We start from the raw sequence: 72089 nt of genomic DNA on the forward strand, positions 1-72089 counted from the left end.
CGGTGATCGCGGCCGCTCCGTCCTTCTTGGGGAGGAGGACTATCATTGCCTGGTTGATGGCGGCCACATCCCCACCGGTAAGGTGATAGAACTGGTGGAAGACTACCATGACGTCTAGCTTAATGATCGTCCAGCATGCTCGGAAGAATGTTCCGTTGAAGCCATCCGGTCCAGGCGCTTTTTCCTGCGGAGAATACAAATCGCCTGCCAGACCTCCTCCTCCGAGAATGGGTTATCTAAACCTATAGCCGACAGCGATGGAAGATTGAGAGAGTTCCAGGCAATGGTGGTGTCTCTGACTGGCGCTGCTCCAAGTGAGGAGCTGAAGTGGTCGTAGATGGCGCTGGCCTTGTCGCTGTGTGACGTGACGATGGAGACTGGCGTGTGGATGGCGTGGATGAAGTTTTTCTGTCGCCTAGCGTTGATTTTGGCCTGAAAAAAGGCCGATCGGGCTTCACCAGCCCGCAGCCAAGTGATGCACGAAACCTGGCGCTTTCTGGCTCTCTCGATCGCCACCAGCCCTAGGACGCGGAGCTTGAGCTTCTTCCGGAGGGTGAGCTCGCTAGCAGAAAGTTGTCTATGTTCTTGGGCGGTGTCAAGGCGGAGGACAACTTCATTTGCGATCTGCAGCTGAAGGCGAGTGTTGCTAAAAAAAACCCTTTGCCCATATTTTGAGATCCTTTGCCACCCTATCTAGTTTGACACGGATGCGCTTGTATGCACAACTAGAGGCAACGGGGCGATCCCACGCATGTTGCACCATTTCGTGGAAATGGGGGAAGCACGGCCAGAAGGATTCAAACCGGAAACGAGTCGGTCGGCGTGGTGCAGTTGCTGCGGCGAGCAGAAGGGGACAGTGGTCGGAGTAGGACGTTGAAGCGGCATGCAGGAGGAAGGTTGGGAAGATGGTGTCCCAAGCGTTGCTGCAGAAGAACTTGTCGATGCTGACAAGAGTCGGATCATCACGCTCGTTACTCCATGTGAAGCGGCGGTTTTTGCATCTAATATCCCAGAGTCCTGCGGCGTCGATCGCCGTGCGGAATTTGCCCATCATTCTACGGTTTATGTTGCTATTGTTCTTATCGCTAGCCTTGTATATGAGGTTGAAATCGTCGTCGATGAGCGATGGGTCATTTGGTGGCGGCGCCGTCCTAGCTATTTCTGACAGGAACTCGTCCTTTCTGCCATCATCGACGGGGCCGTACACAGTGGTCAGCCAAAACATTGTTGCTGTTGAACTCAGGGTGACGCGAGTAGTGATGGAGAAAAGGCCGATGGCGTGTGACTGTACATCTACAACAGAGCTGTCCCAGAAGATTGCAGCCCCTCCCCTGGTACCGGAGGCGGGGAGCACGACGCAATCGGATAGTCTTGCACCGCCGACGTCCTTGACAAGGGGGCGATTCCAAGTCTCGATTTTGGTCTCCTGGAGGCAAAGGATGGCTAGCCTATGAGCTTCTGCAGTTTCTTAGACAACTGCGCATCGCGCCGGCGTGTTTAAGCCACAGATGTTCCAACTCATGATGGGGCAATTTGTGTCAATCATTAAACACTATGAAGCTGCTCCGACGACTATGAATATCATTAAGAAAAGACGTGTACACCTCCTCGCGATCCGGGGGTTGCCAGCGGCCACCAATAGGCCCCAATATCCACTGGCAGACGGCAACACCTCTGCGCCTACTACAAGGACAGCAACAAACTAGACCTAGCTCAACCCAGCCGAACGATGGGCGTCGTCGGAGCGAACTACAACACGGACGCACTAACATGGGGAAAGCATGGCCTTCGGGGCCTCTCCGTCAGGGCCCTGCATGCCGACCGGCACCCGCAGCATGGCCGGGTCAAGGTTGGTAAGCCTGGCGATGGCGTGGATGTCGGTGTCGGACAGCGGCTCGTTGAAGCGCTTGATGAGGGCCTCGGCTGCCTTCGCGGTCATAGCTTCCTTTAGACCGAGAATGCCGAGGCCATGGACGATGCGGAGGGTGGCGCGCTGGCTGACGGGGACCGTGGACGGGTTGCTAGCTTGACGTGCGCTATGGCGGGTCGCCGCAGGCCTGGGGCGGAGCGGGGTCTTGGAGCGGGGAGGTGCCCGGCCAATTATCGGGGCCGCGGTTTTGGAAAATAGTTGCTTGGTCGCGTCCTCGGCGCCCTCCCCGCTGATCTGCATGTGGCAGACTTGGCTAGTCATGGTGCCGAGCTGCAGGGAATGAGTGTCCACCATCGCCGGGGTGTGCCTGACGAGGGAGAGGGTAGGGCCCATGTCGATGTCGTCCGTGTCGCCGTATTTGCCCTCCTCGCGCTCAGAGAAGGAGAGGGGCTTGTCCACCTTCTTAGCCGTTGTCGCGTCCACCGCGGTGGCCCTGGGGTCCGGGCGTGGTGGGGGCGGGAGCTCCTTGCCAGCTTCTTCAAATAATTTGGCCACCGGGTCCGCTTCCGCGGCCGCTGCGGGGGGAGGCAGGGGGCGCGGCGGAGCAAGGAGCGGGTTTGCTAGGGGCGGAGCGGTCCGTGAAGACTGACCGCGCTCAAGATGCTTGGAGGCGCCCGCACCCTTTGAGCGGGCCGACACGAAGACGTTTGCCGTCTGGGTGTGGGTGTGGGAGTTGCACCACATCCCCACCAGTCGGACGCTCTGGAAGCACGCGCGAGGGGCGGGCCGGGTGGAGGAGATGCACGGCTTCTCTCCGCCGAGCCGGGTCATCGCTCCGCCGCTGACCCTGCCTCGATGGGACATCCTGGTGCACATCGACCACATCGAGGATTGGGCCCCTCTGTTCCTGCGGTCCTCCCACTCCAGACAGAGCGGCCTCCCCTCCTCGGAAGACGACGACGACGACCGCCCGTTCCCACGTCGCCCTCCTACCGGCGGCTGGACCCACGGGATCGAGGACGGGCGCCCCGTGCAGGACCTGGGCGCTGGTGCGGTGTGCACGATCCTGGCCCCGGGCGCTGGCACGGGCCGTGCCTGCCCCCAGGCGTGGCCACGATGGCAAAGACGGTGATGGCCATAGGCGGTCCTGGAAGGACACCCTGCTGGGGCGGGGACGTGGAAAGGAGCCCGTTGCAGCAGCCGTGGACCCACCCCCCCGAGCGCCACCGCAGCCGCCCGCCCACCTCCCGCCATCGTCAGGGGGCGCCCCGAGGAAGCCGGAGCAGCTCTGATCACCAAGGCAAGCGCCACGGCAACGACACCGGCAACGTCTTAGCATTATGATCGTTTAGTTTTATTGCTATTGCTTTCTTCTTGACTTATACATATTCGTCTGACTATGAGATTATGCAACTCCTGAATACCGGAGGAACACCTTGTGTGCTATCAAACGTCACAAAATAACTAGGTGATTATAAAGATTCTCTACAGGTGTCTCCGAAGGTGTTTGTTGAGTTGGCATATATCGAGATTAGGATTTGTCACTCCCTGTATCGGTGAGGTATCTCTGGGCCCTCTCGGTAATGCACATCACTATAAACATTGCAAGCAATGTGACTAATGAGTTAGTTGCGGAATGATGCATTACGGAACGAGTAAAGAGAGTTGCTGGTAACGAGATTGAACTAGGTATGATGATACCGACGAACGAATGTCGGGCAAGAAACATACCGATGACAAAGGGAATAACGTATGTAGTTATGCGGTTTGACCAATAAAGGTCTTCGTAGAATATGTAGGAGTCAATATGAGCATCCAGGTTTCGCTATTGGTTATTGACCGTAGATGTGTCTCGGTCATGTCTACATAGTTCTCGAACCCGTAGGGTCCGCATGCTTAACGTTCGATGATGATTTGTATTATGAGTTATATGTTTTGGTGACTGAAGTTTGTTCGGAGTCCTGGATGAGATCATGGACATGACGAGGAGTCTCGAAATGGTCGAGAGGTAAAGATTGATATATTGGAAGGTTATATACGAACACCGGAATGGTTCCGTTAAGGTTCAGGGATTTTTCGAAGTACCGGGAGGCTACCGGAACCCCCCGAGAAAGTTAATGGGCCTATTGGGCTATAGTGGAGAGAGGGAGGCTGCCACAAGAGGTGGGGCATGATGAACCACAAGTATAGGGGATCAATTGTAGCTCTTTTCGATAAGTAAGAGTGTCAAACCCAACGAGGAGCAGAAGGAAATGACAAGTAGTTTCCGGTAAGGTATTGTCTGCAAGTGCTGAAATTGTAAGTAGCGAGTAGTTTGATAGCAAGATAATTTGTAACGATCAAGTAACGATAATAGTAACAAAAGTGCAGCAAGGCAGCCCAATCCTTTGATGCAAAGGACATGCCAAAACGGTCTCTTATGATAAGCAAAGCGTTCTTGAGGGTACACGGAAATTTTATCTAGTCACTTTCATCATGTTGGTTTGATTTGTTGGTGATGATGACGACGATGCTTAGGTGCTGTTCTTACTTTTGCTTCTGCTATATACACAGTTGTGCTTCTAAAAAAGTGCTTTCACAAGAAGCACATATTTGCTTCTCGTGTAAGCACAAAAAATTTATGTTTCTCGAGGAAAAAAATATGTGCTTCCATGAGAAGCATAATTTATTTCACGTAAAAGCACAAATTTAGTTCCGCAAGTGCTTCTTGGAAAAAAGGGAATATCACAACATGTGCCTCCAAAGAAAAAAGGAAAAAACACAGCATGTGCCTCCAAAGAAAAAAGTAAAAAGTCGTAACCATGCTTTTGTGCTCTAGTTTTTTACTTTCATTTTTTCGGTATTCTTTTTCTTACGTGAATCGGTTTTTTTGGTTTTCTGATTTTTCTCAACAAAAAAGAGTATTCATCTTTTTTTGGTTTTTGTTCCTTTTCCTTTGTTTTCCTTATGTTTTTTTCCATGAAAATATATTCGTCCAAACCTATTAGCATGGATCTAATTTCAAAGATCTCGATGCGAGAAAACCAACGGCGAAAACAGTTCAGTATTTGGATGCACAGTCCCAGACATAAAATGTTTTGGAAAAATGAGTTTACGAAAAAAGATAAACTCCCAAGTTGCGACAAGTGATGCACATGCAGTGTGCCATTTGTTAAACGGGAGAAGGTGGGGGAGAAGGGGAACACCTTAAGTAGTGATTTCGCCTATTTGATGATAACCACGTCAAACATTCGACCTTTTGCATAGGCTGCGACCGACTGGGCCAGCCCATCAACGATGAACAAAGCGTGCTGGTTTTTCTGTTTTTTCTTTAGTATCATTGGTATTTTTAATTTTTGTTTTTTCTTAACCTCAATTTTAAAGAAATGTTCAAAATTTCAAAAAAAATCATAATTTTAAAATAACACATTTTCAATTTTTGTTCCTTTTTTGTACAAATATTTTTTATAAAACTTGATTTTCTGAAACTATGAACAATTTTCTGAAATTCCAAACATTGTTTGGAAAAAGAGAATCTTTTTTAAAAATGTGAACATGTTTTTGAAAACACAATTTTTTTTCAAAATTTCAAAATTTTCTATTTTTGAACATTTCTTAAAACTTCAAGCAAATTTTGATATTTCTGAACTATATTAAAAATTCTGGAAAATAAAAAGAACCAATAAAGAGAAAACGGAAAATAGAAAACCAACACTATTCAGTAACCTTCCAAAAGGTTTCCAAAATCGGGATCTCCCTTGCACCCACCTATGGTTTGCTCGCTCACTCTTTGTGCGAAGCAGTGGCAACTTGCCGCAAAGAGCGGTGAATATGGTTTCCATTTTCTGGCTGCCGCTTCACTTTAAGGATCTGAAGAATGATCAAGGATTGACTAGGGTTAGCAACTTGACATTTGTCTGTGTGGGCCGACGGGAGAAATATTCGATCTTGGTGGGCAAACATGTCGGCCCACACTCTCACGATGGCCTCCCTGATCATGCTTCTGAACTGGACTACTTGGAAGAGAGAAACACCTGTGTTAATCAATGTTAATTAGTTCTACATATAGCTCACAACATATATGCACACAACAACTCCCTATGAAAAGAAATCATGTATGTGAAATAAAATATGAAAAAAAATCTGATTCCCCCAAACCATATTTGAACATCTTCACTCGTAACTACCATCTACCTATTGGTATCTCCTCTATAGGACAAGGACTCGTGGTGTAGTTCATATTAGGCGTAATTCGTACCAGGATATGCAACCAATTAGTACACTCGGTCACAAGAAACTCGATGATACCTCAGGAGTTTTTGCGGAAATTGGTTGCAACACATTAAGTGATATTTGGTTGTATGGAATATGATTATTTGAATTAATATTATTTTTTAGAGCTGAGGCACTTGCCCGGCTTTAACTGAGGCCCATAAACAGTACAGAAGCGGACAACAAAAACGGGGTTCAAAGAAATAAAAAAGAAGACAATACGATACAAGCCCAAAGGCTAATAACAACGACGCAACGCCGGTCGTGGGCAAGTGAAGGTTTTCACGATGCCCAAGGGTGGGTGTCTCCCTGCCCATGGAGTCCCTAATTTCGATTAATATTATAAGATCCGAAACTGAAAATACATTCTATGCTGCTGCAATTATAATTATCCAGCCTCTAATGTGAGGTGGGCTTGCATGTCATATCAAAGGGAGCACAAAATGAAACTAGAGTTGTGTAGAAACACAAGGAGAATATGAAACTAGAACTCGAATGTCAGACGCTCCTCAAACCTAACCCATATCTGAGACGGGTATGGGCAGGCCTAGACACGCATGGACGCGTTCGTACGTCGTATCCAAGAGACCGGACCCATCCTAAATCCCTCAAATTGACCTAGTCCATCAAATCGACTGCCCTCCTTTCATGTCCGTCCTCCACCTTTTGCGTCTTCCTACTTCCATGTCGGTCCTCCATTTTCCGTTTCAGCCCTCAAATTGACCTAGTCCATCAAATCGACTGCCCTCCTTCCATGTTTGTTCTCTATTTTTCGCGTCTGTCTAGGTCCATGGGACATGGTACATTTGTTGCCCCACTTTGTATTGATTCGTTCATTTTTTACGTATGCTGCCAGATCAGTTCAGGTATTAATGTTGCATATGCCATTGAATCAATTTTGTTATATATGATGTTAGTTTATTTATGATCAGGGTCAATTTTAGGAGGATATCATGGCGGACATAAATATACATAGTCAATGGCAGTCAAGAACCAATGCCTTATGACTTGGAGAATCTATTATGACTTGAAGGATAGCAACTCCGGTACGTATGATGTTGGAAAAACATCACACACTCCTAATAAAGAAAGAAGAAGATACCCAAGAGCAGATGTGGTATGGATATGGTTTGGCTTCACATATTCGTTGCGTTAATGCTAATGCTTATTTTTTTAATACTTGTTGCTCTTTTGCTCATTGGCAAACAAGTTCTTTTTTTGCGGGAACATTGGCAACCAAGTTTGACACAACAGAACATCATCTTTGATTGTAAATGTCGGACTTCTTGCAATGAGGCCTCCCCCCTTCCCCGTAGAAATAATTTGACCTCTTTTCAACATAGATCGGTTGATCCATCATCCAAGAGAGCGTGAACAAGTTTTACGGACATTACTCTTTCATGGTTGGTCGGAACTAAAGTGGCATTAGAGTTAATAGTCATGTAAGTTGACTTGCTTCATTTTATTATCATTTGCATTGCTAGCTTTGTTTGTTGCATTATTATGATTGATTTTTGTGTTTGCTAGGAGAATCCGTTCATTTTGTGTCTTGTTGGTTGAAATTTTGTCACTGTTGGTTGAAATTGAATGGAAAATCAAAGTGAAAACACCTCATCGATGACCTCAAGAACAACAACAAGAAAGAAAAACGATGGCACACGATTGGATGATGAAGACGGAAAAGGTGAAGAGGATAGAGCCATGCGCAATGACGTGACGAACAAAATGTCTGCCACATGAACATACATTTTTCTATATTCTAAGAAACGAGCATCTTTTTTTTGTAGCGAGATCAATGTAAAGAATGAGAAAGATAAGGACCTGGATTTTTCCCAGCACATTGCCCGCGCAACGTATATCTCTTCCACACATCTAGCATAGACATATTCGGAAAGACAATTTCTTTTTCTTCAAGGAGTAGGAGAAGAAGGAAGGTACATTCTTACAAAAGCAGGAGGAGGGAACACGAGTAGAAGAAGAAGGAAGGTACAAGCCCTTCTTGAAAGTGAAGGCGGGGATTGATTGAGACTGGAATAGGGTAGACAACAAATTAAAATAGACTTAGAGAAGCATGAAGCATATGATGACAGCTCGAGAAGGCAAAAGATTTCAGCGGAGGATTTGTTAGACTTGTAGTTAAACGTAAATACGTATTATAACTTGTATACAATTGTATTTGTACTCAAAGAGGTTTTCCCCCATATATATATTGTCGTGGCGGACCCATGAGGTGTCGAAGTCCACAATACCCCAAAACCTTTTGCTAAACATGGTATCAGATACGATCGTTTCGATCCTGACCTAATCGCTACGTCGCCGCCGCCCGACCTAGTCGCTACGTCGCCGCCGCCGCCTATGTCGTCTTCCGCTGCTGATTCTTCGGCGGCCGCCGCCGCGGCTCTCTCCGGCACGGATACTATTGCTGCTCTCACCGGCGCAGCCACCGTACCTGCCGCCGCCACCGAGCTCTCTGCCCTGCCAGCGCTCGGTAATCCCATCGGATAGGGCGCGCCCGTCCTTGGTCCGCCGGCTCATGTGACGCCGTTCCTGTCTACTCTCCTTCAAGGAGGACCTGCATCTACTCCGCTGATGACCAGATCGACGGGGGCCCTGTTCTCTGGGTCTACTTCTTCGGCCCCTCAAGGATCGCCGGCGTTGCACCCCAACTATGCCACGCTGGCGCCCTACGCACCGCCGCCGTACGCGCCTGATCCTGCTGCCTACGATGCGTTCTACGGTGCTCCTTACGGTGCCCCCTACGGCATGTCCTACGGCGCCCCCTATGGCGTTCACTATGGCGCTGGACATGGTGCCCCTCATGGTGGAGGCTATGGTGCTCTGTACGGCTCCGGCTACCCGGCGATCCTGCGGCCTGCTCCTTATGGCGCGTCACCGTCTCCTCCACCACCGGTTCCTCCACCTGCACCGCAGTCTTCGCTCGCGGTGGATGCCGCCCTGTCTGGTGCTGCCGCTGTACCACCCTACGACTTTTCCCTCAATGTCATCACAACTCAGCCGTTCTACTTCAGCAACCTCCTCCCGGTGAAACTAAAGATGGACAACTATTTGTTCTGGCGTGCGCAGATCCTTCCTCTCCTTCACAGCCATTATCTGGAGGGCTTTGTGGATGGAACCTTGCCATGCCCTTCCCCAGATCATCATATGTTCCGACCATGGATTGCTCAAGATCAAGCAATTCTCTCGTCGATACAGTCCTCTCTCACCGAGGGCGTTTCCGGCTTGGTACTGTTTGCTACTACATCCCATGAGGTATGGAGCGCGCTGGAGTCTAGCTTCTCTGCTCAGTCCTCGTCTCAGCATATGGCCCTTCGTACCCAGCTTAATGAGACTCGTAAGGATCATCACTCCGTCACCGTCTTCTTCAACAAAATCAAGCGCCTTGCTGATCAACTTGCCTCTATTGGCGAGCCCCTTCGTGACACGGAGTTTACCACGTATATTCTTCAAGGTCTCGATGCCGAGTGTGACTCTCTTGTTGAGGTGATCCAGGAACGCAAGGTTCCCATCAAACCGCAGGAGCTCTTTCAGCGACTTCTCTCCACAGAGCAGCGCCTCGCTAGTCGTCATCCAGATGAGCCGCCCTCGGTCAACGCCGCTGTTCGTGGTGGGAAGGGGGGTGCTCGTTCCGGCGCCCGCTCTGCTGCTCCACCGGCTGCTTTGCCCCCCCCTACGAGAGGCAAGGGTCTTGTCTCTCCTGCTGCATCTACTCAGTCGCTTCCCACCATCGTCATCGAGAACGGGCGCCCATGTGCTTGTTGTGCCGCTTGTGGAGCTGCTGCCCCTTGTCAGCTATGTGGCATCCCTCGCCATGTTGCGTCTTGCTGTCATCATCGTTTCCACCCTGAGTTTCTTGGACTTGGCAACAACGGCAAGGGCAATGAGCGTCAAGTCAACATGACGCAGCATCAAGGGAAGACTGAAGGAAATATGCCCCAGAGGCAATAATAATGTTATTATTTTATTTCCTTATATCATGATAAATGTTTATTATTCATGCTAGAATTGTATTATCCGGAAACATAATACTTGTGTGAATACATAGACAAACCAAACGTCACTAGTATGCCTCTACTTGACTAGCTCGTTAATCGAAGATGGTTATGTTTCCTAACCATAGACATGTGTTGTCATTTGATTAATGGGATCACATCATTAGGAGAATGATGTTATTGACATGACCCATTCCATTAGCTTAGCACCCGATCGTTTAGTATGTTGCTATTGCTTTCTTCATGACTTATACATGTTCCTATGACTATGAGATTATGCAACTCCCGTTTACCGGAGGAACACTTTGTGTGCTACCAAACGTCACAACGTAACTGGGTGATTATAAAGGAGCTCTACAGGTGTCTCCAAAGGTGAATGTTGGGTTGGCGTATTTCGAGATTAGGATTTGTCACTCCGATTGTCGGAGAGGTATCTCTGGGCCCTCTCGGTAATGCACATCACATAAGCCTTGCAAGCATTACAACTAATGAGTTAGTTCCAAGATGATGTATTACGAAACGAGTAAAGAGACTTGCCGGTAACAAGATTGAACTAGGTATTGAGATACCGACGATCGAATATCGGGCAAGTAACATACCGATGACAAAGGAAACAACGTATGTTGTTATGCGGTCTGACCGATAAAGATCTTCGTAGAATATGTAGGAGCCAATATGAGCATCCAGGTTCCGCTATTGGTTATTGACCGGAGACGTGTCTCGGTCATGTCTACATTGTTCTCGAACCCGTAGGGTCCGCACGCTTAAGGTTTCGATGACAGTTATATTATGAGTTTATGAGTTTTGATGTACCGAAGTTAGTTCGGAGTCCCGGATGTGATCACGGACATGAGGAGGAGTCTCGAAATGGTCGAGACATAAAGATTGATATATTGGACGGCTATATTCGGACACCGAAAGTGTTCCGGGTGATTTCGGAGAAAACCGGAGAGCCGGAGGGTTACCGGAACCCCCCCGGGAGAAGTAATGGGCCATATGGGCCTTAGTGGAGAGACAGAGGGGAAGGCAAAGGTGGGCCGCACGCCTCCTCCCCCCTGGTCCGAATTGGAGTTGGAGAGGGGGGCGGCGCCCCCCTTTCCTTCTCCCTCCCCACTTCTTTCCCCCTCCTAGTAGGAGTCCTACTCCTACTAGGAGGAGGACTCCTCCTTGGCGCGCCATAGAGGCCGGCCGGCCTCCTCCCCTTGATCCTTTATATACAGGGGCAGGGGGCACCCCTAGACACACAAGTTGATCCACGTGATCATATTCTTAGCCGTGTGCGGTGCCCCCTTCCACCATAATCCTCGATAATATTGCAGCGGTGCTTAGGCGAAGCCCTGCGACGGTAGTACATCAAGATCGTCACCATGCCGTCGTGCTGACGGAACTCTTCCCCGACACTTTGCTGGATCGGAGTCCGGGGATCGTCATCGAGCTGAACGTGTGCTAGAACTCGGAGGTGCCGTAGTTTCGGTGCTTGATCGGTCGGGCCGTGAAGACGTACGACTACATCAACCACGTTGTGCTAACGCTTCCGCTGTCGGTCTACAAGGGTACGTAGATCACACTCTTCCCTCGTTGCTATGCATCACCATGATCTTGCGTGTGCGTAGGAAATTTTTTGAAATTACTACGTTCCTCAATAGTGGCATCCGAGCCTAGGTTTTATGTGTTGATGTTATATGCACGAGTAGAACACAAGTGAGTTGTGGGCGATATAAGTCATACTGCTTACCAGCATGTCATACTTTGGTTCGGCGGTATTGTTGGACGAAGCGGCCCGGACCGACATTACGTGTACGCTTACGCGAGACCGGTTATCCCGACGTGCTTTGCACAAAGGTGGCTAGCGGGTGACAGTTTCTCCAACTTTAGTTGAACCGAGTGTGGCTACGCCCGGTCCTTGCGAAGGTTAAAACAGCACCAACTTGACAAACTATCATTGTGGTTTTGATGCGTAGGTAAGATTGGTTCTTGCTTAAGCCCGTAGCAGCCACGTAAAACTTGCAACAACAAAGTAGAGGACGTCTAACTTGTTTTTGCAGGGCATGTTGTGATGTGATATGGTCAAGACATGATGCTGAATTTTATTGTATGAGATGATCATGTTTTGTAACCAAGTTATCGGTAACTGGCAGGAGCCATATGGTTGTCGCTTTATTGTATGCAATGCAATTGCGCTGTAATGCTTTACTTTATCACGAAACGGTAGCGATAGTCGTGGAAGCATAAAATTGGCGAGACGACAACGATGCTACGATGGTGATCAAGGTGTCGCACCGGTGACGATGGTGATCACGACGGTGCTTCGAAGATGGAGATCACAAGCACAAGATAATGATGGCCATATCATATCACTTATATTGATTGCATGTGATGTTTATCTTTTATGCATCTTATCTTGCTTTGATTGACGGTAGCATTTTAAGATGATCTCTCACTAATTATCAAGAAGTGTTCTCCCTGAGTATGCACCGTTGCGAAAGTTCTTCGTGCTGAGACACCACGTGATGATCGGGTGTGATAGGCTCTACGTTCAAATACAACGGGCGCAAAACAGTTGCACACGCAGAATACTCAGGTTATACTTGACGAGCCAAGCATATACAGATATGGCCTCGGAACACAGAGACCGAAAGGTCGAGCGTGAATCATATAGTAGATATGATCAACATAGCGATGTTCACCAATGAAACTGCTCCATCTCACATGATGATCGAACATGGTTTAGTTGATTTGGATCACGTAATCACTTAGAGGATTAGAGGGATGTCTGTCTAAGTGGGAGTTCTTTAGTAATATGATTAATTGAACCTAAATTTATCATGAACTTAGTACCTGATAGTATCTTGCTTGTTTATGTTTGATTGTAGATAGATGGCCCGTGCTGTTGTTCCGTTGAATTTTAATGCGTTCCTTGAGAAAGCAAAGTTGAAAGATGATGGTAGCAATTACACGGACTGGGTCCAAAACATGAGGAGTATCCTCATTGCTGCACAGAAGAATTACGTCCTGGAAGCACCGCTGGGTGCCAGGCCTGCTGCTGGAGCAACACCAGATGTTATGAATGTCTAGCAGAGCAAAGCTGATGACTACTCGATAGTTCAATGTGCCATGCTTTACGGCTTAGAATCGGGACTTCAACGACGTTTTGAATGTCATGGAGCATATGAGATGTTCCAGGAGTTGAAGTTAATATTTCAAGCAAATGCCCGGATTGAGAGATATGAAGTCTCCAATAAGTTCTATAGCTGCAAGATGGAAGAGAACAGTTCTGTCAGTGAGCATATACTCAAAATTGGGAGTTAATCTTCCAGATGATTGTGTCATTGACATAATTCTCCAATCACTACCACCAAGCTACAAGAGCTTCGTGATGAAAGAATAAGACTATTCCCAAGCTCTTCGCAATGCTGAAAGCTGCGGAGGTAGAAATCAAGAAGGAGCATCAAGTGTTGATGGTCAACAAGACCACTAGTTTCAAGAAAAAGGGAAAAGGGAAGAAGAAGGGGAACTTCAAAAAGAACAGCAAGCAAGTTGCTACTCAAGAGAAGAAACCCAAACCTGGACCTAAGCCTAAACCAGAGTGCTTCTACTTCAAGCAGACTGGTCACTGGAAGCGGAACTGCCCCAAGTATTTGGCGGATAAGAAGGATGGCAAGGTGAACAAAGGTATATGTGATATACATGTTATTGATGTGTACCTTACTAATGCTCGCAGTAGCACCTGGGTATTTGATACTGGTTCTGTTGCTAATATTTGCAACTCGAAACAGGGACTACGGATTAAGCGAAGATTGGCTAAGGACGAGGTGACGATGCGCGTGTGAAATGGTTCCAAAGTCGATGTGATCACAGTCGGCACGCTACCTTTACATATACCTTCGGGATTAGTATTAGACCTAAATAATTGTTATTTGGTGCCATCGTTAAGCATGAACATTATATCTGGATCTTGTTTGATGCGAGACGGTTATTCATTTAAATCAGAGAATAATGGTTGTTCTATTTATATGAGTAATATCTTTTATGGTCATGCACCCTTAAAGAGTGGTCTATTCTTATTAAATCTCGATAGTAGTGACACACATATTCATAGTGTTGAAGCCAAAAGATGCAGAGTTGATAATGATAGTGCAACTTATTTGTGGCACTACCGTTTGGGTCATATCGGTGTAAAGCGCATGAAGAATCTCCATACTGATGGACTTTTGGAACCACTTGATTATGAATCGCTTGGTACTTGCGAACCATGCCTTATGGGTAAGATGACAAAAACGCCGTTCTCCGGTACTATGGAGAGAGCAACAGATTTGTTGGAAATCATACATACAGATGTATGTGGTCCGATGAATGTTGAGGCTCGTGGTGGATATCGTTATTTTCTCACCTTCACAGATGACTTAAGCAGATATGGGTATATCTACTTAATGAAACATAAGTCTGAAACATTTGAAAAGTTCAAAGAATTTCAGAGTGAAATTGAAAATCATCGTAACAAGAAAATAAAATTCCTACGATCTGATCGTGGAGGAGAATATTTGAGTTACGAGTTTGGTGTACATTTGAAACAATGGGGAATAGTTTCGCAACTCATGCCACCCAGAACACCACAGCGTAATGGTGTGTCCGAATGTCGTAATCGTACTTTACTTGATATGGTGCGATCTATGATGTCTCTTACTGATTTACCGCTATCGTTTTGGGGTTATGCTCTAGAGACAGCCGCATTCACGTTACATAGGGCACCATCAAAATCCGTTGAGACGACGCCTTATGAACTGTGGTTTGGCAAGAAACCAAAGTTGTCGTTTCTAAAAGTTTGGGGTTGCGATGCTTATGTGAAAAAGCTTCAACCTGATAAGCTTGAACCCAAATCGGAGAAATGTGTCTTCATAGGATATCCAAAGGAAACTATTGGATACACCTTCTATCACAGATCCGAAGGCAAGACTTTTGTTGCTAAATTCGGAAACTTTCTAGAGAAGGAGTTTCTCTCGAAAGAAGTGAGTGGGAGGAAAGTAGAACTTGATGAGGTAACTGTACCTGCTCCCTTATTGGAAAGTAGTACATCACAGAGACCAGTTTCTGTGACACCTACACCAATTAGTGAGGAAGCTAATGATGATGATCATGAAACTTCAGAACAAGATTCTACTGAACCTCATAGATCAACCAGAGTAAGATCCGCACCAGAGTGGTACGGTAATCCTGTTCTGGAAGTCATGCTACTAGAGCATGATGAACCTACGAACTATGGAGAAGCGATGGTGAGCCCAGATTCCACAAAATGGCTTGAAGCCATGAAATCTGAGATGGGATCCATGTATGAGAACAAAGTATGGACTCTGGTTCACTTGCCCAATGATCGGCAAGCAATTGAGAATAAATGGATCTTCAAGAAGAAGACTGACGCTGAAGGTAATGTTACTGTCTACAAAGCTTGACTTGTCGCAAAAGGTTTTCGACAAGTTCAAGGGATTGACTACGATGAGACCTTCTCACTCGTAGCGATGCTTAAGTCTGTCCGAATCATGTTAGCAATTGCCGCATTTTATGATTATGAAATTTGGTAGATGGATGTCAAAACTGCATTCCTGAATGGATTTCTGGAAGAAGAGTTGTATATGATGCAGCCGGAAGGTTTTGTTGATCCAAAGGGAGCTAACAAAGTGTGCAAGCTCCAGCGATCCATTTATGGACTGGTGCAAGCCTCTCGGAGTTGGAATAAACGCTTTGATAGTGTGATCAAAGCATTTGGTTTTGTACAGACTTTTGGAGAAGCCTGTATTTACAAGAAAGTGAGTGGGAGCTCTGTAGCATTTCTGATATTATATGTAGATGACATATTACTAATCGGAAATGATATAGTATTTCTGGATAGCACAAAAGGATACTTGAATAAAAGTTTTTCAATGAAAGACCTCGGTGAAGCTGCCTACATATTGGGCATCAAGATCTATAGAGACAGATCGAGACGCTTAATTGTACTTTCACAAAGCACATACCTTGACAAAGTTTTGAAAAAGTTCAAAATGGATCAAGCAAAGAAAGGATTCTTGCCTGTGTTACAAGGTGTGAAATTGAGTAAGACTCAAAGTCCGACCAATGCAGAAGATAGAGAGAAAATGAAAGATGTTCCCTATGCTTTAGCCATAGGCTCTATCATGTATGCAATGCTGTGTACCAGACCTGATGTGTGTCTTGCTATAAGTCTAGCAGGGAGGTACCAAAGTAATCCAGGAGTGGATCAATAGACAGCGGTCAAGAACATCCTGAAATACCTGAAAAGGACTAAGGATATGTTTCTCATATATGGAGGTGACAAAGAGCTCATCGTAAATGGTTACGTTGATGCAAGCTTTGACACTGATCCGGACGATTCTAAATCACAAACCGGATATGTGTTTAAATTAAACGGTGGAGCTGTTAGTTGGTGCAGTTCTAAACAAAGCGTTGTGGCGGGATCTACATGTGAAGCGGAGTACATAGCTGCTTCAGAAGAAGCAAACGAAGGAGTCTGGATGAAGGAGTTCATATCCGATCTAGGTGTCATACCTAGTGCATCGGGTCCAATGAATTTTTTTTGTGACAATACTGGTGCAATTGCCTTGGCAAAGGAATCCATATTTCACAAGAGAACCAAACACATCCAGAGACGCTTCAATTCCATCTGGGATCTAGTCCAGGTGGGAGACATAGAGATTTGCAAGATACATACGGATCTGAATGTAGCAGACCCGTTGACTAAGCCTCTTCCACGAGCAAAACATGATCAGCACCAAAGCTCCATGGGTGTTAGAATCATTACTGTGTAATCTAGATTATTGACTCTAGCGCAAGTGGGAGACTGAAGGAAATATGCCCTAGAGGCAATAATAATGTTATTATTTTATTTCCTTATATCATGATAAATGTTTATTATTCATGCTAGAATTGTATTATCCGGAAACATAATACTTGTGTGAATACATAGACAAACCAAATGTCACTAGTATGCCTCTACTTGACTAGCTCGTTAATCGAAGATGGTTATGTTTCCTAACCATAGACATGTGTTTTCATTTGATTAATGGGATCACATCATTAGGAGAATGATGTGATTGACATGACCCATTCCATTAGCTTAGCACCCGATCGTTTAGTATGTTGCTATTGCTTTCTTCATGACTTATACATGTTCCTATGACTATGAGATTATGCAACTCCCGTTTACCGGAGGAACACTTTGTGTGCTACCAAACGTCACAACGTAACTGGGTGATTATAAAGGAGCTCTAAAGGTGTCTCCAAAGGTGAATGTTGGGTTGGCGTATTTCGAGATTAGGATTTGTCACTTCGATTGTCGGAGAGGTATCTCTGGGCCCTCTCGGTAATGCACATCACATAAGCCTTGCAAGCATTACAACTAATGAGTTAGTTGCAAGATGATGTATTACGAAACGAGTAAAGAGACTTGCCGGTAACGAGATTGAACTAGGTATTGAGATACCGACGATCGAATATCGGGCAAGTAACATACCGATGACAAAGGGAACAACGTATGTTGTTATGCGGTCTGACCGATAAAGATCTTCGTATAATATGTAGGAGCCAATATGAGCATCCAGGTTCCGCTATTGGTTATTGACCGGAGACGTGTCTCGGTCATGTCTACATTGTTCTCGAACCCATAGGGTCCGCACGCTTAAGGTTTCGATGATAGTTATATTATGAGTTTATGAGTTTTGATGTACCGAAGTTAGTTCGGAGTCCCAGATGTGATCACGGACATGACGAGGAGGCTCGAAATGGTCGAGACATAAAGATTGATATATTGGACGGCTATATTCGGACACCGGAAGTGTTCCGGGTGATTTCGGAGAAAACCGGAGAGCCGGAGGGTTACCGGAACCCCCCCCCCCCCGGGAGAAGTAATGGGCCATATGGGCCTTAGTGGAGAGAGAGAGGGGCAGCCAAAGGTGGGCCGCACGCCTCCTCCCCCTGGTCCGAATTGGAGTAGGAGAGGGGGGGTGGCGCCCCCCTTTCCTTCTCCCTCCCCACTAGGAGGAGGACTCCTCCTTGGCGTGCCATAGAGGCCGGCCGGCCTCCTCCCCTTGATCCTTTATATACGGGGGTAGGGGGCACCCCTAGACACACAAGTTGATCCACGTGATCATATTCTTAGCCGTGTGCGGTGCCCCCTTCCACCATAATCCTCGGTAATATTGTAGCGGTGCTTAGGCGAAGCCCTGCGACGGTAGTACATCAAGATCGTCACCACACCGTCGTGCTGACGGAACTCTTCCCCGACACTTTGCTGGATCGGAGTCCGGGGATCGTCATCGAGCTGAACGAGTGCTAGAACTCGGAGGTGCCGTAGTTTCGGTGCTTGATCGGTCGGGCCGTGAAGACGTACGACTACATCAACCGCGTTGTGCTAACGCTTCCGCTGTCGGTCTACAAGGGTACGTAGATCACACTCTTCCCTCGTTGCTATGCATCACCATGATCTTGCGTGCGTGTAGGAATTTTTTTTGAAATTACTTCGTTCCCCAATAAAGACTCAGTCTTATAATGTTGATCCCACCTGGTACATGGACACTGGCGCCACCGAGCACGTGAGTAATGAATTGGACAAGCTTGCTATCTGTGAGGCCTACCATGGTCCTGACAAGGTTCACACAGCCAATGGGGCAGGTATGCACATCTCTCATGTTGGCCAGACATCTCTCCTCACACATACATCTAGGCAGTTGCGTCTTAAGAATGTTCTTCGAGTCCCCACTGTTGCCCGTAACTTGCTATCCGTTCCTAAACTTACTTATGACAATAACGTGTTTTGTGAGTTTCACCCGTTTCATCTTTTTATCAAGGATCGGGCTACGCGGGGCGTACTTCTTAGAGGGCGCCTTCGTCATGGACTATATGCTCTTGATGTGTCGTGCTCTGTCTCTCCAGCTGTCCCTCAAGTCTTCAGCGCTATTCGAGTGTCTCCCTCGCAATGGCACTCTCGTCTTGGTCATCCTGCCACACCCATTGTTCACCATATTCTTCATCGTCATGAGCTGCCGTCTGTGTCTAGTAATAAAGATATTCCCATTTGTGATGCTTGTCAGTAGGGAAAGAGTCATCAGTTACCTTTTCCTATTTCTAGTCATGTAGTCAAAACTCCTCTTGAGCTTGTGTTTTCAGATGTGTGTGGTCCTGCTCAGATGTCTGTTAGTGGTCATGAGTGCCATGTCAGCTTTATTGATGCTTATAGTCGCTTTACTTGGATTTATATTCTTAAACACAAGTCTGATGTGTTCGATGTTTTTCTTAAGTTCCAAACACATGTTGAGCGTCTCCTCCAACATAAAATTCTTCATGTACAGTCGGACTGGGGGGAGTGAGTACCGCAATCTAAATACCTTCTTTGAGAAACTTGGGATTTCTCATCGTGTGTCTTGTCCTCATACACATCAGCAGAACGGTTCAGCAGAATGTAAGTATCGTCATCTTGTTGAGACTGGTTTGACCTTATTAGCCATGCTTCTGTTCCCTTTCGATTCTAGAGTGATGCTTTTACTACCGCCTGTTTTCTTATAAACAGACTTCCGTCGTGGCTTCTTGGCATGAAAACTCCGCATGAACTCTTGCTTCATGAGACTCCGGACTACACTTTTCTCAAAGTCTTCGGTTGTGCATGTTGGCCGCATCTCCGTCCTTACAATAGTCGCAAGCTTGAGTTTCGCTCTAAAAATGTGTCTTCCTTGGGTACAGTCCGTTGCACAAAGGTTATAAATGCCTTCATGTTCCCACAAATCGTGTGTATATTTCACGTGATGTTATCTTTGATGAGCATGTTTTTCCTTTCTCTAATCTTCCCACTCCTGTCACCACACCCGCCGAACCAGTGCATTCATCTCCTTTATTGCCTAATCAATTTGTAGATGTTACACACTCGCCTCTTTTGTTGTCTAACCATGGTGCAGGAACTAGTAGAGGTGCCCGGCTTGTTCTCTTGGAGGACTCCCCCGCTGCTCCGACGGTTTCTTTGACGGATCATGTCGATCCTGCCGCTGCGACTCCCTGCATGGGGCATGCAGGGTCCCCTTCGCTCACGCCCGCTACGCACTTGGACCCGGCTCCGGTAGCGGCAAGCTCGCCCTCGATGGTTCACGTCGATCCCACGTCGCCTCCTCCCAGCATGGGCCATGCAGGGTAGTCTGCCCCCGCACCCGCTACGCGGGCGGACCCGACTCCGCTGTTGCTGGAGCTTCCCGCATCCCCTGGGCTGGACTCGCCCGCGACTGGGCCGGCCTCGCCTGTGTCAACCAGTCAGGGGACGCCCGCCCCCATGGGGTCGCCTCCTGACAGCCCGTCCTCGCCGCAGTCTCCCTCTGCTGGACATCACCTGCTGCCACCACCACTTGCTTCTTCTTCTCCGGAGACGCGGGCCACTCCACTGATGGTTCCTGCACCCTCGATCCCGCCAGTGGCTCCTGTTGCTCATCGTCCACACACTCGCAGCAAGAGTGGTATTGTTCTTCCGCGAAAACGCACCGATGACACGGTTGCATGGCTTGCGGCTTGCATCGCTCATTCTGAAACTGATCCTTCCGCTGAACCTCGTCATTATCAGGAAGCTATGGGTATCCCTCACTAGCGTTCTGCGATGGAACAAGAGTATCAGGCATTGCTGAAAAATGGTACATGGCGTCTTGTTCCTCTGAAGAGTGGTGCCAATATTATTGACTCTAAATGGGTATTCAAAGTTAAGCGACATGCTGATGGCTCTATTGAACGGTATAAGGTTCGGCTTGTTGCTCGTGGGTTCAAACAACGTCAAGGCCTTGATTATGATGATACCTTCAGTCCTATGATCAAGACTACGACTATTCGTCTGCTCTTGTCTCTTGCTGTTACTCGTGGATGGTTTCTTCGACAACTCGATGTTCAGAATGATTTTCTCCATGGAGTTTTTGATGAAGAGGTCTATATGCGTCAGCTGCCTGGGTTTGTTGATCCTGCTCGTCCGCAGCATTTGTGTCGTCTCGTCAAGGCTTTTTATGGTCTCAAACAGGCACCTCATGCCTGGCATGCACGTCTTGGTTCTGCTCTTCGCGCACATGGATTTGTCCCTTCGACCGCTGATACGTTCTTGTTCATGCTACAGCGCCCTACGGTCACTATGTACCTAATGGTGTATGTCGATGACATCATCTTGATCAGCTCATCGGCCTTTGCTGCGGATCGTCTTATTTCTGCTTTGAGTGGTGACTTTGCTATTACAGATCTTGGTCGGCTTCATTATTTCCTTGGTTTGGAGGTCTCTCATTCTGATGCCGGTCTGACTCTCACTCAGCAGAAATATTCTCTGGATTTGCTTCGTCGTGCTGGTATGCTCCAGTGTAAAGCCTGCTACTACTCCCATGACAGCTTATGATCGCCTCTCTGCACTTGATGGTACTCTTCTTCCGTCGGATGAGGCTACAACGTATCGCAGTATTGTTGGTGGCTTACAGTATTTGACGATCACTCGTCTTGATATCTCTTATACGGTTAACAATGTATGCCAGTTTCTTCATGCTCCTCGAGATACTCACTGGACTGCTGTCAAACGCATTATGTGCTATGTTTGTTTCACTGCTGCTTTGGGTCTGCATCTTCGGTCTGCTCCTTCTGGTAGCCTCTCGGCTTTTTTTGATGCTGATTGGGCTGGTAGCCCGGATGACAGGCAACTACGGGGGAATATGCAGTGTTCTATGGTCCTAATTTGATCACCTGGAGTGCTCGTAAACAGGCTACAGTATCGTGTAGTAGTACTGAAGTTGAATACAAAGTAGTTGCCAATGCCACTGCTGAAGTGATTTGGGTTCAGTCCTTGCTTCGAGAGTTGTGGGTCTCTCAGATTCATCCTCCTGTTCTTTGGTGTGACAACATCGATGCTATGTACCTTTCTTCAAATTCGGTATTTCATGACTGAACAAAACACATCGAAGTTGACTATCATTTTGTCAGAGAACGAGTTTCACGGAAGTTACTTCAGATCAAGTTTATTCCTTCTAAAGATCAACTTGCTAATATCTTCACAAAGCCGTTGCCATTGCCTCAATTTGAGGGTTGTCGTCGCAATCTTAATCTTCTGAAATCTTCAGACCACGGTTAAGATTGAGGAAGGGTGTTAGACTTATAGTTATACGTAAATACGCATTATAACTTGTATACAAATGTATTTGTACTCAAAGAGATTTTCATATATATATATAGTCATAAGATTGAGGGAGGGTGTTAGACTTGTAGTTATACGTAAATACGCATTACAACTTGTATACAATTGTATTTGTACTCAAAGAGATTTTCCTCCCCATATATATATATATATATATATATATATATATATATATATATATATATATATATATATATATATATATTGTCGTGGCCGACCCATGAGGTGTCGAAGTCCACAATACCCCAAAACCTTTTGCTTAACAGGGTTCAAGGATCATCGCTACTCTTTTGGATCCGGAAGGCAAAAAGTGACTTCAGGCGAAGGACGAGGAGCTCAACACGTGAAAAGAGAGTGTAGCCGCGCCGAATGATTCATTCTTGTATCAGTATGAATTATCGTATTTTCTTCTGGCACGTTTATTTTGTTGCACAATTAACCAACGCAATATCACGAACCCGTAACAGATGAGGATACTATATTGCACTGGAAACTTATTAACACAAACGGAGCAAACATCACCTAGGAGATACTATAGGGGCAACCATGCACAGCAAGGCCACCCTCCATTATTAACCAAAAGTACCACACACTATACATACATATATAGCGATAAACCATAGCTGCAAGTGTTGGATTTAAAGGATTTGAAGCAGCTGCTTTGGCGGCGGCGGCTAGTAGTCCTCCGGCGCGAGCGGCTGGTGGGCGTGGGCGGCGGTCTCGGTAGACGGCATGACGACGTACTCGTAGAGGAGCCCAGCGAGGCCGGAGCCGAGGAAGGGCCCGAGCCAGTAGACCCAGTGGTGCCTCCACCGCCACCCGACGAGCGCCGGCCCGAAGACCCGCGCCGGGTTCATCGCGGCGCCATCGAACGGCCCGCCGGCGAGTATGTTAGCCCCGAGCAGGAACCCCACGGCGAGCGGCCCGATGGTGCCCACGTGGCCCCTCTTGGGGTCGATGACCGTCGCGTAGTAGGCGTACATGAGCCCGAACGTCATCACCGCCTCCAGCAGCACCGCGTGCCAATCCCCCACCCCCGACGCCAGGGAGAAACCGGGCGGCCGCTGCGAACACCATCCATCACAAGATTAATTAATTAATCAGTTAGCTTCTGCGATGATTAATTAGATAGACGGTGCTCGCGAGGAAGATCGAAGAAAGATGGTAGTACCATGCCTCCGGTGGTGAGGCGGAGGAGGAGGGAGGCGACGATGGCTCCGAGGAGCTGCGCGATCCAGTAGAGGAGGGCGCGCACGAGGGTGATGCGCCCGCCGAGCAGCGCGCCGAAGGTGATGGCCGGGTTGACGTGCCCCCCGGAGATGTTCACGGCTACGGACACCGCCACGGCCAGCGCCAGCGCGTGTGCCAGCGCCACGGCCACCAGCCCGCCCGCCGTGCTCATGTCATGGTAGAGCTTCCCTGCAAGCACACACATGCACACACGTACGTCTTGAGACCGTCGATATTTAAGCAAGCTAGGCTACATAGACGCATGGTACGGTGGACGAAGCTGGCCATGCATGCACGGACGGATGGGTGCTCGTATAGCTGGGTGGGGTGCGTACCGAGGGAGAGGATGGAGCCCTCGGCGGCGAAGACGAAGATGGCCGTGGCGAGGAACTCGGAGATGGCGGCGCGGATGGTGTCCGGGTGCGTCGCGTCCTCGCTGCGCCCCATGGTGAACCCCCGCCGCCCCGTCGTCCGCGCCGCCGTGCTCATCTTCACTGACCGACGTACGTACGTACCAAAGCAAGCAAGCCGCTCTTCTCTGCTAAACTCAACTCGTCTTTCTTGCCGACGATACGAGGATGTGACCAAGTGTGGCCGCACTGGCGTTAATACAAGTAGTAGCAGTGTGTGTGGGTTGTGAGGATGGCCGCCGCGTGCGCGCGTGGCTTATAACGTGGCCGCGGGTGGAGCCGCCGCCGCTACACGTGTGCGGGAGGACGCCCCAGAGCGGTGGCACGTCTCGCGTCTGGTCAGGAGGCTCGGTTGCCCGTGCATGCCAAGCCCGGCGTGTGCGGCGCGCACCCACCGCGCGCGACCATATGTAGTAGTACGTGTAGTGTGTGTGACCCGCGGCGGCTTCGCTCGGCGTGTTGATCTTATCCGGTGGCCAGGCTCCTCGCACCACCTGCCAGGTCATGGACATGCATGCAAGACACTGCGGCGCGGGTAGGTGCGGTGCTGCCTTGCCTTGCCTTACGCACGAAGTTTCGCGGGAGCAGAGCACCTATAGCTCAGCTGGCTGAAATTTTTGTCTGCACCAGTCAATTTTACTCTGGAACGTCTGATTCACATCCAACGTAGGCCGTTGACCCAAGTTGAGTTTCACTCGATTTCAACACACAGCCCGATCAAAGCCCAGCAGCAGAATAGAAGTGCTACTATCTAAACCCAACCGATCAAAGCCCAGCAAACAACTGCATGGCTGCTCCAGCGAGGTACTACTAATCATCGCCATATGTCATCAACGAGCGCATGCTGTCTTTGTGGTGTAGAGGATACGTGGAGGCACGCAATGCTTAATTGTTCAGCAGCAAGAAGTATTTGGGCACTGTCTACAGATGCAATTACTGAACAGTTGAGTACAAACGTTGATGATGATGCAAAACGTTGGTTGTTTGCTACGCATGATTCGCGTGCACATGACGAGTTCATCACCTTTGTAATGACTCTTTGGGCAGTGTGGGGAGCGCGACGGAAAGCAATATACGAGGACATCTATCAAAGCCCATTCGCTGTCCATAGCTTTGTCCAACATTACCTAGGAGAGCTGCGAGCAATCCAACCCAGGGTGACTCAGGTGCCCTGTTTCATCACCGAACAGGCCAACACAGTGGATCACGTCGCCTGTTGGGAGAGGAGGATCATATGGAGCCGCCGGTGCCATTTGCAGTGATCAAACCGGTATGTTCCTTGGTGCATCAGCAGTGGTTTTTCCAAATATTTCTGAGTCGGCGACTCTTGAATCACTGGCCATCAGGGAGGCGTTGGCCATAGCAGATGATTTGTACAAGAGGGGCATTCAAGTGGCGTCGGATTGCAAAGTGGTAGTGGACGATATACGACAGAAGAACCCAACGCTCTACGGGGCGATCATACATGAAATCATACACTGGAAAACTCCTCTTACTTTATGTAATATTATTCATGAATTTAGGAGCTCGAATGTCGAGGCTCACAAACTCGCAAAACACGCATTATTCTTAGGGGCTGGCCGCCATGTTTGGTTAGGTCAGCTCAGTGGTCTTCATTTCGTCCCTGTAAATATTGTGACGATTGGATAAAAAACTTCAAAGTTTGCGTAATAAAAACCAGTACTAGAATTAGCTAAAAAAAACAGTACTAGAATATTTCCCTTCGTCATGACCACACATATCCCGTACATGCAAAGCACTGCATAAACATCAACATGTATACATGCGCTGCTTTCACACGTATATTACTCTACTCGTATATTATAAAGATGGAGAATAAGAGGGATAAAAGAAGGAGTTCAACCAGAATTCTTATCTATTTTATTTAAGCAAAATTAATTGCAAATTAAAATAAATAATATAGATATTTCGACAAAGAAAAATATCCATTCAAATTAGTGAAATGAACAATAAAGAATTGAAACAAACGAATAAAAAAAATAAAATACACTTCAACCGAGAAATGAACAAAAGGTAAAAAATAAAATAAATACATTTTAATATAATGAAACTAGAAACATGGGAGTGGGGTTACCCTAAAAGAAGAAACGTGAAGAAAAAAAAGTCTAAGGGAGAAAGAACTCTATAAGTGGAGTTACCTACAAAAATGAATAAAAATAGAAACAACGAAGAATATGTTTCTTTCTAAGCAAAAGGGCTAGGTGTGGTGTTATAAAAATGAATTCAACAGATAAAGAAAAAAATCTATGAAAGAATGAATTACAAGAGTGGTTTAAACAATAAGAAAGCAAAAAAAAAACTTTCATCGATCATTTAAAAAATGTTTATGCGGTGTTAAAAATGTTTTACAACTTAAAAAGTGTTAACATATACAACTACGCCTAACATGAATAATCATAAAGAACTATTTTCAAACTCTATTTTTATATGCAGGGGTTAGTATATATTGACAACTTGCACACAAATTACATAAAACTTGCACTATTTTATAATGTGCAAAAACATGTGTAAGCTTGTGCAACATTAATAATAATTATGACTGAAGTCGATCGATTACAAAAATGAATTACATTTTAAGTGTCTAGTAAAAAATTAGTAGTGTCACAAAATTACAACATTAAATATGTTGTTGCATGCAATAAATATAAGAGAAAATTTAATGGCAAAGGAAATAATCTAGGCATCAATAAACGGCAATGTAATAAAATATATATTGTATAAGATATTATCAGGTAGAATCAATTAGGGGTACTGATAGTACCCTAAACAAGTAATAGAAGAAACAAAGAAAACTTGAAACAAATGATGACTAAAATTTGCAACAATTTTCACAAAACTTGAACTATTCCACTATATGCAAGTACAAGAATATAGTAGCATAGCTTTTAATAATAACTATGAATCGAATAGAACCATGAAAAATGAATTCCATTTTAATCCCAAACACAAAATTAAGTAGTGTTGGACAATTCCAACATCAAATATCCCGACACATGCAGAAATATAAATCTAATTGTCAAAAAAATCGACCAAGCATCAATAAACAAAGACATAATAAAATAAAATAAATACTAAGCAAGAACACCAAAATAGGAGGTAGAAACATTATCACAGATGACAAAAAATAAACAGTTTTTGCCAACCACTATTTTGTCATGGGTAAGCAAAACATACACTAAAAAACACATGTTATTCTAAGGTAGATGAATTAATGACATTTATATTACCTAAAAAGAAGAAAGAAAACTAAAACAAATTATGGCAAAACTTGCACGGATTTGCTATGTTCCACAATATGTAAGAACGAGCGTATAGTACTATAACTTTCACACAACAAAAATTAAGTAGTGCCACACTCTTGCAGTATTAAACCGTCACCGCATGCATGGATTAAAAGAAAATGCTATGATAAAAATATTAACAAATCAACAAGAAGAAGGAGATGAACTAAAACATTAGCATGAGCGGGGCAAAAGCTAACAATAAGGGGGGCAACTATTAACATGCACTGGATTTTTGGTTCATCAAATAGCTAACCACCATCCAATCTAGATCCAAAGGCCCAACCACATTCTTCTTCCCCTGGCCTTCTTTTTCCCCTTATACTAAAACTAAAAGAAAAACAAAAAAAAGTTTTCAAAGGAAGAATGATTTAGTGGCATTGGTATTACCCTTAATGAAGTAAAAAAATAAACAATTAAAAATACTGGTATTACCCTATACTAAAAATAAAACAAAAAATAAAAAATAGAGTTTTCTAAGGAAGAATGAGTTAGTGCCATTAGTATTACCCTCAATGAAGAAAAAAATAAAAAAATTAGGAATACTGGTATTACCCTATACTAAAATAAAACAAAATAAAATAAAAGAAAGTTTTATATGGAAGAATGAATTAGTGCCATTGGTATTACCCTTGACAAAGTAAGAAACTGAAAAAATAAACTAAAAAAATGAAGGCAAATACTTACACACAATTTACACAAAAATTACACTTTTTATAATATACTCCCTCCGTTCCTAAATATAAGCCTTTCTAGAGATTTTAAAAAAACTACATACGCATGTATATAGACATATTATAGAGTGTAGATCCACTCATTTTCTCTATATGTAGTCCGCATTAGTATCTCTAAAAGGAATTATTTAGGAACAGATGGAGTACAAGGATAAGCAAATATAATGCAATTTTTGTGCTCTAGTATAATATACATATATTGAATAGTACTTATGTATATCATAATTCACACACATACCCAACATCCACACATACACATAGAAAAGAAAAAAATCATGTAGAAGAACAAACAAAAACAGCAGCTAACACACATGAAAACAAGAGAAAAAACAGAAGCAAGCCAATCCTCACACACATGCACGGGTATTATTCTAGCTAAGCAACCAATGTGCATGCGTTCATCCGCTGGCTACACTATTACAGCCTACCCATACATCACATCAGAAAACAAGTTGCGGAAGAGAACAAAGTTGGGAAAAGTAGACATGCGTCCGTGGACAGCAGCTCGGCCCAGCTACAGAAGAAAACAAGCTTGAAAAATCGACTGAACAAACAACATGCATTAGTCGACTACCTGGAGCCGGTATATTCTATGTCATGCTTCAAGCTCCCCCGAGGGCTTTGTGAACATCTTGATATGCTGATTCGAAAATTCCGGTGAGGATGTAAGGATGGCCAACACAAACCTAGTAGGGTGTCTTGGGAGGTAATGACAATGCCAAAAGGTTGAGTGGGCTGGGTTTTAAATATTTGAGCTCTTTAACCTCTCTTGTTGGCTAGACAGGCCTGGCATGTTTGAAAAACCCAGAGACATTGAATTCCAAAGGCAGTCTATTTTCCCAATAGAACAATATTACAAGCGAAAGTGGGCAACCACCCGTCCCAGATATGGAGATCAATTATAGAAGGCCGAGATATATTGAAACAAGCAATCATTAAACGGATTGGTAATGGAGAGTCACGGAAATTTGGAATCACAATTGGTTGCCAAGGACGAAGATGATGAAACTCTATGGGTGCATGTCGGCCAACCCCCCTCTACGGTGGCCGAGCTGATTGACCACACTTCGGCCACATGGGACATTCAGCGTGTTGAGGAGGTTTTTGTCTCAATGAATGTTTCAGTTATTTTGAATACTAGATGATGCCCCGTGCGTTGCTGCGGAATACTATAATTCATTTGACGTGTGAATGTTGGCCCTGAGTGTTGATTCACATCACGACTAAATGTTAAGAAACATTTATATTCACCTGGGGCATTCAAAGGCATATGTTTACAATAAACTGTCAGTCCAGGAAGTAATCAACTGAAACTTGGCTACATACCACCATATTTCCGCAAAGCAGACTAAGAAAATGACTCGATACAATCAAGTGTTAGGATCAATCAAAATTGTGGAAACTTTATCTACATCATAGTTTAAATATTTGATAACACTTGTGGTCTTCATCTTTGTCCAGTTTCCACCAGTCCCAGTAATGTCAAAAGGAAAATGACCTGAAAATTACCGTTAAGCAAATAAGTACTTCATGGAGGTAAAGTACATGCATTAGAAGAAAAGTCAGTAAAAGGCGAAAGAATAGTTTGCTTTGTGCTCACCACGCAGCTGCCTCTCTGACAACTGCCCTTTGCTGCGAACAATAGATGCATTCTTCAGGCCGCCGCGACACTTTCGGTTCAAGAACTATTGGTCCAAGCTAGAGGGGTTTGACCATGTGATTTTGGAGGCTTGGAACAGACCCTACGCATGTGCAGACCCGTATCTCATCCTGCACTGCAAGCTCACGCGCACTGCACGTGCTCTTAAGAAATGGAGTGCTTCTCTCCTTGGCGACCTAAAGATCAGAATGGCGATCTCTAACGAGCTTGTTGGTATGCTTGACACTGCCATGGACTACAGAGACTTAACAGTCGCCGAGCGCAGCTTCAGAGGGATGCTGAAAATGAACTTGTTGGGAATTGTTGCGCTGCAGAGATCACACTGGAGGCAGCGGGCTAGGATTGATTCGATCAGGGATGGTGATGGCAACACTGCTTTCTTGCGCTCAAAAGCAACAGCACGACAGAGAGAAAAATTAGTGCTTGCTCTCAAGCACAATGGATTATCGGTTCCCGGGCATTAGGAGAAGATGGACATTTTCTGGAACCACTTCAATGACCTAATTGGCATAAAGAAGATGCGCGGTTGTAGACTAAAATATGATGAGCTTGGTATTCTTGCTTCTGACCTATCTGCATTGGACAATGCTTTTTTAGAAAAGGAAGTAAGGGCCGCCTTAATGGAAATTAACCCGAGAAAGGCGCCTGGACCGGACAGATTCACTGCGCACTTCTTCCAGGTCTGCTGGGAGGTGATCAAGGCCGATATTATGGTGGCAATCAAGGCATTCGAGAACCTGAATTCAACCCACCTACAATGTCTCAATGAAGCCACGATGATTCTTATTCCCAAGAGTGAAGATGCCGAAGAGGGTAAGGACTATAGACCAATCAGTCTCATTTCTTTATTTGCAAAATTAATAATGAAGATTCTTGCTACAAGAACGCGGCCCAAGATGAATGACCTTGTGCTGCCCACTCAAAGTGCATTCATTAAAGGAAGATCTTTGCACGGCAATTTTATTCTCGCGCAAGGCATGACTGGGCAGCTGTACCTAAAGAAGATCCCTGCCCTCCTATTAAAGCTTGATGTGCAAAAGGCCTTTGACAGCGTTTCCTGGGAGTTCCTGCTTGAAGTCCTCACTGCAAAAGGCTTTGGCCAAAACTGGCGCAACTGGATCTCTTTGATCCTTGCATCGGCATCCACAAGGATCCTTGTAAACGGCGAGCTGTCAGCAACAATCTACCATCACAAAGGCCTGCGTCAGGGTGACCCACTGTCGCCATTGTTGTTTGTCCTCGTGATTGACATGTTGGACGCCCTAATCCGCACTGCCGTCAGTAACCAGTTATTCAGCCCCCTCGCTACGAGCTTGCCACCCATCAGGGCGTCATTCTACGCAGATGATGTTGTCATGTTCATCAGACCCTCGAGACATGAGATCACTGTAACCAAGGCCATTCTTGACACCTTTGCTGTTGCAAGTGGGCTGACGACGAACTTCTAGAAGAGCAGTATATGCGGCATTCGCTGTGAGGAGATAGACATCGCTACATTTGCTGCCACCCTTCAATGCCCGGTTAAAGAGTTCCCCTGCACCTACTTGGGGATGCCGCTAGGTGTCACGAAGCTCAAAAGAATCCATTACCAGCCCATTTTTGACAAGCTGCATAAGAATACCAGGGGGTGGAACAAGGTGCACATGTCGATTTCCGATCGAGTTACACTGATCAGATCGGTCCTATATGCTATCCCCACATTCCAATTGTTGGTGATCGACCCGAATCCGTGGATGGTCAAGAAGATTGACAATCTCTGTCATGCGTTCCTTTGGGCCAACAAAGATGAAGCCCCTGGTGGGAAATGTATGATATAAATTGGAAGCAGGTATGCCTGCCTCGTGCCATGGGCGGCCTGGGCGTGCCTAGCCTGGGATGCAAGAGCTTGGCCCTGAGATGCATATGGCTTTGGTTATCTTAGATGGATCGTTCCAAGCCATGGATTGGGCTTCCTGTTGGAAATATGCCCTAGAGGCAATAATAAAAGAATTATTATTTATTTCCTTGTTCATGATAATTGTCTTTATTCATGCTATAATTGTATTATCCGGAAATCGTAATACATGTGTGAATAACAGACACCAACATGTCCCTAGTAAGCCTCTAGTTGACTAGCTCATTGATCAACAGATAGTCATGGTTTCCTGACTATGGACATTGGATGTCATTGATAACGAGATCACATCATTAGGAGAATGATGTGATGGACAAGACCCAATCCTAAACATAGCACAAGATCGTATAGTTCGTTTGCTAGAGTTTTCCAATGTCAAAGTATCTTTTCCTTAGACCATGAGGTCGTGTAACTCCCGGATACCGTAGGAGTGCTTTGGGTATACCAAACGTCACAACGTAACTGGGTGACTATAAAGGTATACTACGGGTATCTCCGAAAGTGTCTGTTGGGTTGACATGGATCAAGACTGGGATTTGTCACTCCGTATGACGGAGAGGTATCACTGGGCCCACTCGGTAATGCATCATCATATTGAGCTCAAAGTGACCAAGTGTCTGGTCACGGGATCATGCATTACGGTACGAGTAAAGTGACTTGCCGGTAACGAGATTGAACGAGGTATTGGGATACCGACGATCGAATCTCGGGCAAGTAACATATCGATTGACAAAGGGAATTGCATACGGGGTTGATTGAATCCTCGACATCGTGGTTCATCCGATGAGATCATCGTGGAGCATGTGGGAGCCAACATGGGTATCCAGATCCCGCTGTTGGTTATTGACCGGAGAGTCGTCTCGGTCATGTCTGCTTGTCTCCCGAACCCGTAGGGTCTACACACTTAAGGTTCGGTGACGCTAGGGTTGTGAAGATATGTATATGCAGTAACCCGAATATTGTTCGGAGTCCCGGATGAGATCCCGGACGTCACGAGGAGTTCCGGAATGGTCCAGAGGTAAAGAATTATATATAGGAAGTGCTGTTTCGGCCATCGGGACAAGTTTCGGGGTTATTGGTATTGTACCGGGACCACCGGAGGGGTCCCGGGGGCCCACCGGGTGGGGCCACCTGTCCCGGGGGGCCACATGGGCTGTAGGGGGTGCGCCTTGGCCTAGATGGGCCAAGGGCACCAGCCCTACTAGGCCCATGCGCCTAGGGTTTCCATGGGGGAGGAGTCCCATTAGTGGAAGGCACCCCGAGGTGCCTTGGGGGGGAGGGAAACCTCCCCTTGGCAGCCGCACCTAGGAGATTGGATCTCCTAGGCTGCACACCACCCCCCTTGGCCCTCCTATATATAGTGGGGGAGAGGAGGGACTTGACACACCAGCCCCTGGCGCCTCCCTCTCTCCCCGTTACGTCTCTCTCGTAGTATAGGCGAAGCCCTGCTACTGTGACGCCCTGCATCCATCACCACGCCGTCGTGCTGCTGGATCTTCATCAACCTCTCCTTCCCCCTTGCTGGATCAAGAAGGAGGAGACGTCTCCCGTCCCGTACGTGTGTTGAACGCGGAGGTGCCGTCCGTTTGGCGCTTGGTCATCGGTGATTTGGATCACGTCGTGTTCGACTACATCATCACCGTTCTTTGAACGCTTCCGTGCGCGATCTACAAAGGTATGTAGATGCATCCAATGACTCGTTGCTAGATGAACTCCTAGATGATCTTGGTGAAACGAGTAGGAAATTTTTTGTTTTCTGCAACGTTCCCCAACAGTGGCATCATGAGCTAGGTCTATGCGTAGTTCTTCTTGCGCGAGTAGAACACAATGAGTTGTGGGCGTAGATTTGTCAACTTTCTTGCCGTTACTAGTCTTTTTCTTGCTTCAGCGGTATTGTGGGATGAAGCGGCCCGGACCAACCTTACACGTACGCTTACGTGAGACCGGTTCCACCGACTAACATGCACTAGTTGCATAAGGTGGCTGGCGGGTGTCTGTCTCTCCCACTTTAGTTGGAGCGGATTTGATGAACAGGGTCCTTATGAAGGGTAAATAGAAGTTGACAAATCACGTTGTGGCTTTAACGTAGGTAAGAAGACGTTCTTGCTAGAACCCTAAATCAGCCACGTAAAACTTGCAACAACAATTAGAGGACGTCTAACTTGTTTTTGCAGCAAGTGGTTTGTGATATGATATGGCCAAAGTTGTGATGAATGATGAATGATCTATATGTGATGTATGAGATGTTCATGCTATTGTAATAGGAATCACGACTTGCATGTTGATGAGTATGACAACCGGCAGGAGCCATAGGAGTTGTCTTTATTCTTTTATATGACCTGCGTGTCATCAAGAAACGCCATGTAAATTACTTTACTTTATTGCTAAACGCGTTAGCCATAGTAGTAGAAGTAATGGTTGGCGAGCAACTTCATGGAGACACGATGATGGAGATCATGATGATGGAGATCATGGTGTCAAGCCGGTGACAGGATGATCATGGAGCCCCAAGATGGAGATCAAAGGAGCTATGTGATATTGGCCATATCATGTCACGTTTATTATTTGATTGCATGTGATGTTTATCATGTTTTTGCATCTTGTTTACTAAGAACGACGGTAGTAAATAAGATGATCCCTCATAACAATTTCAAGAGGTGTTCTCCCCTAACTGTGCACCGTTACTAAAGTTCGTCGTTTCTAAGCACGCCGTGATGATCGGGTGTGATGGATCCTTATGTTCACATACAACGGGTGTTGACGAGCCTAGCATGTACAGACATGGCCTCGGAACACATGCAAAACACTTGGGGTTAACTTGACGAGCCTAGCATGTACAGACATGGCCTCGGAACACAGAAGACCGAAAGGTCGAGCATGAGTCGTATAGAAGATACGATCAACATGAAGATGTTCACCGACGTTAACTAGTCCGTCTCACGTGATGATCGGACACGGTCTAGTTAACTCGGATCATGTTATACTTAGATGACTAGAAGAGGGATGTCTATCTAAGTGGGAGTTCATTAATAATTTGATTAGATGAACTTAATTATCATGAACTTAGTCTAAAATATTTTACAATATGTCTTGTAGATCAAATGGCCAACGTAGTCCTCAACTTCAACGCGTTCCTAGAGAAAACCAAGCTGAAAGACGATGGCAGCAACTATACGGACTGGGTCCGGAACCTGAGGATCATCCTCATAGCTGCCAAGAAAGATTATGTCCTACAAGCACCGCTAGGTGAAGCTCCCGTCCCACAGAACCAAGACGTTATGAACGCTTGGCAGACACGTGTTGACGACTACTCCCTCGTTCAGTGCGGCATGCTTTACAGCTTAGAGCCGAGGCTCCAAAAGCGTTTTGAGAGACATGGAGCATATGAGATGTTCGAAGAGCTGAAAATGGTTTTTCAAGCTCATGCCCGGATCGAGAGATATGAAGTCTCCGATAAGTTCTTCAGCTGTAAGATGGAGGAAAATAGTTCTGTCAGTGACCACATACTCACTATGTCTGGGTTACATAACCGCTTATCTCAGCTGGGAGTTAATCTCCCGGATGATGCGGTCATTGACAGAATCCTCCAGTCGCTTCCACCAAGCTACAAGAGCTTTGTGATGAAACTTCAACATGCAGGGGATGCAAAAGACCATTCCTGAGTTGTTCTCAATGCTGAAATCAACGGAGGTAGAAGTCAAGAAGGAACATCAAGTGTTGATGGTCAATAAAACCACTAAGTTCAAGAAGGGCAAGGGTAAAAAGAACTTCAAGAAGGACGGCAAGGAAGTTGCCGCGCCTGGCAAGCAAGCTGCCAGGAAAAAGTCAAAGAATGGACCCAAGCCTGAGACAGAGTGCTTTTATTGCAAAGGGAAGGGTCACTGGAAACGGAATTGCCCCAAGTACTTAACGGACAAGAAGGCCGGCAACACCAAAGGTATATTTGATATACATGTAATTGATGTGTACCTTACCAGTACTCGTAGTGACTCCTGGGTATTTGATACCGGTGCTGTTGCTCATATTTGTAACTCACAGCAGGAGCTGCGGAATAAACGGAGACTGGCGAAGGACGAGGTGACGATGCGCGTCGGGAATGGTTCCAAGGTCGATGTGATCGCCGTCGGCACGCTGCCTCTACATTTACCTACGGGATTAGTTTTAAACCTCAATAATTGTTATTTAGTGCCAGCTTTGAGCATGAACATTGTATCGGGATCTTGTTTAATTTGAGATGGCTACTCATTTAAATCTGAGAATAATGGTTGTTCCATTTATATGAGAGATATGTTTTATGGTCATGCTCCTATGGTGAATGGTTTATTCTTAATGAGTCTCGAACGTAATGCTACACATGTTCATAATGTGAGTACCAAAAGATGTAAGGTTGATAATGATAGTTCCACATACTTGTGGCACTGCCGCCTTGGTCACATAGGTGTCAAACGCATGAAGAAGCTCCATGCAGATGGACTTTTAGAGTCTCTTGATTATGAATCATTTGACACGTGCGAACCATGCCTTATGGGTAAAATGACCAAGACTCCGTTCTCAGGAACAATGGAGCGAGCAACCGACTTATTGGAAATCATACATACTGATGTGTGCGGTCCAATGAGTGTTGAGGCTCGCGGTGGCTATCGTTATGTTCTCACCCTCACTGATGACTTAAGTAGATATGGGTATGTCTACTTAATGAAACACAAGTCTGAAACCTTTGAAAAGTTCAAGGAATTTCAGAGTGAGGTTGAGAATCAACGTGACAGGAAAATCAAGTTTCTACGATCAGATCGTGGAGGAGAATACTTGAGTCACGAATTTGGTACACACTTAAGAAAATGTGGAATAGTTTCACAACTCACGCCGCCTGGAACACCTCAACGTAACGGTGTGTCTGAACGTCGTAATCGCACTCTATTGGATATGGTGCGGTCTATGATGTCTCTTACTGATTTACCGCTATCTTTTTGGGGCTATGCTTTAGAGACTGCCGCATTCACTTTAAATAGGGCTCCGTCGAAATCCGTTGAGACGACACCGTATGAATTATGGTTTGGGAAGAAACCTAAGCTGTCGTTTCTAAAAGTTTGGGGATGCGATGCTTATGTTAAGAAACTTCAACCTGAGAAGCTCGAACCCAAGTCGGAAAAATGCGTCTTCATAGGATACCCTAAAGAAACTATTGGGTATACCTTCTACCTAAGATCCGAAGGCAAGATCTTTGTTGCCAAGAACGGACTCTTTCTGGAGAAAGAGTTTATCTCGAAAGAAGTAAGTGGGAGGAAAATAGAGCTTGATGAAGTATTACCTCTTGAACCGGAAAATGGCGCAACTCAAGAAAATGTTCCTGAGGTGCCTGCACCGACTAGAGAGGAAGTTAATGATAATGATCAAGATACTTCTGATCAAACTCCTACTGAAATTCGAAGGTCCACAAGGACACGTTCCGCACCAGAGTGGTACGGCAACCCTGTCTTGGAAATCATGTTGTTAGACAACAGTGAACCTTCGAACTATGAAGAAGCGATGGCGGGCCCGGATTTCGAAAAATGGCTAGAAGCCATGAAATCCGAGATAGGATCCATGTATGAAAATGAAGTGTGGACTTTGACTGACTTGCCCGTTGAACGGCGAGCCATAGAGAATAAATGGATCTTTAAGAAGAAGACAGACGCGGATGGTAATGTGACCATCTATAAAGCTCGGCTTGTCGCTAAGGGTTATCGACAAGTTCAAGGGGTTGACTATGATGAGACTTTCTCACCGGTAGCGAAGCTAAAGTCCGTCCGAATCATGTTAGCAATTGCCGCATTCTACGATTATGAGATATGGCAAATGGACGTCAAAACGGCATTCCTTAATGGTTTCCTTAAGGAAGAATTGTATATGATGCAGCCGGAAGGTTTTGTCGATCCTAAGAATGCTGACAAGGTGTGCAAGCTCCAACGCTCGATTTATGGGCTGGTGCAAGCATCTCGGAGTTGGAACATTCGCTTTGATGAGATGATCAAAGCGTTTGGGTTTACACAGACTTATGGAGAAGCCTGCGTTTACAAGAAAGTGAGTGGGAGCTCTGTAGCATTTCTCATATTATATGTAGATGACATACTATTGATGGGAAATGATATAGAACTCTTGGACAGCATTAAGGCCTACTTGAATAAGAGTTTTTCAATGAAGGACCTTGGAGAAGCTGCTTATATATTAGGCATCAAAATCTATAGAGATAGATCGAGACGCCTCATAGGTCTTTCACAAAGCACATACCTTGATAAGATATTGAAGAAGTTCAATATGGATCATTCTAAGAAGGGGTTCTTACCTGTGTTACAAGGTGTGAAATTGAGCTCAGCTCAATGTCCGACCACGGCAGAAGAAATAGAAGAGATGAGTGTCATCCCCTATGCCTCAGCCATAGGTTCTATTATGTATGCCATGCTGTGTACCAGACCTGATGTAAACCTTGCCGTAAGTTTGGTAGGAAGGTACCAAAGTAATCCCGGCAAGGAACACTGGACAGCGGTCAAGAATATCCTGAAGTACCTGAAAAGGACTAAGGAAATGTTTCTCGTTTATGGAGGTGACGAAGATCTCGTCGTGAAGGGTTACGTCGACGCTAGCTTCGACACAGATCTGGATGACTCTAAGTCACAGACCGGATACGTGTATATTTTGAATGGTGGGGCAGTAAGCTGGTGCAGTTGCAAGCAAAGCATCGTGGCAGGATCTACATGTGAAGCGGAGTACATGGCAGCCTCGGAGGCAGCACATGAAGCAATTTGGGTGAAGGAGTTCATCACCGACCTAGGAGTCATACCCAATGCGTCAGGGCCGATCAAGCTCTTCTGTGACAACACTGGAGCTATTGCTCTTGCCAAGGAGCCCAGGTTTCACAAGAAGACAAGGCACATCAAGCGTCGCTTCAACTCCATTCGTGAAAATGTTCAAGATGGAGACATAGAGATTTGTAAAGTACATACGGACCTGAATGTAGCAGATCCGTTGACTAAACCTCTCCCTAGAGCAAAACATGATCAACACCAAAATTCCATGGGTGTTCGATTCGTCACAATGTAACTAGATTATTGACTCTAGTGCAAGTGGGAGACTGTTGGAAATATGCCCTAGAGGCAATAATAAAAGAATTATTATTATATTTCCTTGTTCATGATAATTGTCTTTATTCATGCTATAATTGTATTATCCGGAAATCGTAATACATGTGTGAATAACAGACACCAACATGTCCCTAGTAAGCCTCTAGTTGACTAGCTCGTTGATCAACAGATAGTCATGGTTTCCTGTCTATGGACATTGGATGTCATTGATAACGAGATCACATCATTAGGAGAATGATGTGATGGACAAGACCCAATCCTAAACATAGCACAAGATCGTATAGTTCGTTTGCTAGAGTTTTCCAATGTCAAAGTATCTTTTCCTTAGACCATGAGGTCGTGTAACTCCCGGATACCGTAGGAGTGCTTTGGGTATACCAAACGTCACAACGTAACTGGGTGACTATAAAGGTATACTACGGGTATCTCCGAAAGTGTCTGTTGGGTTGACATGGATCAAGACTGGGATTTGTCACTCCGTATGACGGAGAGGTATCACTGGGCCCACTCGGTAATGCATCATCATATTGAGCTCAAAGTGACCAAGTGTCTGGTCACGGGATCATGCATTACGGTACGAGTAAAGTGACTTGCCGGTAACGAGATTGAACGAGGTATTGGGATACCGACGATCGAATCTCGGGCAAGTAACATATCGATTGACAAAGGGAATTGCATACGGGGTTGATTGAATCCTCGACATCGTGGTTCATCCGATGAGATCATTGTGGAGCATGTGGGAGCCAACATGGGTATCCAGATCCCGCTGTTGGTTATTGACCGGAGAGTCGTCTCGGTCATGTCTGCTTGTCTCCCGAACCCGTAGGGTCTACACACTTAAGGTTCGGTGACGCTAGGGTTGTGAAGATATGTATATGCAGTAACCCGAATATTGTTCGGAGTCCCGGATGAGATCCCGGACGTCACGAGGAGTTCCGGAATGGTCCGGAGGTAAAGAATTATATATAGGAAGTGCTGTTTCGGCCATCGGGACAAGTTTCGGGGTTATCGGTATTGTACCGGGACCACCGGAGGGGTCCCAGGGGCCCACCGGGTGGGGCCACCTGTCCCGGGGGGCCACATGGGCTGTAGGGGGTGCGCCTTGGCCTAGATGGGCCAAGGGCACCAGCCCTACTAGGCCCATGCGCCTAGGGTTTCCATGGGGGAGGAGTCCCATTAGTGGAAGGCACCCCGAGGTGCCTTGGGGGGGAGGGAAACCTCCCCTTGGCAGCCGTACCTAGGAGATTGGATCTCCTAGGCTGCACACCACCCCCCCTTGGCCCTCCTATATATAGTGGGGGAGAGGAGGGACTTGACACACCAGCCCCTGGCGCCTCCCTCTCTCCCCGTTACGTCTCTCTCGTAGTATAGGCGAAGCCCTGCTACTGTGACGCCCTGCATCCATCACCACGCCGTCGTGCTGCTGGATCTTCATCAACCTCTCCTTCCCCCTTGCTGGATCAAGAAGGAGGAGACGTCTCCCGTCCCGTACATGTGTTGAACGCGGAGGTGCCGTCCGTTTGGCGCTTGGTCATCGGTGATTTGGATCACGTCGTGTTCGACTACATCATCACCGTTCTTTGAACGCTTCCGTGCGCGATCTACAAAGGTATGTAGATGCATCCAATGACTCGTTGCTAGATGAACTCCTAGATGATCTTGGTGAAACGAGTAGGAAATTTTTTGTTTTCTGCAACGTTCCCCAACAGTGGCATCATGAGCTAGGTCTATGCGTAGTTCTTCTTGCGCGAGTAGAACACAATGAGTTGTGGGCGTAGATTTTTCAACTTTCTTGCCGTTACTAGTCTTTTTCTTGCTTCAGCGGTATTGTGGGATGAAGCGGCCCGGACCAACCTTACACGTACGCTTACGTGAGACCGGTTCCACCGACTAACATGCACTAGTTGCATAAGGTGGCTGGCGGGTGTCTGTCTCTCCCACTTTAGTTGGAGCGGATTTGATGAACAGGGTCCTTATGAAGGGTAAATAGAAGTTGACAAATCACGTTGTGGCTTTAACGTAGGTAAGAAGACGTTCTTGCTAGAACCCTAAATCAGCCACGTAAAACTTGCAACAACAATTAGAGGACGTCTAACTTGTTTTTGCAGCAAGTGGTTTGTGATATGATATGGCCAAAGTTGTGATGAATGATGAATGATCTATATGTGATGTATGAGATGTTCATGCTATTGTAATAGGAATCACGACTTGCATGTTGATGAGTATGACAACCGGCAGGAGCCATAGGAGTTGTCTTTATTCTTTTATATGACCTGCGTGTCATCAAGAAACGCCATGTAAATTACTTTACTTTATTGCTAAACGCGTTAGCCATAGTAGTAGAAGTAATGGTTGGCGAGCAACTTCATGGAGACACGATGATGGAGATCATGATGATGGAGATCATGGTGTCAAGCCGGTGACAGGATGATCATGGAGCCCCAAGATGGAGATCAAAGGAGCTATGTGATATTGGCCATATCATGTCACGTTTATTATTTGATTGCATGTGATGTTTATCATGTTTTTGCATCTTGTTTACTAAGAACGACGGTAGTAAATAAGATGATCCCTCATAACAATTTCAAGAGGTGTTCTCCCCTAACTGTGCACCGTTACTAAAGTTCGTCGTTTCTAAGCACGCCGTGATGATCGGGTGTGATGGATCCTTATGTTCACATACAAGGGGTGTTGACGAGCCTAGCATGTACAGACATGGCCTCGGAACACATGCAAAACACTTGGGGTTAACTTGACGAGCCTAGCATGTACAGACATGGCCTCGGAACACAGAAGACCGAAAGGTCGAGCATGGGTCGTATAGAAGATACGATCAACATGAAGATGTTCACCGACGTTAACTAGTCCGTCTCACGTGATGATCGGACACGGTCTAGTTAACTCGGATCATGTTATACTTAGATGACTAGAAGAGGGATGTCTATCTAAGTGGGAGTTCATTAATAATTTGATTAGATGAACTTAATTATCATGAACTTAGTCTAAAATATTTTACAATATGTCTTGTAGATCAAATGGCCAACGTAGTCCTCAACTTCAACGCGTTCCTAGAGAAAACCAAGCTGAAAGACGATGGCAGCAACTATACGGACTGGGTCCGGAACCTGAGGATCATCCTCATAGCTGCCAAGAAAGATTATGTCCTACAAGCACCGCTAGGTGAAGCTCCCGTCCCACAGAACCAAGACGTTATGAACGCTTGGCAGACACGTGTTGACGACTACTCCCTCGTTCAGTGCGGCATGCTTTACAGCTTAGAGCCGGGGCTCCAAAAGCGTTTTGAGAGACATGGAGCATATGAGATGTTCGAAGAGCTGAAAATGGTTTTTCAAGCTCATGCCCGGATCGAGAGATATGAAGTCTCCGATAAGTTCTTCAGCTGTAAGATGGAGGAAAATAGTTCTGTCAGTGAGCACATACTCACTATGTCTGGGTTACATAACCGCTTATCTCAGCTGGGAGTTAATCTCCCGGATGATGCGGTCATTGACAGAATCCTCCAGTCGCTTCCACCAAGCTACAAGAGCTTTGTGATGAACTTCAACATGCAGGGGATGCAAAAGACCATTCCTGAGTTGCTCTCAATGCTGAAATCAACGGAGGTAGAAGTCAAGAAGGAACATCAAGTGTTGATGGTTAATAAAACCACTAAGTTCAAGAAGGGCAAGGGTAAAAAGAACTTCAAGAAGGACGGCAAGGAAGTTGCCGCGCCTGGCAAGCAAGCTGCCGGGAAAAAGTCAAAGAATGGACCCAAGCCTGAGACAGAGTGCTTTTATTGCAAAGGGAAGGGTCACTGGAAACGGAATTGCCCCAAGTACTTAACGGACAAGAAGGCCGGCAACACCAAAGGTATATTTGATATACATGTAATTGATGTGTACCTTACCAGTACTCGTAGTGACTCCTGGGTATTTGATACCGGTGCTGTTGCTCATATTTGTAACTCACAGCAGGAGCTGCGGAATAAACGGAGACTGGCGAAGGACGAGGTGACGATGCGCGTCGGGAATGGTTCCAAGGTCGATGTGATCGCCGTCGGCACGCTGCCTCTACATTTACCTACGGGATTAGTTTTAAACCTCAATAATTGTTATTTAGTGCCAGCTTTGAGCATGAACATTGTATCGGGATCTTGTTTAATTTGAGATGGCTACTCATTTAAATCTGAGAATAATGGTTGTTCCATTTATATGAGAGATATGTTTTATGGTCATGCTCCTATGGTGAATGGTTTATTCTTAATGAGTCTCGAACGTAATGCTACACATGTTCATAATGTGAGTACCAAAAGATGTAAGGTTGATAATGATAGTTCCACATACTTGTGGCACTGCCGCCTTGGTCACATAGGTGTCAAACGCATGAAGAAGCTCCATGCAGATGGACTTTTAGAGTCTCTTGATTATGAATCATTTGACACGTGCGAACCATGCCTTATGGGTAAAATGACCAAGACTCCGTTCTCAGGAACAATGGAGCGAGCAACCGACTTATTGGAAATCATACATACTGATGTGTGCGGTCCAATGAGTGTTGAGGCTCGCGGTGGCTATCGTTATGTTCTCACCCTCACTGATGACTTAAGTAGATATGGGTATGTCTACTTAATGAAACACAAGTCTGAAACCTTTGAAAAGTTCAAGGAATTTCAGAGTGAGGTTGAGAATCAACGTGACAGGAAAATCAAGTTTCTACGATCAGATCGTGGAGGAGAATACTTGAGTCACGAATTTGGTACACACTTAAGAAAATGTGGAATAGTTTCACAACTCACGCCGCCTGGAACACCTCAACGTAACGGTGTGTCCGAACGTCGTAATCGCACTCTATTGGATATGGTGCGGTCTATGATGTCTCTTACTGATTTACCGCTATCTTTTTGGGGCTATGCTTTAGAGACTGCCGCATTCACTTTAAATAGGGCTCCGTCGAAATCCGTTGAGACGACACCGTATGAATTATGGTTTGGGAAGAAACCTAAGCTGTCGTTTCTAAAAGTTTGGGGATGCGATGCTTATGTCAAGAAACTTCAACCTGAGAAGCTCGAACCCAAGTCGGAAAAATGCGTCTTCATAGGATACCCTAAAGAAACTATTGGGTATACCTTCTACCTAAGATCCGAAGGCAAGATCTTTGTTGCCAAGAACGGACTCTTTCTGGAGAAAGAGTTTATCTCGAAAGAAGTAAGTGGGAGGAAAATAGAGCTTGATGAAGTATTACCTCTTGAACCGGAAAATGGCGCAACTCAAGAAAATGTTCCTGAGGTGCCTGCACCGACTAGAGAGGAAGTTAATGATAATGATCAAGATACTTCTGATCAAACTCCTACTGAAATTCGAAGGTCCACAAGGACACGTTCCGCACCAGAGTGGTACGGCAACCCTGTCTTGGAAATCATGTTGTTAGACAACGGTGAACCTTCGAACTATGAAGAAGCGATGGCGGGCCCGGATTTCGAAAAATGGCTAGAAGCCATGAAATCCGAGATAGGATCCATGTATGAAAATGAAGTGTGGACTTTGACTGACTTGCCCGTTGAACGGCGAGCCATAGAGAATAAATGGATCTTTAAGAAGAAGACAGACGCGGATGGTAATGTGACCATCTATAAAGCTCGGCTTGTCGCTAAGGGTTATCGACAAGTTCAAGGGGTTGACTATGATGAGACTTTCTCACCGGTAGCGAAGCTAAAGTCCGTCCGAATCATGTTAGCAATTGCCGCATTCTATGATTATGAGATATGGCAAATGGACGTCAAAACGGCATTCCTTAATGGTTTCCTTAAGGAAGAATTGTATATGATGCAGCCGGAAGGTTTTGTCGATCCTAAGAATGCTGACAAGGTGTGCAAGCTCCAACGCTCGATTTATGGGCTGGTGCAAGCATCTCGGAGTTGGAACATTCGCTTTGATGAGATGATCAAAGCGTTTGGGTTTACACAGACTTATGGAGAAGCCTGCGTTTACAAGAAAGTGAGTGGGAGCTCTGTAGCATTTCTCATATTATATGTAGATGACATACTGTTGATGGGAAATGATATAGAACTCTTGGACAGCATCAAGGCCTACTTGAATAAGAGTTTTTCAATGAAGGACCTTGGAGAAGCTGCTTATATATTAGGCATCAAAATCTATAGAGATAGATCGAGACGCCTCATAGGTCTTTCACAAAGCACATACCTTGATAAGATATTGAAGAAGTTCAATATGGATCATTCTAAGAAGGGGTTCTTACCTGTGTTACAAGGTGTGAAATTGAGCTCAGCTCAATGTCCGACCACGGCAGAAGAAATAGAAGAGATGAGTGTCATCCCCTATGCCTCAGCAATAGGTTCTATTATGTATGCCATGCTGTGTACCAGACCTGATGTAAACCTTGCCGTAAGTTTGGTAGGAAGGTACCAAAGTAATCCCGGCAAGGAACACTGGACAGCGGTCAAGAATATCCTGAAGTACCTGAAAAGGACTAAGGAAATGTTTCTCGTTTATGGAGGTGACGAAGATCTCGTCGTGAAGGGTTACGTCGACGCTAGCTTCGACACAGATCTGGATGACTCTAAGTCACAGACCGGATACGTGTATATTTTGAATGGTGGGGCAGTAAGCTGGTGCAGTTGCAAGCAAAGCATCGTGGCGGGATCTACATGTGAAGCGGAGTACATGGCAGCCTCGGAGGCAGCACATGAAGCAATTTGGGTGAAGGAGTTCATCACCGACCTAGGAGTCATACCCAATGCGTCAGGGCCGATCAAGCTCTTCTGTGACAACACTGGAGCTATTGCTCTTGCCAAGGAGCCCAGGTTTCACAAGAAGACAAGGCACATCAAGCGTCGCTTCAACTCCATTCGTGAAAATGTTCAAGATGGAGACATAGAGATTTGTAAAGTACATACGGACCTGAATGTAGCAGATCCGTTGACTAAACCTCTCCCTAGAGCAAAACATGATCAACACCAAAATTCCATGGGTGTTCGATTCGTCACAATGTAACTAGATTATTGACTCTAGTGCAAGTGGGAGACTGTTGGAAATATGCCCTAGAGGCAATAATAAAAGAATTATTATTATATTTCCTTGTTCATGATAATTGTCTTTATTCATGCTATAATTGTATTATCCGGAAATCGTAATACATGTGTGAATAACAGACACCAACATGTCCCTAGTAAGCCTCTAGTTGACTAGCTCATTGATCAACAGATAGTCATGGTTTCCTGACTATGGACATTGGATGTCATTGATAACGAGATCACATCATTAGGAGAATGATGTGATGGACAAGACCCAATCCTAAACATAGCACAAGATCGTATAGTTCGTTTGCTAGAGTTTTCCAATGTCAAAGTATCTTTTCCTTAGACCATGAGGTCGTGTAACTCCCGGATACCGTAGGAGTGCTTTGGGTATACCAAACGTCACAACGTAACTGGGTGACTATAAAGGTATACTACGGGTATCTCCGAAAGTGTCTGTTGGGTTGACATGGATCAAGACTGGGATTTGTCACTCCGTATGACGGAGAGGTATCACTGGGCCCACTCGGTAATGCATCATCATATTGAGCTCAAAGTGACCAAGTGTCTGGTCACGGGATCATGCATTACGGTACGAGTAAAGTGACTTGCCGGTAACGAGATTGAACGAGGTATTGGGATACCGACGATCGAATCTCGGGCAAGTAACATATCGATTGACAAAGGGAATTGCATACGGGGTTGATTGAATCCTCGACATCGTGGTTCATCCGATGAGATCATCGTGGAGCATGTGGGAGCCAACATGGGTATCCAGATCCCGCTGTTGGTTATTGACCGGAGAGTCGTCTCGGTCATGTCTGCTTGTCTCCCGAACCCGTAGGGTCTACACACTTAAGGTTCGGTGACGCTAGGGTTGTGAAGATATGTATATGCAGTAACCCGAATATTGTTCGGAGTCCCGGATGAGATCCCGGACGTCACGAGGAGTTCCGGAATGGTCCGGAGGTAAAGAATTATATATAGGAAGTGCTGTTTCGGCCATCGGGACAAGTTTCGGGGTTATCGGTATTGTACCGGGACCACCGGAGGGGTCCCGGGGGCCCACCGGGTGGGGCCACCTATCCCGGGGGTCCACATGGGCTGTAGGGGGTGCGCCTTGGCCTAGATGGGCCAAGGGCACCAGCCCTACTAGGCCCATGCGCCTAGGGTTTCCATGGGGGAGGAGTCCCATTAGTGGAAGGCACCCCGAGGTGCCTTGGGGGGGAGGGAAACCTCCCCTTGGCAGCCGCACCTAGGAGATTGGATCTCCTAGGCTGCGCACCACCCCCCTTGGCCCTCCTATATATAGTGGGGGAGAGGAGGGACTTGACACACCAGCCCCTGGCGCCTCCCTCTCTCCCCGTTACGTCTCTCTCGTAGTATAGGCGAAGCCCTGCTACTGTGACGCCCTGCATCCATCACCACGCCGTCGTGCTGCTGGATCTTCATCAACCTCTCCTTCCCCCTTGCTGGATCAAGAAGGAGGAGACGTCTCCCGTCCCGTACGTGTGTTGAACGCGGAGGTGCCGTCCGTTCGGCGCTTGGTCATCGGTGATTTGGATCACGTCGTGTTCGACTACATCATCACCGTTCTTTGAACGCTTCCGTGCGCGATCTACAAAGGTATGTAGATGCATCCAATGACTCGTTGCTAGATGAACTCCTAGATGATCTTGGTGAAACGAGTAGGAAATTTTTTGTTTTCTGCAACGTTCCCCAACACTTCCCCTGCCTGTCGACCGGACCGTGCAAAAACTTTTCGGGTGAACTTCTCAATTGGGGACGGCACGATCAGACAATTCTGGACTGACCCATGGCTGTGGCGCCAAAGTCTATGCACAACTTACCCTGGCCTTTTTGGCCAGTGCACCCTCCGACGCATAACCGTTGCTGCAGCTTTGCATAATGACAAGTGGATGAGACATTTCAAGGCCAACATGGCTGCTGACGCGCTCCTCCAGTTCACAAACCTATGGCACGACCTTCAAGCAGTGCACCTCAATCCGGATCAGCAGGACTCAATCTCATGGAGATGTACGGCCAATGGTGTTTACAACATAGCCTCTGCGAACAGAATTCTCTTTGTTGCAACCATCAAGCAGGACTTTGCCAAAATGGCCTGGAACTCTGAGGCCCGGCCGAAGTGCCAGTTCTTCGTTTGGCTGGAAATTCAAGGACGTTGCCTTACGGCTGATAACCTTGCCAAGCATGGGTGGCCACATAACTCAACCTATTTGCTATGCCAACAAACTCCAGAGACGACGATGCACATATTGGCGACCTGCCCATTTGCGCAAGGGTTGTGGCTTCAAGTGCTTGACATGTTGATGATGCCGAGCGACATGGCACCGCTGCCCATGGATGTTACCCTCCTGGGCTGGATGACACGCACTTCAGGTAGGCTCACGAAGGACGCCAAAAAAACTTGGAGATCGATCAGTGCGCTCATTTGGTGGTCACTATCGAAGGAACGAAACGTCCGTTTCTTCAGCCAACAAGCCTCTACGATCGGTTAGGTTCTTTCCAACATACAGGAGGAAGCAAAGATATGGATCGATGCTGGGAGACGTCGGGTGATAGCACTGATTGAAAGGCCAAGGGAGCCTGATTGAGGGCTAGTTTAGAAACAACAGCACCACCACTATTCTATTCCCCAACCCCAACCTCCGCCACTCTTTGTTTACTTTATGGTTACCCATTTGTAACCTTTTACTCCTTCTAATCGCAATGAAAGCAGCCAAGCTGCATTTCATCAAAAAAGTCAATATACACATATGCTATGCATACATTTTGATACAGCTCAAGTTAGACTGGCTTCTGAAATGATTTTTTTTCATATTCTGGAAACACTACAATACGAAATTAGAGTTTTCATTCACAGTCTTATTTTATGATGAAAGAAAGCAACATCATTATCAAATTTCAACCCACTTACAAATGTCCTAGGATCGCTATCTGTTTCTGTTGTTGGCTGATATGTGAATCCCATGGTCGGCCTCGCATGGGGCTAGGGAAGCCAAGTAGTCAACGTGTTATAGGCAGCGCCCCATCCATAAGAAGTCCAGAGATCTAGCAAGAGCAGGAAGCCATCGAGCAAAAGTGGCCCAAAGACACCAAAAAGTCTACCGGCTTTCCAGTCTCTGTTGAAAGGATCGATATAGTTGACTAGAGGGGGGGTTGAATAGGCAACTAACAATTTTTAACTTTTCTTTACCAAATTAAACTTTGCATCAAAGTAGGTTGTCTAGACATGCAACTATGTGAGCAACCTATATGATGCAACAACAACAAGCACACAAGCAAGCAAGGGAAATAACACAAATAAGCTTGCACAAGTAAAGGTACGAGATAACCAAGAGTGGAGCCGGTGGAGACGAAGATGTGTTACCGAAGTTCCTTCCTTTTGAGGGGAAGTACGTCTCCGTTGGAGCGGTGTGGAGGCACAATGCTCCCCAAGAAGCCACTAGGGCCACTGTATTCTCCTCACGCCCTCACACAATGCGAGATGTCGTGATTCCACCATTGGTGCCCTTGGAGGCGGCGACCGGACCTTTACAAACAAGGTTGGGGCAATCTCCACAACTTAATCGGAGGCTCCCAACAACACCACGAAGCTTCACCACAATGGAATATGGCTCCGTGGTGACCTCGGCCGTCTAGGGTGCTCAAACACCCAAGAGTAACAAGATCCGCAAGAGATTAGTGGGGGGAATCGAATTTCTCTTGGTGGAAGTGTAGATCGAGGCCTTCTCAACCAATCCCTAGAAAATCAACAAGTTTGATTGGCTAGGGAGAGAGATCGGGCGAAAATGGAGCTTGGAGCAACAATGGAGCTTAGGGTTGGAGGAGGTGGTCAACTCGGAGAAGAAGATACCCCTTATATAGTGGAGAGAGAAATCCAACCGTTATCCACTTAACCAGCCCGCGACAAGTGGTACTACCGCGCCTGCAAAGTGGTACTACCGCAAGGCCTCACGGTACTACCGCACACCCTTGCGATACTACCGGAAGGTAGGGTTGGACCAGCCTGGGAAGGCCGTGGACAAATAAACGTCCGTGGCAAGTTCCGCTGATTTCCGAATAGTGCAAAAGTCCGACATGGTACTACTGCGCGGGGAGCGGATGTAAAAAATTACATCCGCTCCTACTTCCGCTACTGGTGCTGTCCCGGACCAGGGCTCATGGTACTATGGCTCCCAAGGAGCGGTACTACCATGACCTCCTGCGGTACTACCGCAGGGGCCTGCGGTACTACCGCTCCGAAGAGCAGTACTAGCGCAAGCCTCAGAACGGCAACAGATAGGAAAACTACTTTTTGCACGAAGAAACGAAGGATGCTCCAAAGTGCTAAAGGAAAGGCGGTGCAAAGAGGAGTAAACGTGTATGTGACGATTCCACCCAAACCTTTCCAAAGCGGACCCCCTCTTAATAGTACGGCTCTCCTACGACTCAAATCCACCGAAAAAGGAACATAGAAAAACGCCACCTTCAATAATCTTCGAGGGGCTCCTAACCGTCTTGTGCCTAGTCATGAAATATTTGAAATACTCGAGACACCCGATTAGTCCGCAAATGCATTGTTATCAATCACCAAAACACCTTAGGGATAAATATTCCCTTACAATCTCCCCCCTTTTGGTGGATTGATGACTTTTGCACCGTGTTATCAAAGGATAGAACATGAGCAAACCATACATCTCTAAAATATAGACGGGCTCCCCCTAGATGTGTTCTAGTTAGATGAGTGCTTTGGAATGCACGGCACACATACTAGGATCAACACCCCCCCTATATTTTATAGACATGGCATATCTTGCAATAACAATGCTAACACTAAGCATGATAGTAGATAAGAGCATGAACTAAGTAGCAAAAAATATCATAAGCTCAGTAAGGTGCGATAGATAGAGAGCATGCGTCTTACACCATATGATACAAAAGTCTCACACGCTCAAATAAACTCAAACCAAACCAAAGCAAACAAGGTTCAACAAACCAAACACAAGCGAAGCAAACACGACACGACATGGCAAATCCCTACACTCTCTCCCCCTTTGGCATCGAGACGCCAAAAAGGCAGAGAGGACACCTACAACACAAGTGGTGGCTCAAGCGAAGTAGTCGCTCGCACGCTCATCGTCGGACTCGGCAGCGGGAATGTGCTCCTCCTCAGAAGCCTTGTTTGGCCATCCATTCAGCCTCTGGAGTGATGTGCTCCTCGGAGCCGCTAGAAACATCCTCTCCAAAAACCCTCATGATCTTTTTGTCGCGGCGACGACTCTCCTTGGAGGCCACGTGAGTCCGATACCGCCCCTTGGCCTGCATGCAGAACAAGGCCTTCATCTTGGCCTTCAGCTTCTTCGCCCATGAGGGCTCAGTGGAGGGAGGTGCATATCCCGCCGAGCTGTCCTCAGCTGCACTCTCCTCCTCAATCTCCTCCTCGTCAGCAGCCCTCTTAGCAGCCTCAGCCTCGGCATGAGTAGTAGTGTTAGCCCACTGGGGCTTGATGCGGAGTCTGATGGAGTCATGACGGATCCAGTCAGGGGCCAGAAACTCCTCATTGGGATAGATCCTCTCCCAAGTCTTCGAGATCAGGAGGAACAGATATGGACCATAGATGGGTACCATGCGGGTGAAAACCGCGAACCAAAGCTCACACCACATGATATGTGAGACATCAAGTGGTTGAGTCTGAGAAACTCGGGCCTCCTCACAAATGAGCAACATGTCCACAAGAAAGGCATGAACCTTGTCCTTGTCCCCAATGCGAGGAAAGAGAGAGTGGCAGAAAATCTGGTGCATGATATCAAGGAACGGGTTGAGCACCCATGTCGACTTGCCACTGGCTAGTTTCTTCTCAACATAGAACACCAGAAGCTTGTCCTTGTTAGCTGACTCGGCGTTGGCATGAGGGCGAACACCAACCGGCGTGTGGAGCCCCTCACCAGACACTCTGAGCAAATCCATTAACTCACTCCAAGTAGCAGTCAACTGACGTCCATTGGTCATATAGGTCATCCTCTGATCCTCCCCAGAGTGGAAGTGTACCGAAGCAAAGAACTGGGCCACCAGCTCGGGGTCATAGTCCAGATGAAAAGAGATCACATCCTCAATGGCAAACTGCTCCACGAGGTCCAAGGCCTCACCAAAGTAGTGACGATGCTTATCCTCCCTCATGTGATGCATGTCGATCCAGTGCACATCCACATACAGATTCTGCTTGGCCTTGATCACATCCAAGTAAATGAGATTCTGCTGCTTGGTCCAAAACAGTTTATACCCTCTGAAGTTTGCACGAGGATGTGCATAGGGGTTGATCTTCCTGAGAGAGACAAACTCAGCAAGAGGTATCTCATCCATGTCCCTTGTTGGTTCCTTGACCTTGCTAGCAGTGGTCTTGACATTGCGCTTGGGGGCATTGGAGCCCTCTGGAACATCCTCTTGGTTGCGCAGACGCTTGGAACCCGTGTCTCGGCTTGGATTGGAACGACAAGCAGGGACACTGGAGCCACCACCTGAGACACACACAAAACAAAAACACGCACGAGAAGCGATACGGGTCAAAACAAAGACCACAACAAAACACAAGAAACAAGTAGAAAATGCATATGGTAATTGCCATGAAGAAGATTTGACAGCAGCGGTAGTACGGCCTGGTTGCGCGGTACTACAAAATTAGTGCCGCTCCTAGTCGCGGTAGTACCGCACGGTGGCACGGTAGTACCGGGGCTTGGAGCGGCAGTAGAGCTTTAGTACCGCGGCCCGTGCGGTAGTACCGCGCCTGAGGAGCGGTAGTACCGCACCTGCTAGGCGGTAGTATCGCACGACATTAGATCCGAACAGATGAATCTGAGAACAATCACGACAATGAGGCGGTACTACGGTTGATCAAATCTACCACGGGACAACATATCAAGTACACTTTCTACGCATCACTACTCTCCTACATCCTACTCTTGCAAAGATTTGGCCTAAAATCTCAAGAATCAACATGCATCTCCCCAAAACCTAGAAGTGAAAGCACGAACAAAAGAGAGAGGGATTTGGGGAGAGACCTTGATCCATGGCAAGAGGAGAGCAGTCGGGGACGGAGATCTGGCGAGGCTCTCCGGCGTCGTTCTTGAGTAGGAGAGAGAGGCAGTGGGGAGAGAGATAGACGAATGGGTATGGGGGAGTTGGAACTCCCCCTGCCCGGGCCTTAACCCCACGTGCCCTCGGCAGCGTGGTAGTACCGCATCTCATCACGGTAGTACCGCATCTCATCACGGTAGTACCGCTCGGGCGGAAGTGCCGCACCAAAGCGGTAGTACCGCTCCCCCAGGCGGCAGTAAAAAATTACTACCACGCTAGGTGCGGAAGTACTACGCACTCCACAAGCGGTAGTACCGTGGCAGGCTGCGGTAGTACCGTAAGCTCAAAACAATGCAAGTTTCAAACAAAAAGAAAAGGGGTTACGCGAGAAAAACGACAAGCGAACGAGACACTTCAGGAACATGCTCAACACGGAGAAAGAAAGAAAGGCAAGAGACAACAAGTACCAACCATGAGAACCTCTCCAAGGAGATGGCGGTGGCCGGAGCCACCTATGTTTGAGTCAATTGGTATGGCACCGTAAAGAATTATCCTTGGGCTCATGACCAAAACTCGTCTTTGAAGCACAAGTGCCATCAAAAATGGCTAATGTGAAAGAGTTGATCAAGTTATGCATAATGGGGGGAGGGAGAGTTCATTGAGAGAACAACACTCCCCTATGTCCATGACTACACCTAAACAAGATAACAAGTTGAGTATGGTGGGGTGTGCACGGGTTCAAGCAACATTGCTCAAATCAATGATATTTAGCTCATGCCTTAACTCATGAAATCTTGCTTCATCCAAGGGCTTCGTGAAGATGTCTGCAAGGTTACCAAGAGTGTTGACATAGTTGAGCTCGATCTCTCCTCGCCTAATATGATCCCGGATAAAGTGATACCGGATCTCAATATGCTTCTTCTTGAAGTGTTGCACCGGGTTGAGCGAAATCTTGATTGCACTTTCATTGTCACACCAAAGAGGCACTCTGTCACAAATGACACCGTAATCCATTAAAGTTTGCCTCATCCATAAGATTTGTGCACAACAACTACAGGCCGCCACATACTCCACTTCGGTGGACGAGAGAGACACACAACTTTGCTTCTTGGAAGACCAACTCACCAAAGAGCAACCGAGAAATTGGCACCCTCCGGAAGTGGACTTCCTATCCACTTTGTCTCCCGCCCAATCCGAGTCCGAATAACCTACAAGCTTGAAGTTTGCTCCTCTTGGGTACCATAGGCCAAAGTTTGGGGTATGAGCCAAATATCAAAAGATTCGCTTGACCGCCACAAAGTGACTTTCCTTAGGTGCGGCCTGAAACCATGCACAAATTCCCACACTCAACATGATATCCGGTCTAGATGCACAAAGGTAAAGCAAAGAGCCAATCATGGAGCGATATACCTTTTGATCCACCACTTTACCATTGGGATCTATGTCAAGTTGGAATTTGACGAGCATAGGAGTGGACGCCGGCTTGACATCACTTAGCTTGAATCTCTTGAGCATGTCTTGAGTGTATTTGGCTGGGTTGATGAAGGTTCCTTCTCTTCTTTGCTTCACTTCGAACCCGAGAAAGAACTTTAACTCTCCCATGGAAGACATCTCGAACTTTGAGGTCATGAGAGCGGCAAATTCCTCATTGAAAGCTTTGTTAGGGGAACCAAAGATAATATCATCAACATATAATTGGCACACAAACAACTCCCCTTTGACCTTCTTAGTAAAAAGAGTGGGGTCGATTAGCCCAACTTCAAAACCATGGTCTTGTAACAACTCGGTAAGGTGGTCATACCACGCATGTGGGGCTTGTTTAAGGCCATAGAGTGCCTTATCGAGTTGATACACATGATCGGGAAAGTAGGGATCCTCGAACCCGGGGGGTTGCTTGACATATACCAACTCATTAATGGGACCATTAAGAAAAGCGCTCTTCACATCCATTTGTTGTAACTTAAAGTTATTATGAGAAGCATATGCAGTCAACATGTGAATGGATTCAAGACAAGCAACGGGGGCAAAGGTTTCACCATAGTCGATACCCTCGACTTGGGAGTAGCCTTGTGCTACCAAACGAGCCTTGTTGCGAATGATAATCCCATGAGCATCTTGCTTGTTCTTGAATATGCACTTGGTTCCAATGACATTGTGGTTCCCCGTTGGCCTTGGCACCAATCTCCACACCTTGTTGCACTCGAAGTTGTTGAGTTCATCATGCATGGCATTGAGCCAATCTGGGTCTTCGAGCGCCTCATAGACCTTTTGGGGTTCAACACAAGAGACAAACACGTGATGTTCACAATAGTTTTCTAATTGTCTACGAGTGCTTACCCCCTTTCTTAAGCTTTCAAGCACATTTTTCATGAGATGATCCTTGGTGGAGAGCTTGGAAGCAATCTTGGTGGCACGACGCTCCAATTCCTCCTCGGGGGTGAGACGAGGAGTGGTCACTTGATCATCTTGAGTGCCGTCTTGAGCTAGTTATTGATCTCGAAGAAGCTCTTGATCTTGAACTTGCTCCGAGGAGAGAACTTGACCTTGGGTATCACTTGATGTTACAACACCATCTTGAGATTGACCTTGCCCTTGGTCTTGTTCTTGAGGTTGAGGGCCTTCACTTTGTTCTTCGGAAGCGTGTGGGCCTTGGGTTGGTGATGGCTCCACATGAGTGGAGCATTGTCCTTCTCCTTCGGCCACAAGGGGTTCCTCAATGGGTAGGATAAAACCAACACCCATTCTTCTTATGTCTTGGGGAGGAATTTCATCACCTACATCACAAGTGCCACTTTGCTCCACTTGGGAGCCGTTATTCTCATCAAACTCCACGTTACATGTCTCCTCAATAAGTCCCGTGGACTTATTGAGGACATGGTAAGCATGGGAGTTTGTAGCATAGCCAACAAAGATGCCCTCATGAGCTCTAGCCTCAAATTTAGACAAACTAACACCTTTCTTGAGAATGAAACACTTACACCCGAACACCTGGAAGTACTTGAGGTTGGGCTTGTTCCCGGTGAGTATCTCATATGGAGTCTTGTTCAAGCCTTTGCGGAGGTAGAGCCAATTTGATGCATGACACGCGGTGTTGATGGCTTCGGCCCAAAAGTTGTATGGAGACTTGAACTCCGCCATCATGGTCCTTGCCGCATCCATCAAAGTCCGGTTCTTCCTGTCCGCTACACCATTTTGTTGAGGGGTGTATGGTGCGGAATATTGATGCTTGATCCCCTTGAAGGAAATATGCCCTAGAGGCAATAATAAAGTTACTATTTATTTCCTTATATCATGATAAATGTTTCTTATTCATGCTAGAATTGTATTAACCGGAAACATGATACATGTGTGAATACATAGACAAACAGTATGTCACTAGTATGCCTCTACTTGACTAGCTCATTGATCAGAGATGGTTAAGTTTCCTAACCATAGACAAAGAGTTGTCAGTTGATTAATGAGATCACATCATTAGGAGAATGATGTGATTGACTTGACCCATTCTGTTAGCTTAGCACACGATCGTTTAGTATGTTGCTATTGCTTTCTTCATGACTTATACATGTTCCTATGACTATGAGAGTATGCAACTCCCGTTTACCGGAGGAACACTTTGTGTGCTACCAAACGTCACAACATAACTGGGTGATTATAAAGGTGCTCTACAGGTGTCTCCGAAGGTACTTGTTGGGTTGGCGTATTTCGAGATTAGGATTTGTCACTCCGATTGTCGAAGAGGTATCTCTGGGCCCTCTCGGTAATGCACATCACTTAAGCCTTGCAAGCATTGCAACTAATGATTTAGTTGTGGGATGATGTATTACGGAACGAGTAAAGAGACTTGCCGGTAATGATATTGAAACTAGGTACTGAGATACCGACGATCGAATCTCGGGCAAGTAACATACCGATGACAAAGGGAACAACGTATGTTGTTATGCGGTCTGACCGATAAAGATCTTCGTAGAATATGTGGGAGCCAATATGAGCATCCAGGTTCCGCTATTGGTTATTGACCGGCGACGTGTCTCGGTCATGTCTACATAGTTCTCGAACCCGTAGGGTCCGCATGCTTAACGTTTCGATGATAGTTATATTATGAGTTTATATGTTTTGATGTACCAAAGGTTGTTCGGAGTCCCGGATGTGATCACGGACATGACGAGGAGTCTCGAAATGGTCAAGACATGAAGATTGATATATTGGAAGCCTATGTTTAGATATCGGAAGTGTTCCGGGTGAAATCGGGATTTTACCGGAGTACCGGGAGGTTACCAGAACCCCCCCGGAGGTTAATGGGCCTTAGTGGGCCTTTACGGAGAAGAGGAGAGGCGGCTAGGGCTGGGCTGCGCGCCCCTCCCCCCTAGTTCGAATAGGACAAGGAGAGGGGGGCGGCGCCCCCCTTCCTTCCTCTCTCCCTCCTCTTTCCCCTCCCAAGTCCTAATCCAACTAGAAAAGGGGGGAGTCCTACTCCCAGTGGGAGTAGAACTCCTCCTGGTGCGCCCTCTCTCCTGGCCGGCTGCACCCCCCTTGCTCCTTTATATACAGGGGCAGGGGGTACCCTAGAGAGACAACAATTGATCATTTGATCTTTTAGCCGTGTGCGGTGCCCCCCTCCACCATAGTCCACCTCGATAATACTGTAGCGGTGCTTAGACGAATCCCTGCATCGGTAGAACATCATCATCGTCACCATGCCGTCGTGCTGATGAAACTCTCCCTCAACACTCGACTGGATCGGAGTTCGAGGGACATCATCGGGCTGAACGTGTGCTGAACTCGGAGGTGTCGTACGTTCGGTACTTGATCGGTCGGATCATGAAGACGTACGACTACGTCAACCGCGTTGTGCTAACGCTTCTGCTTTCGGTCTACGAGGGTATGTGGACAACACTTTCTCCTCTCGTTGCTATGCATCACCATGATCTTGCGTGTGCGTAGGATTTTTTTTGAAATTACTACGTTCCCCAACAGTGGCATCCGAGCCTGGTTTTATGCGTAGATGTCATATGCACGAGTAGAACACAAGTGAGTTGTGGGCGATATAAGTCATACTGCTTACCAGCATGTCATACTTTGGTTCGGCGGTATTGTTGGATGAAGCGGCCCGGATCGACATTACGCGTACGCTTACGCGAGACTGGTTCTACCGACGTGCTTTGCACACAGGTGGCTGGCGGGTGTCAGTTTCTCCAACTTTAGTTGAACCGAGTGTGGCTACGCCCGGTCCTTGCGAAGGTTAAAACATCACCAACTTGACAAACTATCGTTGTGGTTTTGATGTGTAGGTAAGAACGGTTCTTGCTAAGCCCGTAGCAGCCACGTAAAATTTGCAACAACAAAGTAGAGGACGTCTAACTTGTTTTTGCAGGGCATGTTGTGATGTGATATGGTCAAGACATGATGCTAAAAATTTTATTGTATGAGATGATCATGTTTTGTAACCAAGTTATCGGCAACTGGGAGGAGCCATATGGTTGTCGCTTTATTGTATGCAATGCAATCGCCCTGTAATGCTTTACTTTATCACTAAGCAGTAGCGATAGTCGTAGAAGCATAAGATTGGCGAGACGACAACGATGCTACGATGGAGATCAAGGTGTCGCGCCGGTGAAGATGGTGATCATGACGGTGCTTCGGAGATGGAGATCACAAGCATAAGATGATGATGGCCATATCATATCACTTATATTGATTGCATGAGATGTTTATCTTTTATGCATCTTATCTTGCTTTGATTGACGGTAGCATTATAAGATGATCCCTCACTAAATTATCAAAGTATAAAGTGTTCTCCTTGAGTATGCACCGTTGTGAAAGTTCTTCGTGCTGAGACACCACGTGATGATCGGGTGTGATAGGCTCTACGTTCAAATACAACGGGTGCAAAATAGTTGCACACGCGGAATACTCAGGTTAAACTTGATGAGCCTAGCATATAACAGATATGGCATCGGAACACAGAGACCGAAAGGTCGAGCGTGAATCATATAGTAGATATGATCAACATAGTGATGTTCACCATTGAAACTACTCCATCTCACGTGATGATCGGACATGGTTTAGTTGATATGGATCACGTGATCACTTAGAGGATTAGAGGGATGTCTATCTAAGTGGGAGTTCTTAAGTAATATGATTAATTGAACCTAAATTTATCATGAACTTAGTACCTGATAGTATCTTGCTTGTCTATGTTGATTGAAGATAGATGGCCCGTGCTGTTGTTCCATTGAATTTTAATGTGTTCCTTGAGAAAGCAAAGTTGAAAGATGATGGTAGCAATTACACGGACTGGGTCCGTAACTTGAGGATTATCCTCATTATTGCACAGAAAAGTTACGTCCTGGAAGCACCGCTAGGTGTACCACCTGCGCCAGCAACTGCAGACATTGTGAATGCCTGACAGTCACGTGTTGATGACTACTCGATAGTTCAGCGTGCCATGCTTTACGGCTTAGAACCGGGACTTCAACAACGTTTTGAACGTCATGGAGCATATGAGATGTTCCAGGAGTTGAAGTTAATATTTCAAAAGAATGCCCGGATTGAGAGATATGAAGTCTCCAATAAGTTCTATAGCTGCAAGATGGAGGAGAATAGTTCTGTCAGTGAGCATATACTCAAGATGTCTGGGTACTGCAATCACTTGATTCAACTGGGAGTTAATCTTCCGGATGATAGCGTCATTGACAGAATTCTCCAATCACTGCCACCAAGCTACAAGAGCTTCGTGATGAACTATAATATGCAAGGGATGGATAAGACAATTCCCGAGCTCTTTGCAATGCTAAAGGCAGCGGATGTAGAAATCAAGAAGGAGCATCAAGTGTTGATGTTCACTAAGACCACCAGTTTCAAGAAAAAGGGCAAAGGGAAGAAGAAGGGGAACTTCAAGAAGAACAGCAAGCAAGTTGCTGCTCAGGAGAAGAAACCCAAATCTGGACCTAAGCCTGAGACTGAGTGCTTCTACTGCAAGTAGACTGGTCACTGGAAGCGGAACTGCCCCAAGTATTTGGCGGATAAGAAGGATGGCAAGGTGAACAAAGGTATATGTGATATACATGTTATTGATGTGTACCTTACTAATGCTCGCAGTAGCACCTGGGTATTTGATACTGGTTCTGTTGCTAATATTTGCAACTCGAAACAGGGGCTACGGATTAAGCGAAGATCGGCTAAGGATGAGGTGACGATGCACGTGGGAAATGGTTCCAAAGTCGATGTGATCGCGGTTGGCACGCTACCTCTACATCTACCTACGGGATTAGTATTAGACCTAAATAATTGTTATTTGGTGCCAGCGTTGAGCATGAACATTATATCTGGATCTTGTTTGATGCAGACGGTTATTCATTTAAATCAGAGAATAATGGTTGTTCTATTTATATGAGTAATAATTTTTATGGTCATGCACCTTTGAAGAGTGGTCTATTTTTGTTAAATCTCAATAGTAGTGATACACATATTCATAATATTGAAGCCAAAAGATGCAGAGTTGATAATGATAGTGCAACTTATTTGTGGCAGTACCGTTTAGGTCATATCGGTGTAAAACGCATGAAGAAACTCCATACTGATGGATTGTTGGAACCACTTGATTATGAATCACTTGGTACTTGCGAACCGTGCCTCATGGGCAAGATGACTAAAACGTCGTTCTCTGGTACTATGGAGAGAGCAACAAATTTGTTGGAGATCATACATACAGATGTATGTGGTCCGATGAATGTTGAGGCTCGTGGAGGATATCGTTATTTTCTCACCTTCACAGATGATTTAAGCAGATATGGGTATATCTACTTAATGAAACATAAGTCTGAAATGTTTGAAAAGTTCAAAGAATTTCAGAGTGAAGTTGAAAATCATCGTAACAAGAAAATAAAGTTTCTACGATCTGATCGTGGAGGAGAATATTTGAGTTATGAGTTTGGTCTTCATTTGAAACAATGCGGAATAGTTTCACAACTCACGCCACCCGGAACACCACAGCGTAATGGTGTATCCGAACGTCGTAATCGTACTTTACTAGATATGGTGCGATCTATGATGTCTCTTACTAATTTACCGCTATCGTTTTGGGGTTATGCTTTAGAGATAGCCGCATTCACGTTAAATAGGGCACCATCAAAATCCGTTGAGACAACGCCTTATGAACTGTGGTTTGGTAAGAAACCAAAGTTGTCGTTTCTGAAAGTTTGGGGCTGCGATGCTTATGTGAAAAAGCTTCAACCTGATAAGCTCGAACCCAAATCAGAGAAATGTGTCTTCATAGGATACCCAAAGGAGATTGTTGGGTACACCTTCTATCACAGATCCGAAGGCAAGACTTTTGTTGCTAAATTCAGAGTTTTTCTAGAGAAGGAGTTTCTCTCGAAAGAAGTGAGTGGGAGGAAAATAGAACCTGATGAGGTAACTGTACCTGCTCCCTTATTGGAAAGTAGTTCATCACAAAAACCGGTTTCTGCGACACCTACACCAATTAGTGAGGAAGTTAATGATGATGATCATGAAACTTTAGATCAAGTTGTTACTGAACCTCGTAGGTTAACCAGAGTAAGATCCGCACCAGAGTGGTATGGTAATCCTGTTCTGGAAGTTATGTTACTAGACCATGACGAACCTACAAACTATGAAGAAGCGATGGTGAGCCCAGATTCCGCAAAATGGCTTGAGGCCATGAAATCTGAGATAGGATCCATGTATGAGAACAAAGTGTGGACTTTGGTTGACTTGCCCGGTGATTGGCAAGCAATTGAGAATAAATGGATCTTCAAGAAGAAGACTGACGCTGACAGTAATGTTACTGTCTATAAAGCTCGACTTGTTGCAAAAGGTTTTCGACAAGTTCAAGGGATTGACTACGATGAGACCTTCTCACCCGTAGTGATGCTTAAGTCTGTCCAAATCATGTTAGCAATTGCCGCATTTTATGATTATGAAATTTGGCAAATGGATGTCAAAACTGCATTCCTGAATGGATTTCTGGAAGAGGAGTTGTATATGATGCAACTGGAAGGTTTTGTCGATCCAAAGGGAGCTAACAAAGTGTGCAAGCTCCAGCGATCCATTTACGGACTGGTGCAAGCCTCTCGGAGTTGGAATAAACGCTTTGATAGTGTGATCAAAGCATTTGGTTTTGTACAGACTTTTGGAGAAGCCTGTATTTACAAGAAAGTGAGTGGGAGCTCTATAGCATTTCTAATATTATATGTGGATGACATATTGTTGATTGGAAATGATATAGAATTTCTGGATAGCATAAATGGATACATGAATAAGAGTTTTTCAATGAAATACCTCGGTGAAGCTGCTTATATATTGGGCATCAAGATCTATAGAGATAGATCAAAACGCTTAATTGGACTTTCACAAAGCACATACCTTCACAAAGTTTTGAAGAAGTTCAAAATGGATCAAGCAAAGAAATGGTTCTTGCCTGTGTTACAAGGTGTGAAGTTGAGTAAGACTCAATGCCCGACCACTGCAGAAGATAGAGAGAAAATTAAAGATGTTCCCTATGCTTCAGCCATAGGCTCTATCATGTATGCAATGCTGTGCACCAGACCTGATGTGTGCCTTGCTATAAGTCTAGCAGGGAGGTACCAAAGTAATCCAGGAGTGGATCACTGGACAACGGTCAAGAACATCCTGAAATACTTGAAAAGTACTAAGGATATGTTTCTCGTTTATGGAGGTGACAAAGAGCTCATCGTAAATGGTTACGTTGATGCAAGCTTTGACACTGATCCGGATGATTCTAAATCGCAAACCGGATACGTTTTTACATTGAACGGTGGAGCTATCAGTTGGTGCAGTTCTAAACAAAGCGTCGTGGCGGGATCTACGTGTGAAACAGAATACATAGCTGCTTCGGAAGCATCAAATGAAGGAGTCTGGATGAAGGAGCTCATATCCGATCTAGGTGTCATACCTAGTGCATCGGGTCCAATGAAAATCTTTTGTGACAATACTGGTGGAATTGCCTTGGCGAAGGAATCCAGATTTCAGAAGAGAACCCAGCACATCAAGAGACGCTTCAATTCCATCCGGGATTTAGTCCCGGTGGGAGACATAGAAATTTGCAAGATACATACGGATCTGAATGTTGCAGACCCATTGAATAAGCCTCTTCCACGAGCAAAACATGATCAGCACCAAGGCTCCATGGGTGTTAGAATCATTGCTGTGTAATCTAGATTATTGACTCTAGTGCAAGTGGGAGACTGAAGGAAATATGCCCTAGAGGCAATAATAAAGTTATTATTTATTTCCTTATATCATGATAAATGTTTATTATTCATGCTAGAATTGTATTAACCGGAAACATAATACATGTGTGAATACATAGACAAATAGTATGTCACTAGTATGCCTCTACTTGACTAGCTCATTGATCAGAGATGGTTAAGTTTCCTAACCATAGACAAAGAGTTGTCATTTGATTAATGAGATCACATCAGTAGGAGAATGATGTGATTGACTTGACCCATTCCATTAGCTTAGCACACGATCGTTTAGTATGTTGGTATTGCTTTCTTCATGACTTATACTTGTTCCTATGACTATGAGATTATGCAACTCCCATTTACCGGAGGAACACTTTGTGTGCTACCAAACGTCACAACGTAACTGGGTGATTATAAAGGTGCTCTACAGGTGTCTCCGAAGGTAGTTGTTGGGTTGGCGTATTTCGAGGTTAGGATTTGTCACTCCGATTGTCGGAGAAGTATCTCTAGGCCCTCTCGGTAATGCATATCACTTAATCCTTGCAAGCATTGCAAATAATGAGTTAGTTGCGGGATGATGTATTACGAAATGAGTAAAGAGACTTGCCGGTAACGAGATTGAAACTAGGTATTGAGATACCGACGATCGAATCTCGGGCAAGTAACATACCGATGACAAAGGGAACAACGTATGTTGTTATGCGGTCAGACCGATAAAGATCTTCGTATAATATGTGGGAGCCAATATGAGCATCCAGGTTCCGCTGTTGGTTATTGACCGGAGACTTGTCTCGGTCATGTCTACATAGTTCTCGAACCCGTAGGGTCCGCACGCTTAACGTTTCGATGATAGTTATATTATGAGTTTATATGTTTTGATGTACCGAAGGTTGTTCGGACTCCCGGATGTGATCACGGACATGACGAGGAGTCTCGAAATGGTCGATACATGAAGATTGATATATTGGAAGCCTATGTTTGGATATCGGAAGTGTTCCGGGTGAAATCGGGATTTTACTAGAGTACCAAGAGGTTACCGGAACCCCCCGGGAAGTTAATGGGCCTCAGTGGGCCTTTACGGAGAAGAGGAGAGGCGGCCAGGGCTGGGCCGCGCGCCCCTCCCCCTAGTCCGAATAGGACAAGGAGAGGGAGGCGGCGCCCCCCTTCCTTCCTCTCTCCCTCCTCTTTCCCCCTCCCAAGTCCTAATCCAACTAGGAAAGGGGGGGAGTCCTACTCCCGGTGGGAGTAGGACTCCTCATGGCGCGCCCTCTCTCCTGGCCGGCCGCACCCCCCTTGCGCTTTTATATACAGGGGCAGGGGGCACCCTAGAGAGACAACAATTGATCGTTTGATCTTTTAGCCGTGTGCGGTGCCCCCCCTCCACCATAGTCCACCTCGATAATACTGTAGCGGTGCTTAGACGAAGCCCTGCATCGGTAGAACATCATCATCGTCACCACACCGTCGTGCTGACGAAACTCTCCGTCAACACTCGGCTGGATCGGAGTTCGAGGGACATCATCGGGCTGAACGTGTGCTGAACTCGGAGGTGCCGTATGTTCGGTACTTGATCGGTCGGATCGTGAAGACGTATGACTACATCAACCGCGTTGTGCTAACGCTTCCGATTTTAGTCTACGAGGGTACGTGGACAACACTCTCTCCTCTCGTTGCTATGCATCACCATGATCTTGCGTGTGCGTAGGAATATTTTTGAAATTACTACGTTCCCCAACACCCCTCATCACTAAGAAACTCATCCAAGGTGTAGTTCTTGAACTCGGTGCCGTTTTCACTTCTTATTGTCAAGATCTGTGCATTGTGTTGACGTTGAGCTTAATTTGCAAAGTTGATGACGGTTTGTTGGGTCTCACTCTTCCTCTTGAAGAAATATACCCAAGTGTATCTTGAATAATTATCCGCAATCACCAAGCAATACTTCCTACCCCCAAGACTATCAAAAGCTGGAGGCCCAAAGATATCCATGTGAAGGAGCTCCAAAGGCCTCTTTGAGAAAATGATAGTCGTGGGAGGGTGAGCCTTTTCATGTAGCTTTCCTTCGATACAAGCACTGCAAGCACGCTCTTTGGCAAAACTAACATTTGTTAGTCCACGGACATGGTTCCCCTTGAGAAGACTTTGCAAAGATCTCATATTGACATGGGCTAGACGGCGATGCCAAAGCCAACCCACGTCAACTTTAGCCATTAGGCATGTCGCGGTCTTAGTGAGTCGCTCTGAAAAGTTGATCACATAGAGACCGTTTTCGACATGCCCAACAAAGGCTACTTTAAGAGTCTTGCTCCACAAGAGGGCCACGGTATCAACATCAAATAAGTGGAAAAACCCATGAGTGCTAGTTGACGAACAGAAAGTAAATTGTATGCAAGGGACTCAACAAGCATGACCTTCTCGATCGTAAGATCATGAGAAATGACAACCTTGCCGAGTCCCAATACCTTAGAGGACGAGGCGTCACCCCACTCGACGTTGGTGGCATGGATGGAATCTTTTGCACGTCCACCACCAAGTCCTTGCTTCTGGTCATATGATTAGTAGCTCCACTATCGAGCAACCATGCACCCCCACCGGAAGCAAACACCTACAAGAGATCAATGCTTGGTTTTAGGTACCCATTTTGTAATTGGTCCTTTGATGTTAGTAACAAGGGTCTTAGGAACCCAAATAGACCATTCCTCATAAGGAGAACCAACAAATTTGGCATAAACATGCCCATCACTAGCACGGCACAACACATAAGAAGGGTTAAAGTCGCCGTCTTTGTTGGGGAGGGAAGCGTTGCCCTTCTAGGCATCACTACTCCTCACGGTGTTCTTCTCCTTCTCCTTAGTAGCACCCTCTCCCTCCTTCACAAAGGTTTGCTTGAGAGGAGGAGGTCGTTTGGCCTTGTCATTCTTCTTCTTGTTCTTGGACTTGGGGGCACGTACCCAATCCATTCCCTGGCCACAACTTCCTTTTGGTTGCTCAAAATGTCGTTGAGGTTCTTCTCGCCTTGTATGCAAGACACAAGACCTTTCTCAAGTTGCACCTTCAACTTAGCGTTCTCCTCAACAAGATGCGCATGCTCACAACATGGGTTAGTAGCATTTGCATTATCAATTAACATCATACAAGGAAAAGTGGCTTTCTCCTTAGTTAGCTTTACTTGAAGTTGATCATGAGACTCTTTGAGGCTAGCATGAGCACCCTTCAAGACCTTGTGAGCCTTGTCAAGTAGGTCAAACTCCTCTTTGAGTCTAGCAAGATCAACCTCAAGCTTGGCCTTCTTGGAGTTTAGCACACGAGAAACAACAAGAGCATGATCAAAATCTTTCTTTAACTTAGCGTGATCAACGTTGTGTGACTCCTCAAGAGCCAAACAAAGATCACGCTCTTCCTCAAGAGCATTGGAAAGATCCGAAATCTCATCGGCATAGTCAAGACTATGCCCCTCCATTTTGGAGATAGTATCTTCGTGAGCCTCGATCATGTCATTGGCTTCACCAAGCTGTCCAAGAGAGCAACGAAATGCTTCTTGGATTTACCCTTGAATTTACCCATAAAGGACTCAAACTCATTTTCCTCCACACTACAACCCTCATATTCATCGATGCAATCCGTCAAGGAAGGATCATTAATGATGGTAGTTTTGATGTTTTGGGTTACCTTTTTGGTGGCTTTAGCCATGAGGCACTTGGCGGTGATGTTCTCATTGGGTGAGTCGAAGAGAGACACTCGTGGAGTTGTTGCAATGGCAACGGAGGCCATGGCAACCGACTCACCATCTTCATCATCATCATCATCCTCATGGTACTCTTCTTGAACCACCAACGCCTTGTGAGGGGTCTTCTTGGTGAAGTTGCTCTTGTTTGGAAAATACTTGGCTTTGTCCTTCCGGATGAGCTTGCCACCATTGTCTTCCCTCTTCTCATACGAGCACTCAGCAACAAAATGGCTCACATTGCCACAATTATAGCAAGTCCTCACACGTTGCTTGCTCTTCATGCCACTTGAGTTGTTCTTGTTGAAGTTTGGCCTTGACTTTTCTTGCTCCAAAATTGCCTTGAAGCAAGTGCCATGTGTTCATGATAGGCATACTTTGTATCTTCGGGGTTGCTTTCCTCTTCTTGTTCCTCTTCTTCTTCTTCTTCTTCAACACAAACCTTGGCCTTCAATGCAAGGTTGGGCTTATTTGCCCTTTGAGAGCGAAGCACCGCATTGTTGGCGTTCTTGTCCAAGATGCTCATAGCCACAAACTCATCCAACACTTCACTTGAGGACAAGGTGTGGAAGTCTGGCCTTTGACGAATGACGGAGGACATAGCCTTATGGTAAGGCATCATTGCCTTGAGGAATTTGCGCTTGATCCAATTGTCATCCGTGTCCTTGCTCCCATGATCTCGGAGTGAAACCGCGAGTTTGGTTACTCTTTGATAAAGCTCACGAGGTTCTTCATCTTCCTTCATAGCAAACTCATCGGCTTCATCTTGCACCACTTCATAGTTGGAGCATTGAATGCTTGCGCTTCCTCGGTAGAGAGAAACAACTTGGTGCCATGCATCTTTGGCTATGGCGTAGGGCCGGAGGTGAGGAAGATCTTCGGGTGTAATTGCATCTTGGATGATGAAGAGAGCATTATCATTGAATTGATTATCCGCGGCTTCTCTTGGAGTGAAGTTGCTTCGGTCATGTGGGTAGAAACCTTCTTCAATGATTCTCCAAAGATTAGTATTCACATGATTTAAATGACGCTTAAACCGATAGACCCAAGAATCAAAGTCCTCATTTTTCACAATCTTAGGGGGAGGACCGGCATGATTCAAATGAGTGGAAGGAATCGGTCCACCATAAACAAGTGGAGGTTCCACATGGGCAAAGATGTCGGTGCCATTTTTACCACTAGAAGAAGGAGCCTTTTCACTAGTAGCTTCCCCCTTGTCGGAGTTAGCATCCGTCACCTTGTTAGTGGGATCACCCACTTTCAACGGTGCGGTGGATGGTTTAAGCCCTTCAATGAATTTAGTAAACATGCTTTCAACCTCGGTCGTCATGGAGGTTTTAAATGTCTCCAAGGACACATTGAATTCCTCACGAGAGATCGAGGTTTCCCCATCGCCCATAGACAAGATAGGATTCACACTTGAGTGCTCCTCCACACCGTCTACGGTGTCAACCATACTCTTCGGACGTCAAAGTCCTTAGTAAAGAGGCGAGGCTCTGATACCAATTGAAAGGATCGATATAGTTGACTAGAGGGGGGGTTAATAGGCAACTAACAATTTTTAAATTTTCTTTACCAAATTAAACATTGCATCAAAGTAGGTTGTCCAGACATGCAACTATGTGAGCAACCTATACGATGCAACAACAACAAGCACACAAGCAAGCAAGGGAAATAACACAAATAAGCTTGCACAAGTAAAGGTACGAGATAACCAAGAGTGGAGCCGGTGGAGACGAGGATGTGTTATCGAAGTTCCTTCCTTTTGAGGGGAAGTACTGAAGGAAATATTCCCTAGAGGCAATAATAAAGTTATTATTTATTTCCTTATAATCATGATAAATGTTTATTATTCATGCTAGAATTGTATTAACCGGAAACATAATACATGTGTGAATACATAGACAAACAAAGTGTCACTAGTATGCCTCTACTTGACTAGCTCGTTAATCAAAGATGGTTATGTTTCCTGACCATGAACAATGAGTTGTTATTTGATTAACGAGGTCACATCATTAGTTGAATGATCTGATTGACATGACCCATTCCATTAGCTTAGCACCCGATCGTTTAGTATGTTGCTATTACTTTCTTCATGACTTATACATGTTCCTATAACTATGAGATTATGCAACTCCCGTTTGCCGGAGGAACACTTTGGGTGCTACCAAACGTCACAACGTAACTGGGTGATTATAAAGGAGCATTACAGGTGTCTCCAAAGGTACATGTTGGGTTGGCGTATTTCAAGATTAGGATTTGTCACTCCGATTGTCGGAGAGGTATCTCTGGGCCCTCTCGGTAATGCACATCACATAAGCCTTGCAAGCATTACAACTAATATGTTAGTTGTGAGATGATGTATTATGGAACGAGTAAAGAGACTTGCCGGTAACGAGATTGAACTAGGTATTGGATACTGACGATCGAATCTCGGGCAAGTAACATACCGATGACAAAGGGAACAACGTATGTTGTTATGCGGTCTGACCAATAAAGATCTTCGTAGAATATGTAGGAGCCAATATGGGCATCCAGGTCCCGCTATTGGTTATTGACCGGAGACGTGTCTCGGTCATGTCTACATTGTTCTCGAACCCGTAGGGTCCGCACGCTTAAGGTTACGATGACAGTTATATTATGAGTTTATGCATTTTGATGTACCGAAGGTTGTTTGGAGTCCCGGATGTGATCACGGACATGACGAGGAGTCTCGAAATGGTCGAGTCATAAAGATTGATATATTGGAAGCCTATGTTTGGATATCGGAAGTGTTCCGGGTGAAATCGGGATTTTACCGGAGTACCGGGAGGTTACCGGAACCCCCCGGGAGCCATATGGGCCTTAATGGGCTTTAGTGGAAAGGAGAAAGGGGCAGCCCAAGGTGGCTGCGCGCCTCCCCCCTCCCCTAGTCCTATTAGGACTAGGAGAGGTGGCCGGCCCCCCTCTCCCTCTTTCCCCCTCGGGGAATCCTAGTCCAACTAGGATTGGGGGGGGAGTCCTACTCCCGGAAGGAGTAGGACTCCTCCTGCGCCCTCCTCCTGGCCGGCGCCCCCCTCCCCCTTGGCTCCTTTATATACTGAGGCAGAGGCACCCCAGAAACACACAAGTTGATCCACGTGACCTATTCCTTAGCCGTGTGCGGTGCCCCCAGCCACCATATTCCTCGATAATACTGTAGCGGAGTTTAGGCGAAGCCCTGCTGCTGTAGTACATCAAGATCGTCACCACGCCGTCGTGCTGACAGAACTCTTCCCCGACACTTTGCTGGATCGGAGTCCGGGGATCGTCATCGAGCTGAACGTGTGCTCGAACTCGGAGGTGCCGTAGTTTCGGTGCTTGATCGGTTGGATCGTGAAGACGTACGACTACTTCCTCTACGTCGTGTCAGCGCTTCCGCAGTCGGTCTGCGTTGGGTACGTAGACAACACTCTTCCCTCTCGTTGCTATGCATCACATGATCTTGCGTGTGCGTTGGAAATTTTTTGAAATTACTACGAAACCCAACAAGTACGTCTACGTTGGAGCGGTGTGGAGGCACAATGCTCCCCAAGAAGCCACTAGGGCCACTGTATTCTCCTCACGCCCTCACACAATGCAAGAGGCCGTGATTCCACTATTGGTGCCCTTGGAGGCGGCGACCAGACCTTTACAAACAAGGTTGGGGCAATCTCCACAACTTAATCGGAGGCTCCCAACAACACCACGAAGCTTCACCACAATGGAATATGGCTCCGTGGTGACCTCAACCGTCTAGGGTGCTCAAACACCCAAGAGTAACAAGATCCGCAAGGGATTAGTGGGGGGAATCGAATTTCTCTTGGTGGAAGTGTAGATCGAGGTCTTCTCAACCAATCCCTAGAAAATCAACAAGTTTGATTGGCTAGGGAGAGAGATCGGGCGAAAATGGAGCTTGGAGCAACAATGGAGCTTAGGGTTGGAGGAGGTGGTCAACTCGGAGAAGAAGATACCCCTTATATAGTGGAGAGAGAAATCCAACCGTTATCCACTTAACCAGCCGGCGACAAGCGGTACTACTGCGCATGCCAAGCGGTACTACCGCAAGGCCTCACGGTACTACCGCACACCCTTGCGGTAATACCACAAGGCAGGGTTGGACCAGCCTGGGAAGGCCGTGGACAAATAAATGTCTGTGGCAAGTTTCGCTGATTTCCAAATAGTACAAAAGTCCGACACGGTACTACCGCTGAAGGCAAGCGGTACTACCGCGCGGGGAGCGGATGTAAAAAATTACATCTGCTCCTACTTCCGCTACTGGTGTTGTGCCGGACCAGGGCTCACGCTACTCCGGCTCCCAAGGAGCGGTACTACCGTGACCTCCTGTGGTAGTACCGCAAAGGCATGCGGTACTACTGCAGGGGCCTGCAGTACTACCGCTCCGAAGAGCAGTACAACCGCAAGCCTCAGAACAGCAACAGATAGGAAAACTACTTTTTGCACAAACAAGAAGAAACGAAGGATGCTCCAAAGTGCTAAAGGAAATGCGGTGCAAAGAGGAGTAAACGTGTACGTGACGATTCCACCCAAACCTTTCCAAAGCGGACCCCCTCTTAATAGTACAGCTCTCCTACGACTCAAATCCACCGAAAAAGGAACGTAGAAAAACACCGTCTTCAATAATCTTCGAGGGGCTCCTAACCGTCTTGTGCCTAGTCATGAAATATCTGAAATACTCGAGACACCCGATTAGTCCGCAAATGCATTGTCATCAATCACCAAAACACCTTAGGGATAAATATGACCTTACATCTGTTATGTTGACAAAGTTGCTGCTCAGCACGCTCCAAAAAAACAAAATTATCTCAGGTTCTCTTGACCAGATAGTTAGAGGGAGTTGTAATCACATCTCTAAACGTAAACAAGAACATAGAGTACGTATGTATGCTTAAACGTGCAATTAATGTACCACATCCTTGGAATTCAGAAGGTTCAAGAGGGAACATTGGCACAGTGCTCTCCAAGGAGCAGAACAGATCAGATGGAGGAGAAAACTCAGGGTCGACGAAAATAGAGCGCCCAGACAGCGCCTTGGTCCAGTGGCTGAGCATGCCATGGCTATAGCCATCGGCGAGCTGCTTGATGCACCAGAGGTCCTCGGCGCTGAGGCGCGCCCAGAGCAGCATGCCAGCGTGGACGGGCTTGAGAGAACGACCTCGGTGGCCACCACCCGCAGTTGCTACGTCGGGCCATGTTGTGCTCATGCCAACACAGCTCGCGCTCCAACCTGGTCGCCCCTGGCCGGTGCTGCCCAGGTCATATAGAAAATAGATCCTGAACGGCACAAGAGGTTCCGGGTGGAAGGTATCCGGATCAAAGCCACGTCGCCGCTCGCCATC

The 72089-nt window shown here is 46.2% G+C and overlaps 1 protein-coding gene across 1 annotated transcript; it reads right to left on the bottom strand.

The window, feature by feature from the left end:
• Positions 1 to 22781: 22781 nt before the first annotated feature.
• On the bottom strand, positions 22782 to 24330 carry LOC125529973 (aquaporin TIP3-1). The gene is made up of 3 exons (XM_048694423.2): positions 23893 to 24330; positions 23499 to 23746; positions 22782 to 23391 (listed from the first exon to the last, which is right to left on the bottom strand). The coding sequence occupies exons 1-3, from the start codon at positions 24044 to 24046 to the stop codon at positions 23002 to 23004; spliced, it is 792 nt and encodes a 263-aa protein (XP_048550380.1). The 5' UTR covers positions 24047 to 24330; the 3' UTR covers positions 22782 to 23001.
• Between the last annotated feature and the right edge of the window lie 47759 nt (positions 24331 to 72089).

This window comes from Triticum urartu, chromosome 1A, assembly GCF_056163025.1.
Source record: "Triticum urartu cultivar PI428250 chromosome 1A, HENAU_Tu73, whole genome shotgun sequence".
Taxonomy (NCBI): domain Eukaryota; kingdom Viridiplantae; phylum Streptophyta; class Magnoliopsida; order Poales; family Poaceae; genus Triticum; species Triticum urartu.

Bases quoted from the DNA above. Each gene is read 5' to 3' on its own strand.
- LOC125529973 (XM_048694423.2), bottom strand. From the start codon at position 24,046: ATGAGCACGGCGGCGCGGACGACGGGGCGGCGGGGGTTCACCATGGGG. The intron at 23,747-23,892 runs GTACGCACCCCA...GTGTGCTTGCAG, and splicing joins GGGCTCCATCCTCTCCCTCG to GGAAGCTCTACCATGACATG. The intron at 23,392-23,498 runs GTACTACCATCT...TGGTGTTCGCAG, and splicing joins GCCTCACCACCGGAGGCATG to CGGCCGCCCGGTTTCTCCCT.